Source organism: Notolepis coatsorum (genome assembly GCF_963971535.1).
Source record: "Notolepis coatsorum genome assembly, chromosome: 3".
In the NCBI taxonomy this organism is placed as follows: domain Eukaryota; kingdom Metazoa; phylum Chordata; class Actinopteri; order Aulopiformes; family Paralepididae; genus Notolepis; species Notolepis coatsorum.
The window spans coordinates 89282391-89354479 of record NC_140167.1 but is presented as its reverse complement, the minus strand read 5'-3'; the positions used below and the strand labels follow the sequence as shown (position 1 = coordinate 89354479).

At 43.1% G+C, this 72089-nt stretch overlaps 1 protein-coding gene and 1 long non-coding RNA gene across 2 annotated transcripts; both read left to right on the top strand.

Moving 5' to 3' along the window:
• The first annotated feature begins 23546 nt into the window (after positions 1–23546).
• Positions 23547–68226, top strand: LOC311225007. The gene is made up of 3 exons (XR_014619486.1): positions 23547–23631; positions 39811–39924; positions 67711–68226. It is a non-coding gene; the product is annotated as an uncharacterized lncRNA (long non-coding RNA).
• A 5-nt stretch (positions 68227–68231) lies between these two features.
• Positions 68232–69418, top strand: LOC311225899 (uncharacterized protein; the record flags this gene model as incomplete). Its single annotated transcript, XM_084311290.1, has 1 exon — positions 68232–69418. A coding segment is annotated over one exon (930 nt), but the record flags the coding sequence as incomplete, so codon positions are not given.
• Between the last annotated feature and the right edge of the window lie 2671 nt (positions 69419–72089).

The window sequence follows — 72089 nt, the reverse complement described above, 5'->3', positions numbered from 1 at the left end:
CAACAGCAGTGGTGCCTGCTTCAAATGTCACGTATTATAGGCTATAAGCCTGTGTAGATCTATAGCCGCATTTCGCGGAGACGCTCTCTCTGATTGGCCGACGGCAGTTTCTGGTTAGTAGATGATACTCTATGCTAGCTGTTGTGTTGTTGTGATGCAGCTATTTGTCTTAGAGCGTGACGGCAAGTTCTTTCGACGGTTAAGCTTAGGCACTCTTTCAAAGTTGGTTAAGGTTAGAGTTTGTCTTAGAGCAGGGCGATAGGAACGCCAGGTAGTTTGCAGGCTGTTCGACGCGGAAATGGGCAAAGAGACACAGCTCGTCACTCACACAATACTTGTTGGCTAACAACAAGAAGCTATATATGGATGCAGTGTGGACATGGATGGACATCAACTCAACACAGTCTGGACAGTGGAGTGGATATACTTTATCAAGCCCTTCTGCCTGCTGGACCACTGTGCGTTTCAACTTAACAAGGTATAGTTGCGATATCTCTCTCTCTCTCTCTCTCTCTCTCTCTCTCTCTCTCTCTCTCTCTCTCTCTCTCTCTCTCTCTCTCTCTCTCTCTCTCTCTCTCTCTCTCTCTCTCTCTCTCTGATTGTGTAGGGCATATTGGCTGCATTTGACTGACTGTGATAGTGTGATCATATATTGATTGATGGCAATGGTGATAGTTGTACCTAATTAAATATTCGCCAATGCGTGGTACATGTTTGCAAAATGTTTGGTATAGCGCCCCCCATGGAGAAGAATGTACCGGCCGCCACTGCTCCCATTCGAAAAACCCTGACGAAGTTTGAATCACTTTATTCAAATTGAGGATTTAGTTTGAGGATAAAAAATTAATAAAAAAATGAATTTATAAAAAACGAAGGTTTGAACGTCCGTTCGAAAAACCCTGACGAAGTTTGAATCACTTTATTCAAATTGAGGATTTAGTTTGAGGATATATATAAAAAAAATTATAGATTTATTTTATTTTATTTTACTTTTTTAATTAAAAACGAAGGTTCGAACGTCCGTTCGAAGAACCCTGACGAAGTTTGAATCCCAAAAACAGGCTTCGGGGACAGCCTTACCAAACATTATTTATATTATTCAAATGGAACTCAGGGCGCTTTCACATATAGTTTTGGTGGACTCTGTGCGGTTCGGGGGGTGAAGTTGCAACATTGTTGCATTCTTCATTTGGTTCGTCTGCATTCACATTGCAATTTGTCAAGCGCACTAAACTTTCTGAACAATGTCAGGCGGTCGAAAAGGGCGCTCGTCTATTGGACACAATAGAGAGTGGAAATGTGTGTGTGTGACTGTGACTGCGAGCCCTAACGTGTGTGTGAGCGGGCGTGGATTTGACCAACTGTCCCGCATCCCGCATATTGAGAGGATGTCCCTCTTTTCAAAGCAGAAAAAAAACATTGGTCTAAAAGCCGCTCCCTACAGGCTCTCTGCTCGTGACGCTACCTCATATCGCAGATCTGATTGGTTAGGTAGTAATGTAACAGAGTTAGAAATGATATTTGTTTGCATGTGAATTTTATCTAAATTGAGAAACATCATACCATATTTGTTTTGGGAGCCACCTGGTGACGTGTTGAGGTCATTGTATATCGCACTGCATGTCCCTGTGGGGACACCGTATCTATCCAGCAGTGTTGTACCCGTCTGCTTGAGGTAGGTTCCCCATTGAAGTGTAGCTCTGCTATTTCACTAATTTCTCTGGTTAGAATTTGTCTAAACATTAAACTGTAGTAACCTAGTGCATAATGCTCACTGTATTACATAATGTAATGATAGCTGTGTTGGTTTGACCGCTGGTATTGGTTCTGTGTGTGTGTTGCGTTTGCAAATGTTGGAACTGGAGGAACGTGTTATGGCGCGAATACTTTCTTTGTACAATAATCTTGAGAAGGAAGTCTAATGTACCGTTTTATGTTACACATGCAGGTCTACCAGATGTACAGTGACCAGGAAAACACTACAGCTGTTTTTATTTCATGTCTTTTTATAGGTATGTGGCTTCATACGTAATGCAAACATGTTATTTTCGACGTCATTATATTGCTGAAAATCTACTGATGCACTTCCTGCTATGTCCAGCAGGTCGTGCAAGTTTACCAATTTGGTTTATAGACTTGCAAATTAATGGTATGATACTGTGTAATGGAAAGTAGTGGGTTTGTTATTTTAATTGTTATGAGAATGTAAAATACATGTACTTTTATAAATACTGTGTCATTGAGACATTATAAAAGGAGCAGTGTTGTACCCGTCTGCTTGAGGTCTACCAGATGTACAGTGACCAGGAAAACACTACAGCTGTTTTTATTTCATGTCTTTTTATAGGCAATAAACAGTCGAAAGCAGTTCCGTCTCTTCAATCTCTGACCAGATGACAACCGTTACACTGGTGCCGTGACCTTCTGGATCTTCAAGATCAGCTCGACGCCGATCGCCGTGGATGCTGTGTGGCTGTCCAGAATTGTGTACAAGATCAGTGTGTGGTCAGATCTGTAACTAGTATATTGGTCAGAGCGAAGTGTTTTCACTCCCATACATAGATTGACGATTATTTTTGTTTTGTTTTGTTAAAAAGAAAGAAAAAATATATATATAATTATTATTTTGATTATAATCTTCTTTTTCTTTTTCTTTATTTTTATTTTTATTTTTTTCATTTGGTATTCCGTAATTTAACACAACGCAAGTACTTATAATGGCTGAGGGGGGAGTTGATGACGATAGGGTGGATACTTTTGCCAGTCCAGTCCTATCAATGGGAAGAGGTTTGGCGTTTAGTGGCTATGCTGGCGGCAGCGATGTCACCAGGAAGTTTGATAGGGGGGTGGGGCATTCCCGGTCCATGGCTGACAGCGGTAGGGGTACAGGGTTGAGTCAGAGCCCAGGTTGTGCTCCTGTTGGGCAGTTCATGGGGGAGGGTCCTCACACTTCTACACCTAGTAGCGATGCTGATGCTATGAACCACCTCACAGATATGGTAGGGCAGTTAGGTGTCCAGATTGGCGAGTCTATAGTCGCAAAGTTGATGTCATCTGGTGTAATAAACATGAGTGGCGATCCCCAGAATACTTCACATAGTCAGGATACGCACAGGGAAGCTACCAGGCAGGAAGCCCCACGTGTGACAGTTCAGGTTAGGCCAGACAGAGAACCCCAGACATTCAGGGGTGACGGTTCTGAAAAGTGTTCAGTTCAGGAGTGGATTGACATGACTAAGTCTCATCTCAGGAAACAGGCGATACCTATGCCTGAGCAGGCTGAGGAGATTCTGAGGTTCGTTTGGGTTCGTTTAAGGGGTAAAGCTAGAGATGTTGTGAGGATCGGCCTACGTAGTGATCCATCACTTGATGCCAATAGAGACCCTGGGCTGATTTACAATATCCTCCTTCAGTACTTCAGTGATGCATCTTCATGTCTCCCTCTTTCGGACTTCTATGCCACCCTGCCCAAACTCAGAGAAAACCCAGTCGATTACTGGATTAGATTGAACAAGGCAGCAGACCTAGCTATTGAGGGTCTGGGCAGACAGGGCAAGCAAGCAGGGAACATGAGTGATGAGGTGGCGCTCATGTTTGTGAAACATTGTCCTGACCCAGAGTTATCCTACACTCTGAAATGTAAGCCAATCCATGAATGGACCTCACGAGATGTACAGATGAGGATTGATGATTACCAAAGGGAGTTGAGGGCTAGCAGCAGAGTCAGTGGGGCTGTGCAGTTAAAGAGTCACACCACCACTGTCCTCCATGAGCAGTCTAGCTCATCACCAGCCAGTTTGTCAGTACCTGAGCAGTGCCACACCCAGAGTCCTATCCCTCTCTCTCTTCAAGCCCAACGCCAGGAGTGTCATACTCCTTACCCCTCTCCTGGTTCTGTCCCAGTTCAAGGAGAGTTCTGCCATGTCCCACGCCCCACCTCTACGGCAGTTGTCGGTCAGAATCTCCAGCAGTCGGAGGAGAGGCTTCTTAGCCGTATGGTGGACATGTTTCAGGGGATGATGGAGAAAATGCAGCAGCGCAATGTCGCTACTCCAATGCGTGGTGGGAGGTTCCCGCGTACCCCTGGAGGGGGACGTCCCAGGGAGCAAGCTTGTCGGGTCTGTGATGACTCTAGTCATAGCACCATTTCACACTGCATGAATGAGAGGCTGTGTTTCGTCTGTCTGGCCCCTGGGCATACAAAGAGGGACTGTCAGGCCAATAAGTCCTCCCAACCTCAGTTTGGGGGAAACTAACTGACCTGTATGTGAAGGGAGGCAGTACAGGTCCCGACGTGAACTCCCAAACTAGTTATATATCTGATGCTGAGACGGTTTATACGTCTGTGAAGGATTCAAGTGATGACTCAGAAGTTGTTGTGTATCAGAACATACACAGGATTAGCAGCAGTGACAGTCTTTTTTATACACCTGTGGGTGTGGGTGGTACAACAACGCTGGGTGGCATGCTGGACAGCAGGTCCATGGCTTGTAGCATCAGCGAGGCAGCAGAGATGAAGCTGAGGGAGGCTGGAGTGATAACTGAGCACAACCAGATCAATGTGGTCCTTGTTGGATGTGGTGGACGTCATGTCAAGCCAAAGTCTGCCTTCGATGTGGAGATTGAAGTGTATGGCTGTAAGATGTCGGTCCCCATGCTCGTTGTTCAGGGACAGCATGATGAGTTGATACTGGGGACTAATGTTATTAAGCATGTCCTTCGTCAGTCTAAGCTGTGCGATTCCTACTGGAAAGCTGTATCCGACCCCTGCACTGCCAAAGATCAAGAATATGAACAGTTCCTATCTATGCTCTCTGGTCTGAGTCCGTGGAGAGGTCAGGACGTGCCGGACAAAGTTGGCACTGTGAGGTGCAATTCAGCTGTTTGCCTTGAACCTGGCCGTGAATATCTCGTATGGGGAAAACTACCTAAAGACACTGCTGTATCTCCGGGCAGCACCGTAATGACACAGCCCACATCTGCTCGTTCGGCCCCGAGGGGAGTTTTGGTAGCAAGGATTGTTACTCCATTGTGGGGAGACAGATGGGTCCCACTGAAGCTCATCAATACTTCTGGCCTGTGTTGGTGAGGCGTAATGCAAAGCTGGCCGATGTCTTCTCCTGCATGGCGCTTGAGGACATGGATGTTGCTGACCCTCCAAAGGTCCCCCTGGTCAGTTGCACTCAAGTGGAGATGCCCGCCTCTGCCGAGGTACGTTCCACTGATGACAAACTTGAGTCAGTTGGGTTGAGCAGTCTCGACGTCCAGTCTTGTGATGTATCAGAGAGCTGGAAACAGAAGATGGCTGACCTGATTGTGCGGTATGAGGACATCTTCTCACGCCACCATCTTGACTGTGGAGAAGCGAAGGACTTCGTACACCGCATTCACCTCTCTGACCACATTCAGGCGGGTGCCCCCCGGCCAGTATCAGATATTACGCCAGGTACTGAGTGAGATGGAGGAGAAGGAGATCATCCGAAAGTCCACCAGTGAATACGCGTCTCCTCTGGTACTTGTGTGGAAAAAGAATGGCGATCTACGTGTGTGTACAGATTTCCGTTGGCTGAACAAGAGGACCCTAAAGGACGCTCATCCTCTCCCTCACCAGGCGGATTGCCTGGCTGCGCTTGGTGGCAACTGTTTCTTCAGTACAATGGACTTGACCTCCGGGTTCTATAACATGCCATTACATGAGGACGACAGAAAGTACTCAGCCTTCACCACGCCCATGGTCTTGTATGAGTACAACCGCCTTCCGCAGGGCCTCTGCAATAGCCCCGGGAGCTTTATGCGCATGATGACCAGTATCTTCGGGGACCAGAACTACTTGAGTTTACTGTGCTACTTGGATGACTTGTTGGTGTTTGCTCCAGATGAGGAGACTGCCTTGGGGCGCCTTAAAATGGTGTTCGACAGACTGCGTGGTCATAACCTGAAGTTGGCCCCAAAGAAATGCTTCTTCCTTAGAAGGTCTGTGAAATTTCTCGGTCACATAATAGATGAGAAGGGCGTGTCAACAGACCGCAGCAAGGTTGAGAGCATTGCAAAAATGACGAGTGCTGACCTCATGGAGCCCAATGGGGTGAACCCATCACAGAAGCGGATAAGATCGTTTTTGGGGATGATCAACTATTACCAGCACTTCATTCCCAGATACTCCGCCGTCGCCAAGCCTCTCTTCTCTCTGTTAAAGGGCGAGAGAAGAAAAGGGAAGGAGGGGAAGTACAGACTGTCGAACAAGAAGTTGAGAGCCTCTGACTGGACCTCAGACCAGGAACAGGCTTTTGAGAAGCTGAAGGCATCCCTTGTTAACACGGTGGTCCTGGCTCACCCTGACTTCAGCCGCCCCTTCATGCTGTCGACGGATGCATCCCTGGATGGTATTGGTGCTGTCCTGTCACAAGTCCAGGAAGGCGAAACCAGAGCCAGGCCTATTGCGTTCGCCAGCAAGTCCTTGTCTCAGTCTCAAAAGAACTGTCCAGCTCATCGTTTGGAGTTTCTGGCCTTGAAGTGGTCAGTCTGTGACAAGTTTAGTCACTGGCTGAAGGGCCACAAGTTTACAATTTGGACTGACAACAACCCGCTGACTCACATAATGACAAAGCCAAAGCTGGACTGTTGTGAGCAGCGCTGGGTAGCTAAATTGGCAAGCTACGACTTTGACATCAAGTATGTGCCAGGCCGGCTGAACGTTGTGGCTGATGCCCTGAGCCGTGTGCCGTTTGTTAAGGACAGTGTTGGTCATAGGTTGCTGGAAGAGCCCTACCTGAGTCTCTTGTCCCAAGTCAGGGATATGTCGAATGGCTCTGTTCAAGATGCCTTTCGGGTTTCCAATGGTCACAGGGAACACCCCCCGATGAGTGTCGATGCTCAGGCCTCATGCAGTCCCATTCACATGCATACTCAATCCATTGAGATGGAAGATGTGTCTGCTGTTGTACAATCGCATGTGGAATGGGAGGCTGGTTCAAGGGCTCGTGCTGTGGCAGTGCTGCAGTATTTGCCTCAGTTGGTTCCGCCTGGACAAGACTCTTTGCCTGCCCACACAGAGAGGGACCTCCGTGATAGGCAGTTAGAAGACAGAACCGTTTCCCGTGTCCTGTATTACGTGGAGAGATGTCGGAGACCTTCCAGGAGAGAAAGAGTGAAAGAGTCTGTCACAGTCATGAGATACTTGAAGCACTGGGAGAAGCTCGCTGTGAGCAATGGTGTGCTGTACAGAGTTTCAAGAGACCAGATCACCAAGGCAAGGCGGTCTCAGTATGTCGTGCCTGATTCACTCAAGGTTGAGGTTCTGAAGGGTGTTCATGATGATGCAGGACATCAGGGCCAGTTCAGGAGTCTCAGTTTAACCAGACAGAGGTTCTTCTGGTTAAACCTTGACAGGGATGTGAGAGACCATGTGCGCCACTGTCAGCGATGCATCGTCAGCAAGACAGTCGAACCTGAGGGGAGAGCTCCCTTAGAGAGTATAACATCAACCAGACCGCTGCAGCTTGTCTGTATCGACTTTTGGTCGGCTGAAGATTCCAGAAACAAGTCAGTCGATGTCTTGGTGGTGACCGATCACTTTACGAGGATGGCTCAGGCGTTTTCCTGTAGAAACCAGTCAGCCAAGCAAGTGGCGAGAGTTCTCTGGGACAGATATTTCTGTGTCTTCGGGTTCCCAGAGCGGATCCACAGCGACCAAGGGGCAAACTTTGAGAGTCAGCTAATCAGTGAGCTTCTCAGAGTTTCAGGTGTCAGGAAATCGCACACAACACCCTACCATCCAATGGGAAATGGTAGTGTGGAACGATTCAACAGGACCCTGGGTGGGATGATCCGTGCATTGACACCTGAAGCAAAGGCTGACTGGCCACAGCGTTTGCAGACGTTGACATTCATGTACAACTGTACGGTCCATGAGACGACGGGATACGCCCCCTTTTATCTCATGTTTGGCCGCATTCCCCGTCTACCTGTAGATGTCCTCTTCCGAACCGTCTTGAATGACTCATGTGTGACGAGTTATGACAAGTATGTAGAATCTCTCACTAAAGATCTGAGGGAGGCCATGGCCATTGCCCAGGAACATGCCACGAAGGAGCAGAACAGGCATGCTCGGCTCTACAACAGGAAAGTGAAGGGGTCTGACATTGAGGTCGGCGACAGGGTGCTCTTGGCGAACAAGAGGGAGAGGGGGAAGAGGAAAGTCGCTGATCGATGGGAATCAACCATCTACACTGTGGTGGGCATGAATGCTGAGACACATACGTACAAGATCTGTGACACAGTTGCTGGACGTGAGAAGGTGGTCCATAGGAACCTGCTGATGCTTGTCAATTTTATCCCTGTGGATGACATGAGTGAAGTGTCCGACCTTGCCTCATCCATGCCTGAGACCCAATCGTCCATTCCAAGTGTCGACGGTGTGGGGGAGAACACAGAGAACATCTCTGAGGGAGGGAGTGGGGCTCTCTTGACTGGCCCAGCATCTGTGGACTCTGAAGGAAGGACCCGAGAATGGATTACACAATTGTCCGTTCCTAGTCTTTCGCAGGCCGACATTACAGACATAAGCAGTGCAGCCTCTGTGTCTCGAGACATCTCAGAGGGACCTGAGGGCCAGATGGAGGTTCGGTCTGTGAGCTGTGACTATGGACCAGTGACCGTCACTGTTGATGCTGACAGTTCTGTACACAGAGTGCAGGCGGATCCTTCACTTGACACTGTGACACGGACTGATAGGGCGAGAAATGTGCAGTGCAGTGACATACAGAGTCCACCCGTGCACACTGATCAGGCTCGGTCTAGATTTGGCCGCCTTATCAAACCAGTTAGCAGGTTAATACAGACCATGTCAAGGCAGGATGTTGTTCGCGACACAGGGTCCTTGTTCTAGGTTTTGACAGTCCAGAGTAATTTATCTTACATAATTTTTTTTTATGTTGGGATGATTTATTTTCATGGGCTTATACTACAGTGTATGAGGGTCTTGTGGGGTGTACAAGGCACCCTACCGCCAGTAGCTGGATTGAGAGCGTTGTTCTCATACCACTTCATCCTTATGGGATACTTTTGGAGTTGGTTTTGTTATTTTGAAGACCCAGTGTGTGTGTGATTGTGTTGTACTGTGCCTTTAGTAGGTAGTACGTGGTTGGTGCTCAATGTCGCCAAAATTCAGTGGGGGTGGGTGTAACAGAGTTAGAAATTATATTTGTTTGCATGTGAATTTTATCTAAATTGAGAAACATCATACCATATTTGTTTTGGGAGCCACCTGGTGACGTGTTGAGGTCATTGTATATCGCGCTGCATGTCCCTGTGGGGACACCGTATCTATCCAGCAGTGTTGTACCCGTCTGCTTGAGGTAGGTTCCCCATTGAAGTGTAGCTCTGCTATTTCACTAATTTCTCTGGTTAGAATTTGTCTAAACATTAAACTGTAGTAACCTAGTGCATAATGCTCACTGTATTACATAATGTAATGATAGCTGTGTTGGTTTGACCGCTGGTATTGGTTCTGTGTGTGTGTTGCGTTTGCAAATGTTGGAACTGGAGGAACGTGTTATGGCGCGAATACTTTCTTTGTACAATAATCTTGAGAAGGAAGTCTAATGTACCGTTTTATGTTACACATGCAGGTCTACCAGATGTACAGTGACCAGGAAAACACTACAGCTGTTTTTATTTCATGTCTTTTTATAGGTATGTGGCTTCATACGTAATGCAAACATGTTATTTTCGACGTCATTATATTGCTGAAAATCTACTGATGCACTTCCTGCTATGTCCAGCAGGTCGTGCAAGTTTACCAATTTGGTTTATAGACTTGCAAATTAATGGTATGATACTGTGTAATGGAAAGTAGTGGGTTTGTTATTTTAATTGTTATGAGAATGTAAAATACATGTACTTTTATAAATACTGTGTCATTGAGACATTATAAAAGGAGCAGTGTTGTACCCGTCTGCTTGAGGTTTACCAGATGTACAGTGACCAGGAAAATACTACAGCTGTTTTTATTTCATGTCTTTTTATAGGCAATAAACAGTCGAAAGCAGTTCCGTCTCTTCAATCTCTGACCAGATGACAACCGTCACAATAGAGAGTGGAAATGTGTGTGTGACTGTGACTGCGAGCCCTAACGTGTGTGTGCGCGGGCGCGGATTTGACCAACTGTCCCGCATCCCGCATATTGAGAGAATGTCCCTCTTTTCAAAGCAAAAAAAAAACATTGGTCTAAAAGCCGCTCCCTACAGGCTCTCTGCTCGTGACGCTACCTCGTATCGCAGATCTGATTGGTTAGGTAGTAATTTAGTGCTCTGCTCGTGAGAGGTGACTCACTTCCTATATTTGGTCCGCGTTTGGTCCGATGAAGCGAACCGAGACCTACGTTTTCAGGCGGACCAGAGTTTGCGTGTTTGGTCCGCACCAGAGTTCGACTGAGCATTCACACCACCCCAAAAAAAGCGGACTATCTGAGAAAACGAACTCTGGTCCGATAGTCCGGACCAAACAGCTCTGGTGTGAAAGCACCCTCAAACATGTTCCGTTGTGCTGTCACAGTATGATATAATAGACCATTCTAGAACATTTGTGATGTCACAGTATGATGTCATAATAGAACATTCTAGAACATTTGTGATGTCACAGTATGAAATGTTCTAGAATTGTTGAATATTTAAAGAACACAAATTTTGTGTTGTATAATATATTCAACAAATCTCTCAAGATCTCATTGTGCATCTTGAGACAGGATAGATAGACTGTCTATCCTACAACACATAGACTGAAAACTGCATTTCTCAACCAAGTTGCCTTGCCTACCGTTTTGCTGTGGAAAGGTGAGTGTCCACAACGGCTAGCTAGCTGTTCTACTTGAATACTGAATGTTAATATTGAATCAGACAATATTGAATACTGAATGTTAATATCAGACCATATTGAATACTGAATGTTAATTCAGGTTGACAGTTGACATCTGAAGTAACAATTTATGTTCATATGGCCAATAGATTTGATATTATAGTGTATTTTTGATTGATTAGTAATAGTTATTTCAACAGTATTATAGCATTATTCAGAGTGGCTAAGTTGACCACAGTTTGGCTTGACCTTTGCAAACCTGATTAAATTGGCACACACACACACACACACACACACGCTATCTCACCCCCACCCAGGAACCAGTTTCGCCTGATTAACGAGAGACACACACAGTAATGCATGTGACAGAGATTAAGACTCACACACCAGGTATAATGTCATTAACATTTGAGTGACAGAAACCCCAATCCCAGAGACACACACATATACACACACACTAGATTCATGTAACACCCACTTATACACACACACACACTCTGTTCCATGCGTCCTCCCAGAGACCAATGTCTGAACCAGCACAGGACAAACGGGTTTTTAGAGCAATCTGATCAAACACACCCCATGACCAATTGATAGACGACTCACACACTTTCAGCCATCAAAAACCCACCCATCCAGTTGGCCAGTAGTGGTAGCCAATTACAGAACAGAATTAGATTTGGGTTGAGCACATAATATAAGGCAGTCATATTGAACTGAACACACACACTCGACAGAACCAAGTTGTCTGTGTCAAGGATGGACCTCTGTTGCTGTGTAACCTATGCTTGTATGCTGAATTAAATCACCTTTTTCATCAACTGAGCCATTGCCTCTTTAAACCATCTCCAGTCTGAATTCTTCTTGAAACCAGCGCTCACACTCAAATAATCTACTTCACATAATTTGACAGTTGACAGTGGCTGGAAAGTTGATTTAAAGGGGACATGCATTATAAATGCCTTTTTTCTGTGTTTAGCATGGTTTTATAGTAATACAGGTTAGTATCAATGGGTCTGTGTCTCTAATTACCATATTGACTCATCAGTCTAGTCTCGAGTTCACGAGATCTTCCCTCACTCAACTAAACTGTTCTGATTTGACGGTTTCTGTGACGTCGACATAGCATTGATCTGCAGTAACGCCCCCTCTATGGTTGTAGTGCAGTGTAACCCGACACTTCCTCAAACAGGTTTTCACAGGCAGAGAACGAGCGAGAGGGAGAGAGAGAGAGAGAGAGAGAGAGAGACGGCGGGAGGGACTGCAGAAGTGTGTGTAATGTGTGTGCGCCATCTCTCCCTCGTCGCACACATACACACACATACACAAACTTGACTGCGTGTGTCGGGGACATAGGCATAGTATAACCCGACACTTCCTCAAACAGGGTTTGACAGGCATAGAACTAGCGAGGAGAGGGAGGGAGAGAGAGGGAGAGAGATAAATAGAGAGAGAGAGAGGGACGGCGAGAGGAACTGCAGAAGTGTGTGTAATGTCAGGATATACGAAAATGTGAGTCTCTCTCTCCCTCTCTATCTCTCTCTCTCCCTCTCTCGAATGCAGTGAGCGCTCCGTAATATGATCATGATCATTATGATCGACTGGAATAAAGAATAATAATAATAATAATAATAATAGGTTTACTACTTACATACTGTAGTTGTCTCCTTAATACTGTAGTTGTTCATTAATGTTACCTAAATGTCATAAGTGAATTATATAGAAACAACTCACCAAAATTGACAATTGCACAACTGATTTGACAAAAAAAATCCACCTTTACCCCCCCGGCCCCGCACCCTCCCTTGCCTGACCATGGAATTTTGTGAAATTATGCTACTGCTCTAGGGGCTGAGCCCCCCTAAAGGTCTGATGCTAGAACCGCCCCTGCCAGTGAGGATCCACCTTCTTCCTCAATGATGGGGCTGAGATCCAAAATAAATGTGTCCTCTGGATCAGGAGGAACTGGCTCACTTTCCTCTCCAATCGCAGGCTCACCATCCCCTACAACACCTTGAATCCCATGCAGAGTTTGTGACTTCTCACCTCCAATAATGTCAAGTACCACACATGTGTAATCACCCCTCTTAGGCTGCGGTTACATTAGGGCCAGAACGATTAGTTTCAGTTTCGTTTTTCAGAACGCTACGTAATGGCAGGCAAGTTAGACATCGTTTGAGTAGGGTCGAGCTGCAACCTCGGAGCCTCGAGGTCCAGATTGGTACTTCCGCCCTGCCACAGGACTATTAGTCCTGTGACAGGGCTATGCGCTGATTGGCGGAAAGTACGGAAGTATCTCGAAGTACGTCTGACGTATCTCGAATTACGTCTGACGTTTCTCTACGTTTAGCGAACATTAAACATTGTATTCATAAAATAATATAAAATCAGCAGCATGGGGATTGGGGAGGGCCGGGGGGAGGGGAGGTACAGGTAGTAGAAGACATAGAGGTACAGGTCACATAATTATAGTACAGTGGAGAAGTAAAAATAGAATAAAAAGGCAGTGTAACAATATACAATATTATTAACTCTAATAAGCCGTGGGTCTGCATTGTATAGAGCGGATCCCCCGGCCGTATTCAAGCGCTGGAGCGCTTTGCGATGGATCAAACTGTATTAATATAGTAGTTGGCTAGTTGCGCGCTTCTGGCCACCTCCCGCAGTGCGCGCATACACACATACTGTCTGTAGCTATACAGTACGTGCAAAATTAATTGTCAAGAGCCAATCGCACAGGTTGCCTCATCTCATCTGGCTCTGCAAATAGATCTAGAGTCTGAATATCATATATACTGTAGCCTGCTGATGATCTCTCTCGAGTCAAATCCATTCTGAGAACGGAATGCAGTGCCCGCGACGAGGGTCTTGATTGATTGATTGATTGATTGATTGATTGAAAATTGTATTAACAGATCATGCTGGACCTACAAAAGGCCTTTGACACTGTCAATCACTCCATTCTTGATTGAACATTTTATTAACAGATTGCAGAATGGGTACAGTACAGTACAGCTCAATACACACAATTGTTAAGGGGATGCAGACCAGAGAAAGACTTTCGCCTTGGGGGGGGGTCGGGTAGGAGGGGTGGGGGACACTGTACAACTGTACAAGCAAAACTGTACATTGGAATATTGACAACCATACTTGGTCATTTACTGTACATTGGAGGGGGTTGGGTTACAACACAGGAGCAGAGTATAAACAACAGTACAGGAATGAGAAACAGTACTGTACTGTTGTTTATACTCTGCTCCTGTGTTGTAACCCAACCCCCTCCAATGTACAGTAAATGACCAAGTATGGTTGTCAATATTCCAATGTACAGTTTTGCTTGTACAGTTGTACAGTGTGTCCCCCCCCCCACCCACCCCTCCTACCCGACCCCCCCCCCCCCCCCAACCACCTCCAATGTACAGTCCCCCCCCCCCACCTACCCAACCTCCTCCAATGTACAGTTTCTACGTCAAATGTATATACTCTCTTTTCTGGACTCTTTTTGTATCACAAACAATACTGTATTTGCAAATCTGGTATGTCATAAATGTATAGATGTAGCAGTACTGTCTATCTGTATGTTGTGTATGTCATATGTTATGATGAATTGAAAATGGGGGACCCTGATGTAAACAAGACAAAAGTATTTATCTGGTCTGCATCCCCTTAACAATTGTGTGTATTGAGCTGTACTGTACCCATTCTGCAATCTGTTAATAAAATGTTCAATCAAGAATGGAGTGATTGACAGTGTCAAAGGCCTTTTGTAGGTCCAGCATGATCTGTTAATACAATTTTCAATCAATCAATCAATCAATCAAGACCCTCGTCGCGGGCACTGCATTCCGTTCTCAGAATGGATTTGACTCGAGAGAGATCATCAGCAGGCTACAGTATATATGATATTCAGACTCTAGATCTATTTGCAGAGCCAGATGAGATGAGGCAACCTGTGCGATTGGCTCTTGACAATTAATTTTGCACGTACTGTATAGCTACAGACAGTATGTGTGTATGCGCGCACTGCGGGAGGTGGCCAGAAGCGCGCAACTAGCCAACTATATTAATACAGTTTGATCCATCGCAAAGCGCTCCAGCGCTTGAATACGGCCGGGGGATCCGCTCTATACAATGCAGACCCACGGCTTATTAGAGTTAATAATATTGTATATTGTTTACACTGCCTTTTTATTCTATTTTTACTTCTCCACTGTACTATAATTATGTGACCTGTACCTCTATGTCTTCTACTACCTGTACCTCCCCTCCCCCCGGCCCTCCCCAATCCCCATGCTGCTGATTTTATATTATTTTATGAATACAACGTTTAATGTTCGCTAAACGTAGAGAAACGTCAGACGTAATTCGAGATACGTCAGACGTACGCTGGTACCTGGCTTAGCTAGCCATCGCTCCCGGAGCTAACGCTGGTACCCGGCTGGTGCTGCTAACTAACTAGCCATCGCTCCGGGAGCTGACGCTGGTACCTGGCTTAGCTAGCCATCGCTCCGGGAGCTGACGCTGGTACCTGGAGCTAGGTAGCCAGCAGGCTAAATGGTCCCGTCGCTCGGCTGGTTGAACTGGAGCTAGGTAGCCAGCAGGCTAAATGCTCCCGACGCTGAACTGCCTGCGCCCGGTGCGCCGGGCCCGGTCTGTCTGTCGAAGACCGAGGGAACCGCATCAGGCTTCAGCTGATTAGTGGTATTCTGGACAAACCTCCCACCCACAACAACATAATCCGAGGCAATGAAGTGTTCGCTGCAGATCCTCCTTCCCTGTCCAACAGGCTGATCGCGCCGCCTGAGTGCAGCCAGCCTGAGCCAACGTGCCAACAACACTGTTTTTTTCACTGGTAGTTTGTGGAAATTAACCAACATTCCTCCCTCTTTCACACGGTAAAATTTGTTTGAACAGCCAGGAGCAATACAAAAAGACACACTATTACACACTATTACACTATTACACACTATTACACACTATTACACTAGCACACTATTACACTATTACACACTATTACACTATTACACACTATTACACACTATTACACTATTACACACTATTACACTATTACACTAGCACACTATTACACTATTACACACTATTACACTATTACACACTATTACACTATTACACTATTACACTAGCACACTATTACACTATTACACACTATTACACACTATTACACTGAGCTGTACTGTACTGTACCCATTCTGCAATCTGTTAATAAAGTTTTCAATCAATCAATCAATCAATCAATCCCGCACAGTGCAATACTCCAATTCAGCCATTGGGTGGGTGGCGCTGCTGAGCGGGCCTGTGACGGTCACGTGACCCAAATCAGCCATTGGGAGAGAGGGGCCGGTAAGCATGGGTTCTGAGATAAAGTTTTCAATCAATCAATTAATCAATCCCGCACAGTGCAATACTCCAATTCAGCCATTGGGTGGGTGGCGCTGCTGAGCGGGCCTGTGACGGTCACGTGACCCAAATCAGCCATTGGGAGAGAAGGGCCGGTAAGCGTGGGTTCTGAGATAAAGTTTTCAATCAATCAATCAATCCTGCACAGTGCAATACTCCAATTCAGCCATTGGGTGGGTGGCGTTGCTGAGCGTGCCTGTGACGGTCACGTGACCCAAATCAGCCATTGGTAGAGAGGGGGCCTGTGACGGTCACGTGACCCAAATCAGCCATTGGGAGAGAGGGACCGGAAAGCGTGGGGCCTGACAGTGTGGCAGTGGGAGGAGCCCAGTATGGTTCTGCGGGGCTGCAGCTGGATACTATTGGGTAACGCGGCCCCTTGGTCTTCCAATACGGTAGGTGGCGCTGTCGTGAAAAAACTATGGTCTCCGGGGCGCGTCTATGCCTTCTACAACGCTGTTCGGTTTCCGGGTTCCTCTGATTGGCCACTAAGCCCACGTGACCCTACGCTAGCACGCCCCCCTTATCGCCGCCAGTTATCGCTTACGCCCGCGCATGCGCATGAGCCGCGACAAGCCCCTTCAATGACAGAGCTCTCATATTTGCGAATGCATAAACTATCTTAATTATGGCTATGTGTCTAATGTGGCCGTCGCTTATCAATGACTTGTTTTGTTTACATCAGGGTGAACGCTGTTGCATTTGCAAATATGAGAGCCAGCAATACGCAGCTCCAGTTAACCTAATTTATACCGTAACGAATCATTAAAAAAATATACCGTTAACTGGAATATGTTGTTTCTTTACACATATGTTGGATTATGTAATTGGTTTGTCATGACAAACCAATAAAAAATCGCTACTTTACATCAGGGTGAACGCTGTTACGCTGCCACCACCCACTTCAATGACAGAGCTCTCATATTTGCGAATGCATAAACTATATCTTAAATTATGGCTATGTGTCTAATATCGCCGTCGCTTATCAATGACTTGTTTTGTTTACATCAGGGTGAACGCTGTTGCATTCGCAAATATGAGAGCTCTGTCAATTGATAAGCGACGGCCATATTAGACACATAGCCATAATTTAAGATATAGTTTATGCATTCGCAAATATGAGAGCTCTGTCATTGAAGTGGGTGGTGGCACGCAACAGCGTTCACCCTGATGTAAACAAAACAAGTCATTGATAAGCGACGGCCATATTAGACACATAGCCATAATTTAAGATATAGTTTATGCATTCGCAAATATGAGAGCTCTGTCATTGAAGTGGGTGGTGGCAGCGTAACAGCGTTCACCCTGATGTAAAGTAGCGATTTTTTTATTGGTTTGTCATGACAAACCAATTACATAATCCAACATATGTGTAAAGAAACAACATATTCCAGTTAACGGTATATATATATATTTTTTTTTTTTATTGATATTTTTTGCACAAATCTCTCCAATATTCAAAACATCTCTTTCCACATCATCATATGCAATTTCCAGGATTTGCCTTTTTCTTTTTTGTAAGAACATACAAAACATGTAAAGGACTCATACAAATACATTAACAACTGACATGGAAAATAAAAAAAGACTTACGAAAAAAGAAACATACTATACTATACATTATGCGTATACATCCCTGATATATATACTTTGCATGTAGACCGAACTACCTTCGAGCAGGTATGTGCTGCATGCATCCTCTATCGGGATGCCACCCTTCTCCATATTGCATGTGAGAGAAAGCGCCCCAGACACATGCAGTTGTGCATAACATGCATGCACGCATGTCTCCAACACATGTATGTGGGTACGTGTATCACGTAAGCATGTGTACATGCCTCATATGTGTGTGTGTGCATCTTCCTGGTATGTGACTGTACTCCTATCTCTTGAACGGTATATTTTTTTAATGATTCGTTACGGTATAAATTAGATTAACTGCCTAACTGGAGCTGCGTATTGCTGGCTCTCATATTTGCGAATGCAACAGCGTTCACCCTGAAGTAAACAAAACAAGTCATTGATAAGCGACGGCCATATTAGACACATAGCCATAATTTAAGATATAGTTTATGCATTCGCAAATATGAGAGCTCTGTCATTGAAGGGGCTTGTCGCAACTCATGCGCATGCGCGGGCGCAAACGATAACTCGCTGCGATAAGGGGGGCGTGCTAGCGCAGGGTCACGTGGGCTTAGTGGCCAATCAGAGGAACACGGAAACCGAACATCATCATCATTAGGTGGCTTCTTCGTTCCGAAGGTTGCCTATCACTCTCCAACCCATTCTGTTTGATTGATTGATTGAAAACTTTATTAACAGATTGCAGAATGGGTACAATACAGTACAGCTCAATACACACAATTGTTAAGGGGATGCAGACCAGAGAAAGACTTTCGTCTTGTTTACATCAGGGTCCCCCATTTTCAATTCATCAGGACATATATGACATACAGATAGTCAGTACTGTCCCCACTTCTTCTCTCCAACTCCGTGACTCCGCCTCTCACTCCACTCCAATCACAGCGTTGTAGAAAGCATAGACGCCTCCGGCGTTGCAGCCACATGCTTGGTTTAAAATAACCGCATCGTTATTGAACCGTTGAACGTCGCATCACCATCAGTATCCTCGCTTCCTCCAGTGAGTCTGGTCCTCACTCCTCCTGCTCGTGTCTAGTGGGACTGACATCTGAGCCCCGTCCTCCTGGTGCTGGAGGCTCGTCAGGTAGTGACTGAAATGTGTTTTATAGTCTTCAGTGTTTAAGGGGAGTTATCCGTTCTTACTGAGTTGTTAGCAGCGTCCGTTCTTATCGCTCGTGGGGGTTGATGTTGTTAGCCTAGTTAGCATAGCCAGCCTATATTCGTTACTGTTATCTGGTATATTTCGGTCGTTTTTCCCTTCGGTAGCAGGAGCTATTCTTTTCTTAGCTGGTACCGCTGTATCTGTGGCTTGTGTTAGCTTATCTGGGGCTAGTGTTGGCTTAGTTGGGCCTAGTGTGTTAGCTTAGCTTGTTAGAGTCGACTGGACCATAGATATATATAGAACACTAGATAGCTTGCCCGCGCTGCCGGCCAATGGAGAGTAATGATGGCGAGATGAAGCTTCATGAAGCATTGAGGCTTTCCATCCAATTGTACCACACATGTGTCGAAGCTTCATGGTGCATTTGCTCTACTGTGCCATCAAGTGGACAATAAATGTAGAACAGGCAGAGTGATGATGATGCCAATAAACAAATAATAATGTGTCTGTTTATCTAACAGAATGATGGCAGGGACAGAGGAGAAAGTGCTTGTGTTACTACAACATTCTATAATTTAATATAGTGTGTTTTTCTAACAGAATGATGGCAGGGACAAGTGCTTGCTTCATTAATTTTTATTCAGAAAAAGCAACTCAAAATCGACATGCCATCCTGCATTTGGATCATACAGATGTGATCAGATTAGGCACAGCAATTTAGACATTACAGCAAGTTTATATGTAACGGAGATGATATCATATGGTCACCTTTTTTGCGTTGTGTTTAACTTTCTTCGATGCCCCGAGGGAGTTTAGAACCCGGGTCTGCCGTGACACGGGCGACAGGTGACAGCACAGACCGCTACACCAAGGTGAATTCACTCTTCATGACGTGTAAAGTGTGTCTTTTTAAGTGGAGTGAGTTTAACTCGCAGTACCGCTACTCGCCAGTCACTTCACAACGCTTGAAGTCCATCGTGACTGACAGTGCCTCGCGCTACCATCTGTTATATATATATATGTTGGGATTATTAGGATACACATTTATTTGTCTTTCCCAGTACTCCACGGGATTCTCCAACGCAAAGAAACTCGTAATGAATTCCTATGTCGACACTTGTGTTGCGGGGATGTTCCGGGGAACATAGGGATGATCCCGTGTTGGAGACGCGTTGCGCACCAACCCCGAAGCCATTTCCTGAATCAGTGACGCGGAGTGGGGCTTCGGGGGCGGTACCCCCCGGAGTGGGGCTTCGGGGGCGGTACCCCCCGGACCGAGGCTTCGGACGTCATCAGTACGTCACCTGATACGCGCTTCGATACAGGCTCCGCTTAAAAAAAGCTGGATTGCTCGACACAAGCTCCGGAGCCTCGCTTCAAACGTCACATCACTAATGGAGAGCGACGTCACTGAACCGCCGCCATCTTGTGAGGGTCAGCCTTGAGTGAGTGAGTGAGCTGCACAGACAAAAATACTCATAACTCGCTGAAATATTGACGGATTTACAAACTGTTGGTTTATTACAAGCATTATTAACGTGGCTATGATTCAAGCGATTTGTAAAAAAAAAACATCTTTAAACTTTTTTTTTAAAATAAGTATGCAGTATCATAACTACATCTTTGATGTTTATAGCAAACCAACCCGTTTGTAAATCCGTCAATATTTCAGCGAGTATTTTTGTCTGTGCAGCTCACTCACTCTCACTCAAGGCTGACCCTCACAAGATGGCGGCGGTTCAGTGACGCTGGTGACTCCGCCTTAAGCTATCTTTGTTCTATAGATATCTATGGACTGGACGGCCTCTTGTTTCACCTTTGGTGTCCATGGACCATGGTATAGGGAGGTGTAGTCTGACGTCACAGGTTGTTCCACCCGTATTCTCGAAGACACTCTGATGCGTCTCTACAATTCGTAGCCGCATTTCTGCAGACCCCTCTCTGATTGGTTGAGCTCCATTTCTGCAGACCCCTCTCTGATTGGTTGAGCGAAGCCCCTCTCTGATTGGAAATGTACTACCAGATTCGCGTATAACGTTATTTCGCGTGACCTCGCAGTTTATTCATAACGTTATGCACATTTCACAACACAGCCAGCTGTCAGAAACTGTACATTGTAACATTGTTATTTCGCGGCCTGCCCATTTGATGTTCCCAAATCATATTCAGAAAGTATCACAGAGACTTCTATTGACCAAGGAATTAGTTATTATTAGTAAGACACAACATTTCCGTAGCAATTGACCACCAGACTCTTTCTCTTAAGGCATTAACTGGGTTAATTAATATAAATGTTATATTGTAACTGTCTAGTTACACATTGGTTCCGAAACATGTATGTTCCAGGCTCGCCAGCGAAGCCGGCGAGCGATTATTGGTTTTTAATGACAAACCAATTACATAATCCTATCCAACATATGTGTAAAGGCAGGCACACGCAACATATTCCAGTTAACGGTATATTTTTTTAATGATTCGTTATGGCGTAATCAATACTTCCATGCGTATAAATTGCGTTCGCGACCTCCATGTTTTGGGGCTATTCATCAGAAAACTCGGATCCGGGATTCGGCTCCCATCCGTCGGGCAACAACTGTGGGTTTTCAGCCTCTCTCTCTAGAGCTTAACAGAGTTTCGACTCCTGGCTAGAGGACTTGTCGTGGCTCATGCGCATGCGCACGCTCGGCCAATCAGAGAGGGGTCTGCAGAAATGCGGCTACGAATTGTAGAGACGCCACTGACTCTGATGGCACGAGACCGCCGCCATCTTGGTATGGTGGAAAACAAACGGATTTCTACGATCAAATGTATGCGTTGAGCTCCGTTTATCACATTCTTGTTAATTTCATAACCTTTTCATATAATTTGTTTTGAAAATATTGAGGCCAACATGGCATTTCACTATTTCGAAAGCCTTAATCTAATGCTGGAAAAAAGGCATGTAGGCTACTTGAAGAGAATGGACTAGCGTTATAATGGTGAAGTAGCTAGCAGCTAACATTTCTCTGCTGTTTACAGCCTCACAGCCAATAAAACTTAATTTACGATATAGTTGTTCCTTATTCTCACCTGTTATGAAATGGGTAGAGGCTCTTGTCCTAAATAAGTCCTATATTTCTATGTATGCGGATGATTCAACGATTTACACATCAGCCTCAACAGCCAATGAATTAAATACGGTCCTAAAGGCAGAGTTGCAATCAGTGATTGAATGGATAAAGAATAACAAACTAGTTCTAAACATATCAAAGACAAGTAGCATCATTTTCGGTTCAAACCATATTCTAAGAACGAACCCAGTCTTGAAACTTTTGATAAGTGATGTGGTAATTAATCAAGTCCAGGAGACTAACTCCTAGGGGTAACATTAGACAGTAAATTGTCATGGTCACACCATATAAACAATATAGTAGTGAAAATGGGAAGAGGGATTTCTGTTGTTAAAAGATGTGCTCATTTGTTACTTGTCAAACATAAATTACTCTGCTCACTCCTTGTATTCACTAGGAATATTCTTGTTACAAAGATCCCCTCAATTTTATATAACAATTTATCTATAAGTCTTGACAGACACAACCATTCCACCAGACATGCTTCTGCATGAGGTTTTACACTTCCAAAAGTGAGGTCGAATGCAATGAAGCGAACTGTCATGTTCCGTGGTATGCAGGAATGGAACTCTCTTCCCAGACATGTTAAGCAGGAGAATAGTAAATGTCGTTTCAAAATCGTGGTAAAACAACATTTTCAACCAAAGAAATTGACATTCCCTAATAGATAGTGTGTACGTAAATGAAAATATATGTGTCTGATAAAGAGATAGGTATATATGGATGAAAAGGCATGTGTCTGATAGGGATATATTATTAAAATATTGTATGATTGGCTGATATGAACATAGATAATGTATGTAAAAGCTAAATAGTATATTATGCTGTATTGTATTATGAATTAATTATGAGTAGGTATTATTGTATTGTATTATGAATTCATAAGGCGTATATATTGTTGTATTGTATTATGAATTTGATTAGGGTTTTTATTGTTGTTTTAATTGTCTGTATGACATGTAAATGTTGTGAGTGTATAAGTCTGTAACTGTATTTTATGTGTTATGGACCCCAGGAAGAATAGCCCCAGCACTGCTGTGGCTAATGGGGATCCAAATAAACTTAAACAGCCAGAGGTTGGCACTGGGAACCACCCAGCCATAAGACAAGACAGTATATGTTACATAGTAACACTGTTTTACTGTTTGATATGCCTAGATTAGAACATAGTAACACAGTGTTTTACCGTTTGATATGCCTAGAACATAGTAACAGAAACTATTAAAATTATCAATCAAAATAATCGATAGATTAATTGATAATTACAGCCGTAGATGGAATTATGGGTGTGTATACTGAAGTATCGAACTTCATCTTATCATGGGTTATATATATATATATATATATATATATATATAGTGTTTTGGAATAAAAGCATTTACTTTCTCCATCTGTCCATGTTTCTGCCCAGTCACAGGGAACCCAGTCACATGGAGCCCAGCATGGAGACGTCGCTGGATGTTCTGTTAAGAGCGGCTTCCTTAGTTCAGGCTGACGATGAGAAGCGTAAGTGTGGTCTTTTCCCACGTATTGAGTCACCGGGGTGAGAGAGAGGGTCTGTGTGTGGTGGAGAGAGAGAGGACAGAGATGGGACTGAGAGAGGGAGGACTGAAATAGCACTTGTGCTATAAACACGCAAAACAGCGCATCTGGTCTGTCCACTCTGGCTGGTCCAATGTGGCTGTGGTGTCCATTTTAAATAAACATTTTCCGAAACCGATACCGAAAATAGGAAACAGTTGGCCGAAAGCCGAAAGGCCGAAAATGATTCATAGAATAGATTTTTTTTACCAATGTTGTTCAGCTACCTGATTATGGAAAAATATATGATTATGGCTAAACTTAACTTAAATAATCACTATTATGGGTCTTTTTGTATCACAAACAGTACTGTATTTGCAAATCTGGTATGTCATAAATGTATAGATGTAGCAGTACTGTCTTATCTGTATGTCATGTATGTCATATATGTCCTGATGAATTGAAAATGGGGGACCCTGATGTAAACAAGACTAAAGTCTTTCTCTGGTCTGCATCCCCTTAACAATTGTGTGTATTGAGCTGTACTGTATTGTACCCATTCTGCAATCTGTTAATAAAGTTTTCAATCAGAGAGAGAGAGAGAGAGAGAGAGATCTGTGCTCTACTGAGCACACCTTTCTAGTCCCCAGATGACTTTGGCACATTCATTCAGCTGAAAGAGTCGTACCCTTCCTGCTGACTTGTCATACAGAACCTGTAAGTTGCTTTGGGTAAAAGCATCAGCTAAATGAATAAATGTAAAATGTGATCTCTATTTGAGGTTAGGAGTGAGGTCTTCAGCAACGTAAAGGTTAGGGTAAGGGTTTATAAACAACCCCCACCCCCCTCCCCCACCCCGGGGCAAAACGGTGTGAAAATAAGGAGTCCCGTATATAACAAGGTGAATGGTTCAAAACACATCAGATCTAGCTTTAGACCAACTGCTGTTTAACAAGTCCTTCTTGTACACTATGCAGGGTTCCCACAGACATTGCAAAATGAAATTCAAGTACTTTTCTAAGCATTTCTCATTTTAAAAGGGCATTTAAAAGGATACAATTCACTTTTAAATGCAGTTTTTTATAGAAAAAAAAATCTGATCCAATATTTATTGCTTAAAACCAATTTCCGACAATTAGTTACACTTCAAATAAAAATAAACTATTCTTGATTCGGAACAATTATCATGGATGAACTAAACTTCCAATGTGAATGGTTCATTTGAATTTCAAGGACTTTTTAAGCACCTTGTAAAGAAAAAATTTGCTGTTTTTAAGGAATTCCAGGCTTTGACTTTTCTTTTTCAAAAATCAAGCACTTCAAGGACCTTGTGCAAACCCCGACTATGGCGTAGCAACAGTGTGATATACGGGATACGGACAGCAACATTAGGTCCTGTGTACTCCTGATGGTGTAGGTCCTGATGGTCTAGGTCCTGATGGTCTAGGTCAGGGGTGGGCAACTTTGTATATGGTGAGAGCCCCTACATTTCCACACTCAATCTGGGGGGCCGCATTGTTTATCGGCAGTCCCGCCAGTAGTACCCCATCACTCAAATAGCACATAATAGTCACAGATGTGATAAATAAGACATATAAACTATTATAATTGGTTGTAACTTTGTTTTTATTCCATTTCAAACTCATTTAGTAATGCTTAATTTCAACTTTATGAATTTATAAATACAGCTGAATTTGATAGTATTGCTGTGTAACCCAAATATATAAAAGAAATGACAAATTATAATTAAGGCTTCTATTAAAATAAATGTATGAACTTAAAGCCCACTGCTCAACAAACACAAAGCAGCATTCCTGCTGCATTTCACTACAACAGTAAATAAAAAGTGCAATAATAAATGATTTTGTTAAATGTATAAACTTTTATCCTGCTACTAAACAACATTCCTGAGTGCTTCATATCCATAACATGCATTTCAGCGTTATTAGTGTTATCTGAACACTACAAAAGTAAACAAGTAGCCAAGTGCAATACTCATCAGAATAATTAATTCTTTTTTGGGAAAGGAGAGCCAGCCCCCCCCCCCCCCCCCCCCCCCCGGGTTTTGTTTCAGGTTTGCGTTTTGAGCGTGGAAGCTGCCGTAGGCGATGTCACACTTGAAGTGAAATGAATAAACAATCGGGTTGAAAATAACGTTACTGCCCTCTTACCGTGCACCGATGAGACTGGAGGAGAAGGATCCCAATTATTCGACGCCGATCTCCTAGATCCATTTCCGGTTTGTATGGCGCAATAAACGCCGAAATCATATTATAGATTATTGCGTTATGGCAGCGATCCATATGCATTGCACACCAGTGTTTGTCTGTAGTCTCGTAACGAGATGTGACTGCCAGAGGAATTTCCTCGACGCACCGATGACACTATCCGGTTTTGAGTGTGTAACTCACCCGACCATCCACCAGGCGGTGGTATTGAGGCGTTGCAGTCCCATTTAGGGTCCCACTGCAGCACCGGAGGTTGGGTGGATGAATTATGAATGCCATGGTGAGAGAATTTAATATTGATCTCAAAAACGCTGTACAGCGATGTTGGCGGTCAACGCATGGCGGGCAATAATGCTGTACAGCGTTTTTGGCGCTGGATGTGTTAACACTTTCAGTGCCAGCCATAACGTTGATTAATGTCCTTGGATGCCAGCATCCACTTCAATGATAGCGTTAAAAACACATAATCTATGTTTTAAATTATGGCTATGTGTCTAATCTGCCCGTCGCTTATCAATGACTTGTTTGCAGTCAACATTGTCGAAACGGATTGTTTTTTAATCGGTTCATATCCTTTTTATAGCATTTCGAAAAGCTAACCTTTTCTAAAATTTTCGGAAAATAGAAAGATTCCCTCATAAACGGCATTTATTGGAATATTCTCGAATACACTAGACACTAGGGCTGTCTTAAATACTTCGAAGCTTCGAAGCTTCGTTCGATGGCACAAGCTTCGAACATGAAAAAAAAATCGGGAGTTAAAAATATATATATATTTTTTTTAGCTTCGATTTGTGTGTGTGTGCATGGGGCCATTGGGTGGGGCCGGGGGACAAATACACTGGAGGAAAGTAACCCAGCTCAGCACTGCCCAAATTATATCATCACTATTGCCTGTTTGGAGGATATCATCCTCAAACACATATACACCTACATGCCTTGTAGAATTCCACACATAAGAAAGAAAGATACTGGGATGAATAAACAAAATGGGAAATAAAATGTAGAAATGCATGCAATACATAAATAAATATGAATCTCCAATATTATATGAAATAGAACATTTAGATAAGGTGCTACTGCGATGTTTTGGTGAGTTCTTTGTTTTTTTGTGGAAGTAGCCCTTCTTAAAAATGCATGAACATTCACTGATAATTGGTCTGTAGTGGAGTCTACAAGGTCTACATTGCCGGACCATGTAGAATCCGGACCTTGTAGACTGACATCATTCTGTGCATAGTTTAGTCTACACAGGCCATATTTTAAATAATCAAAATCTTACTTCATTCATCTTAAACATTCTTGATTTGGGGGTTGCAAATTAGGGATGCACCGAATGGGAAATTCTTGGCCGAAACCGATACCGAAAATAGGAAACAGTTGGCCGAAAGCCGAAAGGCCGAAAATGATTCATAGAATAGATTTTTTTTACCAATGTTGTTCAGCTACCTGATTATGGAAAAATATATGATTATGGCTAAACTTAACTTAAATAATAAATAATCACTATTATGGGTCTTTTTGTATCACAAACAGTACTGTATTTGCAAATCTGGTATGTCATAAATGTATAGATGTAGCAGTACTGTCTTATCTGTATGTCATGTATGTCATATATGTCCTGATGAATTGAAAATGGGGGACCCTGATGTAAACAAGACTAAAGTCTTTCTCTGGTCTGCATCCCCTTAACAATTGTGTGTATTGAGCTGTACTGTATTGTACCCATTCTGCAATCTGTTAATAAAGTTTTCAATCAGAGAGAGAGAGAGAGAGAGAGAGAGATCTGTGCTCTACTGAGCACACCTTTCTAGTCCCCAGATGACTTTGGCACAGTAGACAGCGTCAATGTGAGAGAAACAATCCCTCCCCCTCTCGCTCTGAATAATATGCATATTAGATCACTCAGTGATATATATAGTAAATAAGGATAAAGTATGTTAAAGACGCATTTATTGGACTTGTTGCGCGCAGAGTTTACATACTGTAGAAACAGCGCGACTGCCGAGGAGATGCATTGCTCCCGAGTCCCAAGAGGAGTATCACGCAGGACAGACAGCGTCAATGTGAGAGAAACAATCCCTCCCCCTCTCGCTCTGAATAATATGCATATTAGATCACTCAGTGATATATATAGTAAATATGTTAAAGACGCATTTATTGGACTTGTTGCGCGCGGAGTTTACATACTGTAGAAACAGCGCGACTCCCGAGGAGATGCATTGCTCCCGAGTCCCAAGAGGAGTATCACGCAGGACTGAAGGACTGAAGAGCTCACAGCGCGCATGTAATGAATCCGCGTTTTGATGACATCATCACAACAACACGCGTTAGGTTGCTTCTGTTTCGGTGAAAAAACTCTTTCGGCCGAAAGCCGAAAGGCCATTTTCGGCCGAAAACTTTCGGTGGCCGAATTTTCGGTGCATCCCTACTAAAAATCTATGGACAATTTAAGAACACGATCACAAACCTCCCTACTTCAGTGTGTAACTGAGTGTGAGTGAATTTGTGAGTGAATGGGTGAGTGAATGGGTGAATGTGAGGCATGAGTTGTGAAGCGCTTTGGATAAAAGCACTACATGAATACAGTTCATTTGCATGACCTTTTAGTGGCAAAGTAGGCAGTGGAAACAGAGTTGGCTGGATGCAGCACTACATCTTAAAGAAGCCTGGATGAAACTACATCTTAAAGATGCCTGGATGTAACACTACATCTTAACACTTTGAATGCCACGGGTCCGGTTCCCCGGAACCCTGTTGCGTGCCACCACCCACTTCAATGATGGAGCTCTCATATTTGCGAACGCATAAACTATATCTTAAATTATGGCTATGTGTATAATATGGCCGTCGCTTATCAATCACTTGTTTGCAGTCAGCATTGTCGAAACGGATTGTTTTTTTAATTGGTTCATTTCGGTTTTATACCATTTAGAAAAACGCTTGTTTCTTGAAACTTCCAGAAAATTTCAGAAGATTCTGTGATAATCGCCCTTTACTGGAATACACAACACGTTGTCATTTTTCGGCCTATTTATGAATAGTTTTCAAATAAACGCTAGATTATCGATAGTATGTGTACTTATGCACGCTATAGAAGCGGGCTGAAAAATCTATTTATCTTATTTCCTGATCGCACACACACAGATACACACATGGCACATGCTGATATATAGGTGAAAATAGCTCTGATTATCCCAAGACTGGTAAAATAGATTCCTTACCTCGGATCAGATGTTCTCCAAAAAGATGATTGCAATTCCTGATCGCCATTCCAAATATCGATCGCGTTTATTGATCCAACGCTGGGTACTGGAAACACACGTTTTCCGCTGTTCTGATGGTGGGCGATGACTCCAGTAGGCTCGGATTACATGTCTGACCAGTAAAATGTGGAAGTAGGACCCTCCCCCCCCCCCCCCCCCCCCCCCATGCGTTTCAATCCAATCCAAAGGGGTGCAGTACCATCCGGAGAGACGATAGGGGGTGGAATTTTCCCTGTTCGAGTTCAGACCGATCCCCACTGGTAACATGAGGCTAGATTGATGAAAAATCTAAAAACGAGGTCTCTCTGGCACTCAACGGTTGGCATGAACTAACGAGAAATCTCATCGTTGGCACTCAAAGTGTTAACGAAACCTGGATGTAACTACATCTGAAGGAAGCCTGGATGTAACACTAAATCTTAACCCTCGAGTCAACCTTTAAAAAAATCACACCTTTAGCCCTTTGCCGAAAACTGCGATAGTGTTAAAATGGGGTTAGGGGGTTAGCCTCATCCATCCTTTTATCATGTTACTTATGAATCATTCTAATTTGAAACTGTACAGGCTGTGTATTCAAAATATGTGTTTAACATGGAAGTCAACCTGTTCATTTCTGCGACTAGAGTGGAAGGTGTGACACTTTTATTCCATGCGCCATTAAAAAAAACTGATTTTTTGTAATGTAGGTCAAATATGTGATGCTGAGCTACTTTCCTGGCATATACATATAATATAGCCAACGCTATCCACAAACGCACGTGAAGGATACCAGGCTAAAACAGGTCTGATACCAGGCAGGGAACAAAATAAGCACCTGCCAAACGCCAATGGCGTGTAGATTTCCTCTTTGGCTGGTAAATTACAGAGGCTACTCAGCCACTCTGGCGTGTAAAATAATTGGGAGCCATATAGTAGGGTCATCTGTGGCACTTCCGTGACCGTGGAGACCGAAGGTCCGTTTCTCAATGGATTTGTCATCTAGGAGGGTTAATAAACAAATTTAGCCAGGGTGTATTTTTAATGGTTTGACCTACAATGATGCACAATACATGGTTTCAGAGCTTATTTTGATCAAGGAATACATATTTGGTGTTTATATAATGATTTGACCTATTGTTGACCTTCAAATGCAAGATGGCTGCCATTTTTCTTTTTCAAAATCGTCACAGGGCCTTCATATTAGGCTCTAATGAAAGCTCTGCTCATGATGAGTTGAATAATATACAGTACAAGTACACAGAAGTAATCTCTGAGGTCAATAAAGTCAATGTTTGTGTGTAAACAACAGTTACTGATTTGCGGTTTTCCATTAAATAGGGTAGGCTACTGAGAAAATGGTGTCCAGTTCATACCATCATTTTCATAATGAACCAAAAATTATTTTGCACTATAGCCTAACATAAAATAGTAAGGTTAGTTGATTGAGCCGAATTTAACCCTTGTGCTCTACTTATTTATTTATCTTACTTTGGTGTTAACAAAAACTCTGGGTCTGAATGTACCACCTCACTGGACAGTGCACTACCACTGCTATCAACCTGGGCGTAAATGTCCATGGCATGACAAGGAGTAAAGATCTGGTAGACACTCTGCACAAGAGTGGTGTCTGCATCAGCTATGCAGATACACTGCTCCTCTATGACCACTGGGCTCTGATGGATGTGGAGCAGAAGTGTGCAGAACTGACAAAGGTTTGCCAGTACAGATGTCCCCCTGGTAGCAAGAGTGAGCCACCTGCTCGTCCCAGGGTAGATCCACCAGTGGATGGGTCAGCTCCGCAGCGTGCTCGCTCTGTGATACATGCACTGTCTTGTGTAGACAATCATGGTTAGGGATGGGTACCGAATTCGGTACTTTTGAGGTACCGAACCGAAACACGTCGGTACTACAGAGTATCGATTCAAGTGAGATACGGGGGGGGGGATTTTTTTTTACCTTTTTTTATTTTCATGTCAACGTTCACACGCACAATATATGCTTACCTAGGATTTGACTTGATTCAACAACAAAGCAGTCGGAGCAATGGCAAGCCGAAAACGGTCGAAATTGTAGTTATTTGAAGTTTTGATTTTTTTTTCACAACTGAGGTAGGTAAATTAAATTTCTTGAGACTAAAGTACAGAAAAAAGGTACCGGTATCGATTCACAGGTACCGGTACCGTATCGGTTAAAATGTGAAAGGTACCCATCCCTAATCATAGTACAAGACCACCGCCTGAAGAGCAGCGAGCTCCAGGATACAGTGGTGCCCAGTCCTGCTGTCATCCACCACCCAACAAGAGCAAGACTTACTACCACATAACATACAATGAACCTCCAAGCAAGTCAGTGGTGAATGACATCATGGTGAAACATGTGGAGGCCATGCGACTGAAGAAAATTCCATTCTCCTTTCTTGTTGGTGACCTGCCCACCTACAAGACGATCACTCAGCTGAAGGCGGAGAATCCAGAAATGTTCAAGGACATCATCCCAATCCTCTGAGCTTTCCACCAGCTGATGTCCTACATCTATGCCATCTACAAGAGATTCAAGGGCTCTGGAATGGCAGACACTCTGGTTACAGCAGGGGTAGTAGTGGAGGGGTCGGTAGACCAAGCACTACGTGGAAAGCACTACAGACGGGGCGTGCAGTGCATCCTGCTCTTGAGAGAGGTTCTTATCCCAAATCAACTGTCAAAGATTCTTGAGCACAAAGAACTATCGGAAGACATCAAGGAGAACCTCAACATTCTGCGGAATGCACTGACTGAAACTCAAGAGGCTCTACCGACAGCTTACTGTGATCTTGAGAATGATGGCGACATGAAGTCAACAGAGTTTATGAGAAGCCTGGCACAGACATGGGGGACTTTTGGGTCTCGTTCTTGGAGATGTCTGACCCACTTGTACAATGTCTTGATGCATGTCATGCAAGAAATGGCTGAGTACCTATCGTCAACCTACAACATGCTGCCAGGACTGATGGCATACGACAACCATGGGGCCGCACTTTCTAAGCTACACGACGAGGTAAATAAACTACAGATAGCTAGCGTTGACGCTGCCATTTTGGTTCTGGGCGATTTCAACAGCGCGCATCTTAACACTTTGACTGCCAGGGGGCGTCTTTAGACGTCTTTGCTGGCCATGCTAAAGTTGCCGGGGGACGCTGTACGTCGTCTTTATATCAATATTTCAAAAATCTGCGATCGGATTCATAATGTCCCTCCGCTGGCCTGAGACACAAGTGTGATCTCCTCTCAATCCTCTAGCGGTTCAAGACCGCCATCTGGTGGCCGATCGGCAGATCGAAACCGGATGTCAACCTTTAACCCGGTAGGACTCACTCCATATGGGGTCCGGGCACTCGCTAATGTTAGAGAGACTCCGTCTTCACACAGTGAACATCGATCGCTGCAAATAACTCGAAAAAACAACATGATTTGGACGTATATATTATTATACAACCTGGAAATGGACCGACTATTTCAACATCCCATAATGGAAAACTGTCTACCCCACGCTGATCGCCCAACGGCCCGCGGAGACTGGGGTGAGTTTTAGCGTGTAATATTACCGTGTTCGACACTAACTGCTATGATGAACATTTGACCCACATTAGATGATTGGTATAACGCTGCCCACGGAATTATAAACGCCCCCTCGCCCATCCGGTCAACATCAGATGACGTGTAGTAACTTCTAGAAGTACGTCTAGTTGGAATTTTTTATATCGCGCTGATTGCCATCAAACTGTATTTCATCATCAATATAATGCATTTGGGGCTATATATCACGTTCTGGAGAAAGCTGCAGAAAGAGATGAAAACATACTTATACATTAGACCATACTTTACTATGAATATGTGAATGAAAAAGTTTAACGTTGCTACACAATGAACAATACATATAGGACTTTGAATGGGCCCTAATAATGGCAATGTAGCAATAGAATTTAAAAAGTTATAGCCCTGCAAAGAAGGGGACTTTCTCCATAGACAAATAGCGCTGGCAATCTATGGTATATCATTAATTTAACCTTAGGCAACCAAGTGTTAAAGGTGTTGCCGATTTTTTTTTTTTTTTTTTTTTTTTTTTTAAATCTTTTTCCCCCTCCATTTTCCTCCGATTTTCTCCCATCCCAATGTTAGTCGTATGCCAATTCCCAATCCCTTCCTGGTCGCTGCGCACTTACCCCCCCACAGTCGGATCATCTGGGAGAGTGGAGGCTACCACGTGCTTCCTCCGACACACGTCCAGCCAATCACCGCTTCTTTTCACCTGGCAGCGCGGATTCTCATCGAGAGGGCGTAGCGTGTGGGAGGATCACACTATCCCCCTCAAGTCCTATCCGCGCTTAGCAGGCGCCCCGACCGAACTGTAGGAGTCGCTGTTTACAACGACCCGGACCCACCCCGCCAGCTTCTCCCACCCTCTAATACAGCCAATTGTATTAGTGCAGACGGCCAGCCAAGCTGGTGACAATCCCGGAGCTGTGAGCTGGATTCGAACAGGCGAATCCAGCTCACAGCTCCGGGGTTGGTGACGAACGCAATCTCCGCTCGGCCACCTAACCGCCTGGTGTTGCCGAATTTCTATCAGCATGTGACCTGTCCCACCAGAGGCGAGAACATATTAGACCATGTATACTCTCAATTTAAGAATGGGTACAAGTCACAGGCTCTTAGTCCTTTCGGCAAGTCGGACCACGCCGCCATCTTTCTTTTGCCAAAGTATAAACAAAGTCTCAAGCGAACGCCGGTAGTATCGCGAGAGGTTAAGCGTTGGACTGTGACGTCAGAGGAGTCACTCCAGGCTGCACTTGAATGCACAGACTGGAATGTATTCCGTGATAACACAGCCAATATTAACGAATACACTGAAACGGTGCTTGACTTTGTCTGTACTCTGGTAGAAGAAACAATCCCCTCTACCACAATTAGAATCTACCCAAATCAAAAGCCCTGGGTAGATAAATCCGTCCGTGAGGCTCTGAAAGTGCACACCTCAGCCTACAACACCGGGCTGGTGACAGGCAACATGGATGAACACAAGACGGCAAGATACAACGTCAGGAGAGCAGTAATAGAGGCAAAACGGCGTTACAGGGATAAAGTTGAACTTCAGTTTGAACAGGCTGACTCTAGAGGTATGTGGCAGGGCCTCAGAACAATGACAGATTACAAAGGCACCCCCCTCAAACTGAACAGTGACATCTCCTTAGCAAATGATCTCAACACCTTCTATGCGAGGTTTGAGGCTGTGAATAACACCAGCCTACAAGCCACGACAATGGGGGGGGGGGGGGGGGGGGTCTGCTGATGGAGACTCAGTGTTCAGGGTAACAGAGCATGAGGTGAGGCGGACCTTTAAAAAAAGTGAATATCAGGAAGGCAGCAGGAACGGATGGCATCCCCGGCCGCATCCTAAAAGTCTGTGCCGACCAACTGGCCCCGGTATTCACTGACATCTTTAACCTGTCCTTAGAACAGGCTGTCATCCCCACCTGTCTGAAGAAGTCCACCATCATCCCTGTACCCAAAAAATCTACGCCCGCTTGCCTCAACGACTACCGCCCTGTAGCTCTCACCTCCATAGCCATGAAGTGCTTTGAGAAGCTAGTGAAGGGCTACATCTGCTCCTCCCTCCCCATCAACCTGGACCCCCTGCAATTTGCATACCGCCCTAACAGGTCCATGGAGGACGCCATAGCCCATGTGCTGCACACAGCAGCATCACACCTGGACAAGAGGCAGGGGAACTATGTGAGAATGCTGTTCATCGACTACAGCTCAGCATTCAATACCATAGTCCCCTCCAAACTCATAGCCAAGCTCAGGGACCTGGGCTTGAACTATGACATCTGCCAGTGGGTCTTGGACTTCCTGACGGGCAGACCCCAGGTGGTAAGAGCAGGCAACTGCACCTCCTCATCCATCACGCTCAACATAGGGGCCCCCCAGGGCTGTGTTCTGAGCCCCCTCCTCTACTCCCTGTACACGCATGACTGCGTGGCACAGCGGAACAACAACACAATCATCAAATTTGCTGATGACACAGTAGTGGTGGGCCTGATCTCTGCCAACGACGAGAGGGCCTACCTGGAAGAGGTAGAGAATCTGTCACAGTGGTGTCAGGAGAACTGCTTCTCCCTGAACGTCAGCAAAACAAGAGATGATTGTGGACTTCAGGAGGTCGGGGGTCAAGGACTACAGCCCCCTCAGCATCGACGGGGCACCGGTTGAGAGAGTGAACAGTTTCAAGTACCTCGGAGCCCACATATCCGAGGACTTGACATGGACCACACACATTGACAGTGTTGTGAAGAAGGCACGACAACGCCTCTACTTCCTCAGGCGCCTAAGGAAGTTCCAAGTCAGTCAGAAGATCCTTAAGAACTTCTACTAATGTACAATAGAGAGCATCCTGACTGGCAACATCACCTCCTGGTTTGGGAATAGCACTGCACAAGACCGTAGCAGACTACAAGGAGTGACGCGTTCAGCCGAACGCACAATTGGAGGGGTGCTTCCCACCCTCCAGAACATTTACAACAAGCGGTGCAGGGGTAAGGCTAAGGGAATCATCAAGGACTCCAGCCACCCGAACAACTGCCTCTTTGAACTGCTGCGGTCAGGCAAGCGATACCGGAGTCTTAAGGCGAGCACAGAAAGACTCAGAAGAAGCTTCTATCCCCAGGCCATCAGGCTGCTCAACGAACAATAAACACTATGCAACAACCATCAAATGCACACAGCACACACACCCACACACTCACTTAAACAAACAACACACTGCAGCACCCACTCTCCACACTTTAGATCACCTAAACACACTTTACACTTTATATTTATTGGTAAAGGATTTGCACTACAACTCGTACACCTTACTGTAAATTGTACCTAAATTGTACCTCATCCCATTTCTGCTCTGCACTATATAGTATTGTATATTAGTACATTGCATAGTATATTGTATATTGTATGGTAACTCAGTTACTTCTATTCTGCATTGTACATATGTCTATACTGAACACTGACCTTTTTTTTTTTACTTCTATTTTACATGCTATACTATTTTATTTCATACTTATCTTGTCTAGCACAGTCTCTGGAGCGTAACAGTAAGAAGCATTTTGTACTTCTGTATGACAACTATTAAAGAAACTTGAAAACTTGTTCAAGAAGGTGGTGATGGGGAAGGTGGATGGAAAGAGAGGAAGTGGAAGACCAAGAAGAGGCTGGGTAGACGACGTCTGTGATTGGAGTGGAGTGAGAGGCGGAGTCACGGAGTTGGAGAGAAGAAGTGGGGACAGAATGGGTTGGAGAGTGATAGGCAACCTTCGGAACGAAGAAGCCACCAGGGGTGTAAAGTACTTGAGTAATTGTACTTCGTTACAATACTTAAGTACTGTTTTGGGGGATTTGTACTTTACTCGAGTATTATTAGGTTTGTATACTTTGTACTTTTACTCCATTACATTTCAGAGAAAAAATACATACTTTTTACTCCTTACATTTAAAATGCAGACCTACAAAGTACAAATCTCACAGGTCCAACCATTTAATTAGTATATTTTAATTGTTTATCTGGCCGAACTAACGTTAACGTTATTAATCCTGCGACCGCAGGTAAACAGCCAATCAAATCCCCATCAATGGAAAATGAACCCGCCCATACCCATGCTGATTGGTCCTTGTGCAACACTAGAAAGCAGGGATCTTTGATTAAACACCTGCTATCAGAAGAATAGACAGTCAGATCCGCATTATGCTGTGGTTAATATTGTGATATTATTCAGGGTACTCCAGTATTCTGTCTTCTGTCTGTCTTCAGCATTGTCTATCGCAGAACACATTCCATTGTGGGCAGAGTGTACGCTTGGTTTCATTCCAGCCTTGCCTAAACACCAGCTGATGATTTCACTAATTGGCTCACCTCTTCAACTAACTCACCTGGTGCAATGTATAGTTAAAATGAAAGCTTGGCCCACGATGGAATGAATTTGAGACCCCTGGTCTATCCCTTTCAAAAAAAAATTTACTTTTACTTTTTAGTACTTAAGTACATTTAAAAGTAGGACTTTCTGACTTTTACTCAAGTGTGTTTTTAGCCAGATACTTTGACTTTTACTTGAGTCAGATTTTGAGACTGTACCCATACTTTCACTTAAGTATAATTTCTGGGTACTTTTTACACCCCTGGAAGCCACCTAATGATGATGATGAAACTTGAAACTATGGAAGGTGGTTGCCAGACTACTGGGCAATGCTCTCTTCACTGTTGGATGAACAAATGGAGTTCTTCAACGATCACTTCACCCAGTCGATGACAGGGCTACCCTACTCCTGCCAGCCCCTCAATCTTTGGATAGAAACAACTATTAGGCCGGGAGCCAGGTCCACCCCTCAGGATGTTTTTTGCTACCTTTTTTTCATTATTATTTCCTGTTATCCTATACCTTGGGCCATCATGAGTTGATAATGACCACCCCCAAATCACCCCCGTTTGGCCTCAGGGGCCAAAAAAACCTCTTTTTGGGAAAAGCTTCTGGCGAAATTATGTAATTGCAAATATGAGGGTACTGCAACTGCACAAATGGTCAAATAAGTCTGAAACCTTGCATGGTGTATCCTGACACATAGGGGAAAAGTATCAGAATAATACTCTGGGCCTTACTACCTTTCTATTGTCAAATGTCACCCTCAGAATACCCCAAAAGACAAAAAACATTCTGTCTGCCTGACAAATGGTCATCAAAAGTGATCATTTTCAAGTATTTTATTATACATGTTGCTGCTTCACATGGATATAAAAACTTCCCACATTTATAAGCTTCAATTTAAGTCCAAGATGACCTTTCTATCTGGAATATTACACCTGCTATGACCAAGGTTCTCCATTGTACCTCAAATCAAGAAAATAGAACATATTTCTTCTCTTTTTTTCTCCCTTATTTTTTATATCTAAAAAATATATTAAACAAGAGTTGAGACTTAAGTAATGTAATGCTATACTATCAGGAGTTAATTACATGAAAAGTGAACCATGTTACGCCCCCTGGTGGACCGGGGTATCACAGTGCAACATAAAACAGATTGAGCAAAGGAGGGTTCAGTCACAGAAAACCCGGTAACCAAATATGAAATGTATTGAACAAAGTCCAGGCAACACAATGAGCAAAATGACTAGTGTGCAGTCTGTTATCAAGAAGTAAATAGAATCAACATGACTAAACTATAGATAGATATTCTATACAGCCAAATGGAGAAAATAAAATACAGCTCAAACTAAAAATAGAATACATTTATTTGGTTCTTAGACCCCTTTTGCTGCTTACTCTATTTGCTGTGATCCATTTGCTGACTAAAATCATTTTCCTCATCATCATCATCATCCATATTTGTATGGATTTCATCTGCTAAGTCATCTTCATCTGTTTCTTCTTCTGCTAAGACATCGACGAGGGCTTTGGGGATGACGTCGTCACCCTCACACCACAGTGGTTCTAGCTTACCAGTCTCCGTGTTAATGTGAAATCCATGGTCGAGAGGGGATGGGATCTCCGGGTAGTGCTCATGAGCAGCGTTGCAGTTGTGGTAGGACGGGGTAAGACGCCGTCCTAGTAGTTCGCTGAGCAAAAGTTCGCGCACGGATGTGCACGAGCGCACACAAAAATGCGTTCACAATTGTCACTGGACTCGTCGCGCCGTGCGCCAAGTACCCGGCCGGCCCTTATCACCTAGACTTTGCATAATAATAGGATACCGATAGCATAACAACTAGAAGAGCCAAACCAAAATACAAGCCCTGTACCAATTGGTGGGGGTTTGCTTGATCTGTGGTCCCGACTGGAAGGATGAGACATTAAGTTGTGCTTCAGTCTGAAGGAAACTGTCCTTCTGTAAACTAAGTTACATTGTTAATTTAGTTTGTATTTACTTTTCTAGTTTAAGTTAATTCAATTAAAGAAATTGTAACTACTATTACATTTAAAACATTGTTATGCATAATAATCATCTGTTCTGTGCGCAAGCGAGGGAACATGTATGCGCGTGCACGTGGCGTCTGGGCAGTTCCCATATTACGACTGCACCACTGCTCAGTGCTCATGAGCCCTCTTCCAGACACATGCCTGGAAGTTGACTCTTCTCATGTGCTGTAAGAGGACCCTCTTGCAAGGTGGAGAGGTCAATGGAGATACCCTCAATGGAGAAGCTCAAGGCTTGAGCCACACATCTTGACTTTATCTCTCTTGCCTCATCAACCTTCTTGATTCGACGACTGAAACCATAGAGGCGACAGGTGAACTCTTCAACATCACTGAGAATCCACTCATCAAGCTCACGAGTGCTAGTTTTCAACACTAGTCCATTGAGGCTTTTCTAAAAGATAGAATAAAATTAACAGTAAAATCAGAACAAATAGTTACCAGAGCAAGAGTCCATGATCAAAATAACAAAACCAGTCCGCGTCTACATATGTGAGCACTGCTGCTTTGATTTCAGCCATACCTTGAGTCCTCTGCTGAAGACGTTGACATTGGACTCCAGTTTTAAGCCAGTAGGCAGAAGAAATCCGCTTAATCAGAATAATACTTTTTCATGCCACTGTAAATACTTTTTCATGCCACTGTAAATACTTTTTCATGCCACTGTAAATACTTTTTCTGTCTCTCTCTGTTCCAGATCCATCCAGTGACCTACTGATGATTAAAATAGAGGAGGTTCAGGACACGCTAGACCCACCCACGGATATGTCCACTGGGCTGAATCAGGAGCCCACAGACCACCAGAAGACCAGTATGTTACTTTTATTTTTCTTGTCATCTTTCTTTGTTTCTTTTTCTTAGACATCTTTTTAAGTCAACATTGTTGAAACGGATTATTTTTTAATCGGTTCATTTCCGTTTGATGAAAGTTCCAGAAAATTTCTGAAGATTCTGTGATAATCGCCCTTTACTGGAATATATATACAATATATACAATGGTGGAATGAACTACCCACCCCAGTTAGGACAGCCGAATCACGTCCAATCTTTCGCCGTCGACTAAAGACGCACTTCTTCAACCATTATCTGAATTAAAAAAAAAAAAAAAAAAAAAAAAAAAAAAATCTAACCCTAACTAACCGTACTGTCATGCACTTGTCCTAATAAACTAACCTACACTGTAGCACTCAACACTTTGATGAACATTGTTGCTCAGCTGATAGAGTTGTGCCCTTCCTGATGGCTTGTCGTACAGAACTTGTAAGTCGCTTTGGATAAAAGCGTCAGCTAAATGACTAAATGTAAATGTAAATGTACACAAAAAACTGTCATTTTTCGGCCTATTTATGAATAGTTTTCAAATAAACACTAGATTATCGATAGTATATGTGTACTTATGCACGCTATAGAAGCGGGCTGAAAAATCGATTATCCATTTCCTGATCAGCACACACATACACAGAAAGGGGGGATGCCTGCCCCCCCCCCCCCCCCTCCTTCCCAGTCCCCACTCTGCTGTTCTCTCTGCCTGTATGGCTCTGATCAGCGTTGGCTTGTTGTTAGCTTACGCTAACGTAACGTTAATTTCGGCCTTTAACACGATGTGGTCATAAAGGAATGGCAAGGATTGCAAAGCATGTTAGATGCATTTGACTTGTTGCGGAATAAAACAGCAGGGACTTGTTTTGGGTCGCAAAATAGGCACACTAGCCTTGCTATGTTTTTATTTTTTATCCACTTTTTTTCTCTCGGAGGTAGCAGCCGTCGCATCTTTCAGCGTCAGGGGTCTGCGCTTTAAAGGGACGCCGCACCCATCGCTTCTTGATTCTACTGCGCAGGCGCACCAACCGACCTGTAGGAGTCACTGTCCACAACGTCCGATCCCCACCCCTCAGTTTTCCCTCCCCCTAATACTGCCAATTGTATTAGTACGGACGACCAGCCAAACTGAAAACAATGTGGAGAGCTGGGCTCGAACCCAGCGTCTCCAGCATTGGTGGTGAGCGCCTTGCCCACTGCACCACCTAGCCGCCCATACTAGCTTTGCTATGTTGCAATGTGCGTGTTCCAGACGCTACTGCGCTGTGCTGTAGAGCAGATACGACTCTCCACAGGATTTTCAAAATAAGAGTATCGATATGAACCGAACGTTGCTAGCTGCCGGAGCCATGGATATTATGGCTGGAGCTGCGCTTCTGCGGAGATGAGACTTGTCACAGGATTTTCAAAATAAGAGTATCGATATGAACCGAATGACTATCGCACGGGTGCTACTGAAGTAAATCCATTCATCGCACAGACCGATGTTGCTGTAGCACGTGCGACATATATCTCGCACTGTTCAGCCCTGCCATATAGTGATAAACCTACATTAAATGTATCTCCTGGTCACACTAACAAATTGGCCGCCTCTTGTCAAAGAAATTGATATACTGTATAGCTGTTACCATAGTTACTTCACATAGCTGTTACCATAGTTACTTTAGGTAAGGCCTAAAAGAAAAAATTGTTTGTTGCCGGTTGCCGACCGACCCTGCCGATTTAGGTGCGACCCAATTTATTTTTAGTTACATTTTTTTTTTTTTTTTTTTTACAATAAAGTTTCATACAAATCTTAGTCAAACCTTTAGTATTATGGATATTAAACATGCTGGCAGAGTACATGCATCCATGTTGTTGTGAACATTTTAATTAAATAAAGAAATTCCCTATCCATAGTCGCCGTCGGAAAGAATAAAATAAAATAAATTCCCTACCTACCCATGGCCTTAACTGACAACCAACAGGAAACAAACAATATTTTCTTTTATGCCTAAGTGTTACCATAGTGACTTTACATAGCTGTTACCATTGTGACTTTACATAGCTGTTACCATAGTTACTTTACATAGCTGTTACCATAGTGACTTTACATAGCTGTTACCATAGTTACTTTTCATAGCTGTTACCATAGTGACTTTACATAGCTGTTGCAAAAAAGGAGGTAGGGACCGCACTCGGAATATCGTTGTTTTTATTTTTATGCACAAGTTGTTATAGCGCACAAAACGTTTTCAGCCATCCGGCCTTCATCAGTGTGCAAATGACAAATGTGACAAACGCAACTTAAAGGGGAACTATTTTACTATTTCTTTCACTATTTGGGCACTTTTACACAATTCCTGTGAGTCTATGGAACACCTCTGTAATATATATATTTTTTTTATTCATTGTTTTGTATTTCTAATCAAGTCCTCAAAAACAGCATTTTTCTACCTCAAGATCTCGAGCCGTTTTGAGCCTGGGCTCCTAAACCACTGCGCAGCGGCGTCGTCGCCTGAACATTAACATGCAGCGGTGTCTCTCTGACATCACATATCGCGCACATTTTCAAATGACTCAGTTCAGTGAGGGTGAATATTGTGAGAGGAGAATTGGAAGAATGCGCCAATATGAGAATTTTGAGACATAGATCATATTAATATAAGTTCACATAGCTAGGAAACGATGCTAAACACTCAAAGGCCATTTATAAGATGGTTCCCCTTTAAATAGGCTGTACTTGACAACAGGTGGGAACAATCGGCAATCAGTCAACAGGCTAGGTTGACGTCATGATTAGTAGCAGGGCTAGATTGACAGGTAGATATCATCACAGTATCGCATAAATGCGTATGATGGCTATGTATGAAAACAACAAATTGATACATATTACAATACAATATTTTCAGACCTGTATGGAATAAAAAAGACAGTACATTGGGGGTATCGGGTTGTTAGACCGTTCATTAAACAGTGTACTAGTTTTTTGCTCATACAGTAGATAACTTAGGATAGCACCTAAAGGAATGGAGCTCATACAGTAGATAACTTAGGATAGCACCTAAAGGAATGGAGCTCATACAGTAGATAACTTAGGATAGCACCTAAAGGAATGGAGCCAAAATGGACTCTTCATTCATCCCAGATGGAATACATAGATTTGAGCCGATGTCAATACAATATACAATTTACAAATCTGTATGGAACAAAAAACAGTACATTGGGGGTATCAGGTTGTTAGACCGTTCATTAATCAGTGTACTAGTCTTTTTGTTTATACAGTAGATAGCTTGTGATAGCTAAAGGAATGGAGTCAAATTGAACTCTTCATTCATCCCAACTGGATACATAGATTTGAGCCGATGAATCCATATACATTCCCGTTGCAAAAGAAGTTGTTCATGGTTGCCACCCCTTCTATTAAGAAAAAACATCTCTAGACCTACACTTGAGGTCATTAATTTTATGATCCATTTCGTTAAAATGTCGTGCCACAGGGGAATTAATGTCAGTCCGCTTTATATTGCTTCTGTGTTCGTTCAATCTGATTTTTTTATTTGCGGGATGTCTGTCCAATATAGTATTTTTTACATGGGCAGAATAATAGATATATTATGTGTGTGGAATTACATGTTATTAGCGATCTGATCTTGTAATTCTTCCCGGTGTGGGAGTCGTGAAATGTGTTTGTTTTGATCATGTGGCTGCAAGATGTGCATGATCTACATGGGAAGCTTCCATGAATAAAAGGCTCTGGCTTTGAATACGAGTCCGCTCTAACAAGGCGTCCTTCAGGTTTGTAGCCCTTTTATGTGTAAAGCGTGGAGGGTGTTGGAAGCGATCATTTAAAGTTCTATCCGATGATAGAATGTGCCAGTGTTTCATGACTGTGGACTTGATAACGTAACTAAATGCATCATAAGTAAGGACATAATTAATGGTGCCTGGTGTTCTGTTTCTTTCTTTCTTCTGGAATAGTTATTTTCTTTCAATTTGGTTTACAGTGGCCATGGCAGAGTTAAGACACTGCTTTGGGTAGCCCTTTTCATCAAATCGTCCCAACATATTTTCACTTTCGGAGTGGAACTCCTGAGAGCTACAGATACGTTTGAGTCTGTATAGTTGACTTACAGGCAGGCTTCTCTTTAAAGGCACCGGGTGGTGACTAGAAAACTGTAGGAGATTGTTTTTATCCGTTGGTTTTCTGTAGATGGTTGTGGCAATTAGGTTATTAATTTTAGTTAGTTTTACATCTAGGAAGTGAATGGATTCTCGGCTCTTTTCCATACTAAAAGTGATGGATTCTACACAAGAGTTTAAATAAGACAAAAAAGATGACAGTTCTATCTCGTTTCCTGACCAGACCATGAAAATATCATCGATAAATCGAACAAAGTATTTGATATAGGGTCTATATAACGTATTGTTGTAAATTAAGTCCTCTTCGAACTTACCCATAAATAAACACGCATAGGCGCATGCGGATGGGGATCCCATAGCAGAGCAGACCCATATTCCTGTTGGTAATAGGTATTTTCAAACATAAATACATTTCTATTCAGTGTAAATTTCATCAGTTCCATGATAAATTCATGTGGAGGTGTTTGGTCTGGGTGTTTACCTAGGAAATGGTTCAAAGCTTCTAGACCAAGGTTGTGGTTAATGTTGGAATATAGCGAAGTAACGTCTAGGGTTACAAGAATATCACTGTCACCAATATTTCTGTTCTGACTAAATCTAGTTTAGATAGAAAGTCAGAGGTATCTTTTATATACGAGGGAAGTTTCCAAACCAGTGGTTGGATGTGATAGTCTACAAACTTGGAGGCATTCTCTGTGAGGGACCCTCTCCCCGAGATTATTGGTCGGAGTGGAGGGTCGTTTGGACATTTGTGCACCTTGGCTAAACCATAGATGACAGGTGTGATAGGGAACTCATCCACCAGGAATTTTGCTTCTTTTGCAGTGACCCATTTATTTTCTTCAGCTCTTTTGATTATCTGTTTCAATTCTAGGTTGTAGTTATTCCTGGGATTCAGTAAAATTCTTTTATAATATTTGGTGTCAGTTAACATCTCTTTGATTTTTTAACTGTTAGGGATAACACCGCCTTTGTCACAACCCTTAATGGTGATATTTCTATTCTTGGCTAGTTGGTCTGCAGCCTTTCTTTCGGTTGAGTTTTTTTCTCTTGCTATTAATCAGTTGCTCGCTTTCCACAAACTGATTCTCAACTTTATCCTCTACCAGTCTACAAAAGGCATTAATAGAGTGATTGTTGACCATAGGGTTGAAAGTGCTTTTGGGTCTGAACACTTTAACACTGGATCTGGTAAGACATTGGATTCAGTATTAGCAAAAAAAGCTTTCAGTTTAACATTTCTGAAAAAACTGAACATTTCTTTTTTTTATAGTAAACGAATCGATTAATGGTGTTGGAACAAACGACAGTCCCTTGGTCAATACCGGTTTCTCAGTGTCAGTGAGAACGTGAGAAGAGAGGTTGAAGATGAGGTTGTCGGGTGGTGGTCTCACCACCTGCGTTGGCCCCAATTCCTCCCTCTCCCTCCCCTTGCCCCTCTTTCCGCGCCGGGTGCGGGCCACATGTCGTGTGGATCTTCCTGTTCTCTGTCGCGTAGTCTCTGCGAGGATCTTGTCGGGGGTCCGGGCTGTCTCCGCCTGAAAAAACGGCGTTGTTGTGGAGCCTGTCCCTGGGATCGCTCGCTGCCAGAGGTGTCTGACCAGTCACTGGGTGGATGGGTTTTCGCGGGGTCGCGGTCCGCGCGTCAGCCATGGGTAGACGCGGTCGTTCTTGTAGTCGGTGGTATCCCTTCTGAATTTGGAGAGTTTCATCTCCAGTATCTCCTGTTTGTATTTGGTCATCTGGGCCCCGATGTCTTGGATAAGGGCTTCGTAGGCGGCCTTGGTTTCCTCAGACTGCCGTTCAATTGAGGATTTCACTGCGGGTAGCTCATCTTTGGTGTGTCTGATGATGAGCAACATCAAGTCCTTTGAGCAGTGGTTGAGTATCTCACATAGGGCTGGGCGATAAAACGATAACGATAACTATCGTGATAAATTATTTCCTCGAAATAAACATGAAACGTGGTCGCAAAGTTTCGATATATCGATTTTCCAAGCTCGGCTCCGTTCAGCCTCGGCTCAGCACACTCACTAACAACAACCAACCTTACGTGATGACGTGCTACGCACAACAGCTAACAACCAATCAGTGAAGGAGATGTCCGAGATCGACGGAGACCCGGAAGGAGACCCAGAGCGGTAGGACTCACTCAACAACAAGGCTTGCTAGGCTAATTAGCTTGCACGGCGTTGTTTTATATATTTACGTGCCGAGTATGTGTGTGTGGTGAATTCTGAGGCCACGTTTATAGTAGTGGGGGTATACAGTGGAAGTCGTTTCAATATATTGTGGCGGAAGAGAGTATTTTAGTGTGATATTTAGCACATTGTCATGGAATACACCGCATAGAAGCAACAGGCTGGCTAGGTTAACTAGCTTGCACGGCACTGTTTTATATATTTACGTGCCGAGTATGTGTGTGTTTTGAATTCTGAGGCCACGTTTATAGTAGTGTGGGAGTGGACGTCGTTTCAATATATTGTGGCGGAAGAGAGTATTTTATTGTCATGAGATACTCCGCTTGTCGGCTAACTGCTAACGTGCGAGGACTGATGACGACATCAACTCGACTTGAGACATTCGCAGCAGCATATTGGAAGTTAATTAAACTTGACAGACATTATATCGACGATAATTATCGATATCGAATTATATGAAAATAATTTTATAATTTTATCGCAATAACGTTTTTGGTCATATCGCCCAGCCCTAATCTCACACCATTTTTGGCAAAATTCTTGGTTCTCTCTCCCAATGGTCGGTTCCAGATGTACCCTCAGGCCTCTGGGGATCTTACCGGCCCGGTAGTATTCGCTCAATGTCTTTGCGTGAGACTCGAGTTGAGCTTCTTTTTTGTGGGTATGGAGAAGGTTGAACTTCATCTCATTGGTGTTCAACCCCACTGGTTTACATAGCTGTTACCATAGTTACTTTACATGGCTGTTGCCATGGTTACTAGCTGTTACCATAGTGGCTTTACATAGCTGTTACCATAGTTACTTTACATAGATGTTGCCATGGTTACTAGCTGTCACCATAGTTACTTTACATATCTGTTACCATAGTTACTCAGAGGAAGTAGCCTTGAACTACCCATTTAAAAGGAACAGTGTGTGTGGAGAGATATAGTGGTTTGGGCCAATTCACTTTACTTTCAATCAATTCAGAAAACTGATTTTCTTTTTAAGTATTGAAAAGCTTATTGAGTCATTGTGACAAAAGATTTTAATCCAATCTTCTTCTAACCCAGGAAATATCCCCACCCTTGACCCACAGATGGTGTACGACGTCCTCTCTAACCCAGGACACATCCCCACCCCTGACCCACAGATAGTGTACTGTGTCCTCTAGGGTTGGGCACCGAGAACCGGTTCTAATAGGAACCGGTTCCTAACAGATTGCAGAATTGGTACAGTACAGTACAGCTCAATACATACAATTGTTAAGGGGATTTAGACCAGAGAGACTTTCGTCTTGTTTACATCAGAGTCCCCCATTTTCAATTCATCATAACATATGTGCCCCGACGTGACCAAACCCAATTTGATCCGGTGAGAAACAAGTGCAGGAAAGGAACAAAATTGTCTTGCTCTTCAAAAAATCGAAATGTTTATTTTTTTATTTTTTTTACATCTTTGAAATGGCATTAATGTGTTCCCTTATTTGCCCTTATTTGCAAACTTAAATACAACTTGTAAATGAGGTAATTATTGTTATATAGTTCGACAAGTATTGTCTCTCAATACTGTGGAAAAACTACAGGCGAGGGCATTACGGTGTGGGTCTGTCCGCGTATGCTTAACGGGTACTTAAGAGGTGTTGAAACACACACGGCCAAACGCTCTCCTTTCTTAGCAGGGAGAAGAACAATGTTTATACACTTTATCTTAATGTTATAAGTTATAGCAACGTAACTTGTGACAAACGCAGTGTCCATATAAAAAACATAAAATAAAAAATTTAAAAAACGTCATCAAAAAACGCGAGTCCGCGCGGGTGTATTGTCATTAAATTAACACTTTGATTGCCCAAGGTTAAATTCATGATATACCATCCCTTGCCAGCTCTATTTAACATGGAGAAGTTCCCCTTCTTTGCAGGGCTATAACTTTTTAAATTCTATTGCTAGATTGCCATTATTAGGGCCCATTCAATGTCCTATATGTATTGTTCATGGTGTAGCAACGTTAAACTTTTTCATTCACATATTCATACTAGTGTTGTCAAAAATATCGAAGTATCGACAGACGCGCTGCCAGAGCCTTGCCCTTCCGCCTCCTCCTCGCTCAGAGCAACAGACACAAGCTGCTGCAGCCTCCTCGTTGGAAACGGGGTAGTTGTGTCGAGTTCATGCGTGTACTGGTGTAGTGGGCTCGGCTTGACGTTACTCCGTTTCCATGAAGTAATAGGTGGCCAGCTAGCTAGCATTAAGCTAACGGAGGAACGACAGCTAACGTTAGCTAATAATAGCGTTGTTTACAAACTGAAGACAGGGCTGCCTGCCCGGCTGTGAGGGGGAGGAGGAAGAGAGAGAGAGAGAGAGAGAGATTTCTCCGGAGCTATGCTATGCTATGTAACGTTAATAAATGCTCCGAGCATAGCTCCGGAGAAATCTCTCTCTCTCTCTTCCTCCTCCCCCTCACAACGCTATTATTAGCTAACGTTAGCTGTCGTTCCTCTGTTAGCTTAATGCTAGCTAGCTGGCCACCTATTACTTCATGGAAACGGAGTAACGTCAAGCCGAGCCCACTACACCAGTACACGATGAACTCGACACAACTACCTCGTTACTAGCTGTTACCATAGTGGCTTTACATAGCTGTTACCATAGTTACTTTACATAGATGTTGCCATGGTTACTAGCTGTCACCATAGTTACTTTACATATCTGTTACCATAGTTACTCAGAGGAAGTAGCCTTGAACTACCCATTTAAAAGGAACAGTGTGTGTGGAGAGATATAGTGGTTTGGGCCAATTCACTTTACTTTCAATCAATTCAGAAAACTGATTTTCTTTTTAAGTATTGAAAAGCTTATTGAGTCATTGTGACAAAAGATTTTAATCCAATCTTCTTCTAACCCAGGAAATATCCCCACCCTTGACCCACAGATGGTGTACGACGTCCTCTCTAACCCAGGACACATCCCCACCCCTGACCCACAGATAGTGTACTGTGTCCTCTAGGGTTGGGCACCGAGAACCGGTTCTAATAGGAACCGGTTCCTAACAGATTGCAGAATTGGTACAGTACAGTACAGCTCAATACATACAATTGTTAAGGGGATTTAGACCAGAGAGACTTTCGTCTTGTTTACATCAGAGTCCCCCATTTTCAATTCATCATAACATATGTGCCCCGACGTGACCAAACCCAATTTGATCCGGTGAGAAACAAGTGCAGGAAAGGAACAAAATTGTCTTGCTCTTCAAAAAATCGAAATGTTTATTTTTTTATTTTTTTTACATCTTTGAAATGGCATTAATGTGTTCCCTTATTTGCCCTTATTTGCAAACTTAAATACAACTTGTAAATGAGGTAATTATTGTTATATAGTTCGACAAGTATTGTCTCTCAATACTGTGGAAAAACTACAGGCGAGGGCATTACGGTGTGGGTCTGTCCGCGTATGCTTAACGGGTACTTAAGAGGTGTTGAAACACACACGGCCAAACGCTCTCCTTTCTTAGCAGGGAGAAGAACAATGTTTATACACTTTATCTTAATGTTATAAGTTATAGCAACGTAACTTGTGACAAACGCAGTGTCCATATAAAAAACATAAAATAAAAAATTTAAAAAACGTCATCAAAAAACGCGAGTCCGCGCGGGTGTATTGTCATTAAATTAACACTTTGATTGCCCAAGGTTAAATTCATGATATACCATCCCTTGCCAGCTCTATTTAACATGGAGAAGTTCCCCTTCTTTGCAGGGCTATAACTTTTTAAATTCTATTGCTAGATTGCCATTATTAGGGCCCATTCAATGTCCTATATGTATTGTTCATGGTGTAGCAACGTTAAACTTTTTCATTCACATATTCATACTAGTGTTGTCAAAAATATCGAAGTATCGACAGACGCGCTGCCAGAGCCTTGCCCTTCCGCCTCCTCCTCGCTCAGAGCAACAGACACAAGCTGCTGCAGCCTCCTCGTTGGAAACGGGGTAGTTGTGTCGAGTTCATGCGTGTACTGGTGTAGTGGGCTCGGCTTGACGTTACTCCGTTTCCATGAAGTAATAGGTGGCCAGCTAGCTAGCATTAAGCTAACGGAGGAACGACAGCTAACGTTAGCTAATAATAGCGTTGTTTACAAACTGAAGACAGGGCTGCCTGCCCGGCTGTGAGGGGGAGGAGGAAGAGAGAGAGAGAGAGAGAGAGATTTCTCCGGAGCTATGCTATGCTATGTAACGTTAATAAATGCTCCGAGCATAGCTCCGGAGAAATCTCTCTCTCTCTCTTCCTCCTCCCCCTCACAACGCTATTATTAGCTAACGTTAGCTGTCGTTCCTCTGTTAGCTTAATGCTAGCTAGCTGGCCACCTATTACTTCATGGAAACGGAGTAACGTCAAGCCGAGCCCACTACACCAGTACACGATGAACTCGACACAACTACCTCGTTGCCAACGTTCGGTCGAGCGGAGCCGGAGAAATCTCTCTCTCTCTCTCTCTCTCTCTCTCTCTCTCTCTCTCTCTCTCTCTCTCTCTCCTAAAGATAAACAAAGGGTTTTAAAGTGTAAGCAAAATTTGTTAAAAAAAAAAAATTATAATAAAAAAAACTAGTATAATTTTTTTTTTGGTATTGAAAGTATCGATACTTTTCAAGGTATCGTATCGAAGTCGAAATTCCAGTATCATGACAACACTAATTCATACTAAAATATGGTCTAAAGTATAAGTATGTTTTCATCTCTTTCTGCAGCTTTCTCCAGAACGTGATTTATAGCCCCAAATGCATTATATTGATGATCAAATACAGTTTGGTAGCGATCGGTGCCAGATGAAAAATTTCAAATGGATGTGCTTCTAGAAGTTTCTACGTATCATCTGATGATGACCGGATGGGCGGGGGATCGTTTATAATTCCGTGGGCAACGTTATACCATTCATCTAATGTGGGTCATATGTTCATCATAGCAGTTTATATCGAACACTGTAATACTACACGCTAAAACTCACCCCAGTCTCCTCGGGCCGTTGGGCGATCAGCGTGGAGTAGACAGTTTTCGATTATGGGATGTTGAAATCCCCGATCTATTTCCAGGTTGTATAATAGTATATACGTCCAAATCATGTTGTTTTTTCGAGTTATTTCCACCGATCGATGTTCACTGTGTGAAGACGGAGTCTCTCTAACATTAGCGAGTGCCCGGACCCCATATGTGAGTCCTGCCGGTTCAAAGGTTGACATCCGGTTTCGATCTGCCGATCGGCCACCAGATGGCGCTCTTGAACCGCTAGAGCAGGGCTATTCAACTAAATTGTTCAGGGGGCCACATTGTCAGAAACCCAAGGGGCCAGGGGCCGGACTGCCACGGCGCCTCCCCGTGCTATGAATATATGTACACTTGACACAACACGCAACCACATTTTCACAACTTTTATTTAAAGGGGAACTATTTTACTATTTCTTTCACTATTTGGGCACTTTTACACAATTCCTGTGGGTTTATGGAACACCTCTGTAATATATTTTCTTTTTTAATTCATTGTTTTGTATTTCTAATCAAGTACTCAAAAACACGTTTTGAGCCTGGGCTCCAACCACTGTGGGAACTGTGTGAAAACTCAGCTGATTATCATGCAGCGGTGTCTCTCTGACATCACAAATCAGCACATTTTCAGATGACTCAGTTCAGTGAGGGTGAATATTGTGAGAGGAGAATTGGAAGAATGCGCCAATATGAGAATTAGAGACATAGATCAAAATTAATATAAGTCCACATAGCTAGGAAACAATGCTAACCACTGAAAAAGGCCATTTATAAGATAGTTCCCCTTTAACTACATTGCAAATGTAGTATACTTTTCAAAAAAAGTGCTTCATTTATGTGCAACAACTGCAACATCTCCTCTTCAACATTTCAATATAAAAATAAAATAAAAAACAAACAAGTGCATGATGTGCATCTGAACATTCTAACATCAACACTTGAACAAAAAAACACATTTATAGTGCAGCTGAGCTTATGAAAAAGTGCTTCATGTCTGTGCAACAACAGCAAATCACAGCATCTTATTAGCACTTATTGTCGACTCTTAACTCTCAAACATCAGGGGGGTGGGGGGCAGACAGGCCTAGCCTACATACACACATCTAATGAGAGCGATTGCACTTCTTTGACTGGGCAATGGCAGAGAAAGAGGGTTCATAGGAAGTGAGGGCTACCCGCAAACAGTGATGCAAATGCTCATTTGTCAAGGAGGCATGGTTGCTTGTTTTAATGGCATTCATGTGAGAGAAACTGGATTCACAGGTGTATGTTGAGCCAAACATTGTTAGCACAGATATTGCCAGCGTTTTTATTTTGGGGAATGTCTTGACATAAATACACTTTATCCAAAATGTTGTGGTGGATTCATTCTCAAGTGCCTGCTTCAGAGCAGATGATGCTTGCATGTCAATTATTTCAAGTTGCAGGAGACCTTCATCAATGTGAAGTGATGCAAGGAACTCTTGTCCTTTTGTGGAAATAGCAGCTACATTGGCAAATGGGTTGCTCACAAAATGCATCAATTATCTGGACATGTCAAATTCATCAAATCGACTTGCAAAGTTTTCCCTCAATTTATCAATGAAATCTGTCATTAATTGAGTGACTTTTGGCTCAATTGTGCGTGTTAACGTTGACATGAAAAAAAATAGTAAAAAAAAATAATAAAAAAAAAATATTTAAAAAAGATATATTTTTTTTTATTTTTTTTTATTATCATGTAATCTTTGGCGGGCCGGTCAGAATCATCCCGCGGGCCGGATATGGCCCGCGGGCCGCCAGTTGAATAGCCCTGCGCTAGAGGGTTGAGAGGAGATCAGCACTGTGTCAAGGCTCCGGAACGAAAATATGATTTCGATCACCGATTTTTGAAATATTGATATCAAAGACGAGTTACGGCGTCCTCTGCAACTTGAGCATGGCAGGGAATGACGAGTTCCGGCGTTTTCGGCAGTTAAAGTGTTAAACAACATTAAAACACATTTAGAATGTCACGAATTTGATGAGCGAACGAATTTCGTTCGAGTGAATTTATTGCAACCTAATTGTTACAAAGGGTCAGATTAAACCGAATATATATATTTATTACTTGAGATCCCTTGTATAATATTTGTATATCGTTTGATATCCCTTGTATATTCTTTGTATATATACACGGAATATCCCTTTACCTAGGTACAAACCAGACCATAATATTCGTTCTCCTATTGGACAGCGACCCCTAGGCACCAACGACCATACCCCCAATGGCGAGTTCAAAGCCACCGCCAAGACATGTCTCAACATGTCCAGGTTTGCGCAGTAATACGAGACAGAACTGAGGTTGGCACTAGATTATTCACCCTACGTATAAATACGGCGCAGGTGGAAAGTAGCAGCAGTTCATTCAGTTCATCATTCGTTCAAAGTAACGTTAAGTCTTATCCCAAAGTTGAAGCCTTCACCACGAGTCAACGACCAAGTGAAGTGAGCAATCTTTGCATCTAAATAGAGCACTTATAACATGTGCGAATAGGATAGTAAAAGTGAGTGTAGTGAAATAACGCCAAGTTCGACCTAGTTAATGTGAAGTATAGTGCACAGGAGAATCTACACCGGCGAATGCAGAGCCTTTTCCGGCTGGATTATATTGCTTTGGTACTGTGGCTGCTGGAGCAGAGAACCGTCTACCCCACTGCTGTGTGGGATCTACCCTGTGAGGAGCACCATCGAGCCCGCCTCTAGGACCCGAGGCTGGCTAGCTTTCATCCATGCTGTCGCGCATACTTGGATTACAGCTGCTGCTTTGTCTGCCGATCAAGGGGAGTACAGTACCGACTCCCGTAGCTGGAGCTTATTTATTCCTCGTTGATCCAGACTTTGCTCCAGAACATTCTTCTACCCTGCTGGCTTACAACCGGAGGGAACCCCCTAAGTGTCTCCAGCTGACTACGAGTGTGCCTTATGTAATTCTTATGCTACAGGTGGCGTCAGTTATACCCATCTTATTATGCTCATGGACTTACGCTCTTGACCTACTTAAGTGTTCTTCGCCTTATAAGCGTAATTCATAATTCTCATTCTGTAACCTATCGTTGCTGCTCTAATAATAAATCCCTCCAAATAGAACTTTAGGTGTCATTGTTGTATTCTTGTGTGGGTGTTCACCAGATATACCGTGTACTGTATGGCCAGTAATTAAAGTACATAACTAAGTAGTGGTTTAATAATACCATACTCTCAATACAGTCAGGGAATTGTACCCCTCAGTTACACTAATGGTATAAGAAGTAAATTCATTCAATAGTGAAACTCAAAGAAAATAACAAACAACTTATTATCATTATAGGACACGTAGGTTGTTGTTGTTGTTGCTGAAGACGAACGCGCGCTGGCAATTCATTTGATGACAAGACAAACGTCTTTCTCGGGTCTGCATCCCCTTAACAATTGTGTGTATTGAGCTGTACTGTATTATTGCAACTTAATGCTGTCCTTATTTTAATGTTGCGCTTTGTTATTGCATGGCTTGAAACCGCATCAGTAAGCCAGATAAACAAATGTATTAACGCGCCTCGTTAAATCCTCAGCTGTCTCCTCTCTCTCTGCTCCACTGTCCGGCTGGCTGCTCTGCCGGTCTGTCTGGCTACTCTGATCCAATCACATTCAGCGTTTCTCCCCCCACCCACAGTCTGCGAATCAGAGCAGAGTAGGGCGGGTTTTCACGGAATGGAAACAGTCTCTTTGCTTGTGAAGAGTGGCAGAAACGCCACTACGAAACAAAACAGTTATTTTGATGCAGCCTTTCCTTGCTGGTGTTTGTGAGGTTTAGTGAGTTAACAGAAGGTTAACCTTTCACTACCACACTACAGAAGGTTAACCCTTTCACTGCCACACTACAGAAGGTTAACCTTTCACTACCACACTACAGAAGGTTAACCCTTTCACTGCCACACTACAGAAGGTTAACCTTTCACTACCACACTACAGAAGGCTAACCCTTTCACTACCACACTACAGAAGGTTAACCTTTCACTATCACACTACATAAGGTTAACCCTTTCACTGCCACACTACAGAAGGTTAACCTTTCACTACCACTACAGAAGGTTAACCCTTTCACTGCCACACTACAGAAGGTTAACCTTTCACTACCACACTACAGAAGGTTAACCTTTCACTACCACACTACAGACCAACCTGCCTGACTCATCTCAGTCAGTCATAGTAGTCTCCCTCCTACAATCGTTTGACCTGACTCCCACTGCCATGCCTCCCACCCACAAAGCAGGCAACTCCTTGGATCTCATATTTTCCCGTAACTCCAGCATCATTAACACCACGGTAACTCCCCTACATGTATCTGACCATTCCTTCATATCCTTCTCACTAACTCTCATGCTTAACCGAAAGGTCTTCACCCCAACTCAAACAGTCTCACTCAGACGCAACCTGCCCTCCCTATCCCCCTCCACCCTCTCCTCTGACATACTATCCGCTCTACCTTTGAGTGACACCTTCTCTGCTCTCTCCACAGAGATGGCAACCTCCACCCTCCTTTCAGCCCTGGCAACCTCCTTCGACAAGCTCTGTCCCCTCGTTGAGAAACCTGCCCGCCGTTCCCCACCCAGTCCATGGCTGACAGATCCAGTGAGAGAACAAAGACAGGTCCTGAGAGCAGCTGAAAGGAAGTATAGAAAGTCACGCCTCACTGCTGACATCGACACATATCACAACCTCTTGTTAACATTCTCCAAAACCATCACTAATGCCAAAGCTTCTTTCTTCCACCATAGGATCGAGGCCTCTGCCAAGAATCTTCGCAAACTGCATGCTACCATGTCCTCCCTCCTCACTCCCCCCCCACCCCCCCCTCCCTCATCTTTCTCTGCCGAAGACTTTGCGATCTTCTTTGAGGAAAAAGTGGAGAACATCCGCAGCTCCTTCTCCCAACCCCCACCCATTCCAAATGCTGAATCGAGAACCTCATCCTTCACTCTGTCATCTTTCTCTCCCATTACAGAAGCAGAGACCCTGACACTGGTAACGTCAAACCGTCCGACTACTTGCCAGCTGGACCAGCTACCCTCCCCACTCCTCCAGACCATAGCACCAGACATCCTCCCATTCCTAACTGCAACCATCAACTCCTCACTCAACTCGGGGGTGGTCCCCACCTCCCTAAAACAAGCCAGAGTCACGCCGCTCATAAAAAAACCAACCCTGAACCCTACTGTCATAGGCAACTACCGTCCTGTCTCTCTTCTCTCCTTCCTTTCTAAAACACTTGAACGTGCTGTATCCAACCAACTTACTACTTATCTCTTACAGAATGACCTCCTAGACCCTAATCAGTCAGGCTTCAGGACTGGTCACTCCACAGAGACAGCCCTCATTGCGGTCACAGAGGCACTTCACTTAGCAAAAGCGAAAGGCCTCTCCTCTGTCCTGATTCTCCTAGATCTATCTGCAGCCTTCGACACAGTCAACCACCAGATCCTCCTTGCGGCCCTCGCAGGAATGGGAGTGGCTGGCTCTGCGCTGACATGGCTGTCATCATACCTCAATGACCGCTCCTACCAAGTGTCATGGAGAGGGACCCTGTCGGCCACCCGCCCCCTGCGGACGGGTGTCCCCCAGGGCTCGGTTTTAGGACCCCTTCTCTTCTCCCTCTACACTAAATCACTGGGTAACATTATCACGTCTCATGGCTTCTCCTACCATTGTTATGCCGACGATACTCAACTCTTCCTCTCCTTCCCTCCCTCAGATATCCACGTCTCTGTGCGGATCTCGGCCTGTCTGTCCGACATCTCAGCCTGGATGACGTCCAACCACCTCAAACTGAACCTAAGCAAAACAGAATTGCTCCACCTGCCGGCCAAATCCTCCCCCCTAACCGACCTTTCAATCACAGTCGAGAATGCAGCTGTGACTGCGTCCCCGACCGCCAAGAACCTTGGTGTTGTCCTCGACGACCAGTTGAACTTCTCTGCTCACATCGCAGCGACGACCAGAACCTGCCGATTCCTCCTGAGCAACGTCAGAAGGATACGCCCCTTCCTGACAAAAGAAGCCACCCAACTCCTCGTCCAATCAACAGTCATCTCCCGCCTCGACTACTGCAATGCACTGCTCGCTGGCCTCCCGGCCACTGCCACTAAGCCTCTTCAACTCATTCAGAACGCAGCGGCCCGCCTGATCTCAAACCTACCGAAGTCGGCCCATGTCACCCCACTTCTTAGGGACCTGCACTGGCTCCCCATTGCTGCACGAATCCGCTTCAAGGCCCTCGACCTAGCATACCGTGCGGCAAAGGGAACCGCTCCCGCCTACCTCCGGTCAATGGTCTCTAACTACACACCCTCAAGACCCCTACGCTCTGCATCTTCTGGCCGCCTCAGACCTACTCCTATCCAAGCTCCGGGAGGGTCATCAAAGAGAAGTCGCCTATTCTCAGTCCTTGCCCCACAATGGTGGAATGAACTACCCACCCCAGTTAGGACAGCCGAATCACGTCCAATCTTTCGCCGTCGACTAAAGACGCACTTCTTCAACCATTATCTGAATTAAAAAAAAAAAAAATCTAACCCTAACTAACCGTACTGTCATGCACTTGTCCTAATAAACTAACCTACACTGTAGCACTCAACACTTTGATGAACATTGTTGCTCAGCTGATAGAGTTGTGCCCTTCCTGATGGCTTGTCGTACAGAACTTGTAAGTCGCTTTGGATAAAAGCGTCAGCTAAATGACTAAATGTAAATGTAAATGTAAGGTTAACTCTTTCACTACCACACTACAGAAGGTTAACCCTTTCACTGCCACACTACAGAAGGTTAACCTTTCACTACCACACTACAGAAGGTTAACTCTTTCACTACCACACTACAGAAGGTTAACCTTTCACTACCACACTACAGAAGGTTAACCCTTTCACTGCCACACTACAGAAGGTTAACTCTTTCACTACCACCAGTGGTGCAGTGCTGGTATAACTCGGTATAACAGCGTTATACCTCGGTCACTGAGGCTGAAGTACGCGCAATCGCTTTTTACATGGCATTATCCAACCGGACTCCCGGAGAAGCATGCAGCTGCAGAGCCAGCGGCGCTCTCTGGGCCGCGCGCTGACGGCCGCGCTGTGAGGCAATAGTATCCAGCTGCAGGACGAGAGCAGCCAAAAAAAACTGTGCACGCGCGCACGCGCATGGAGCGTTTGACCTACTGTCAATTTGCCACTGCACCACTGACTACCACACTACAGAAGGTTAACCTTTCACTACCACACTACAGAAGGTTAACTCTTTCACTACCACACTACAGAAGGTTAACCTTTCACTACCACACTACAGAATGTTAACCTTTCCTTATAATACATTTACATTTAGTCATTTAGCTTTTAGACTTACAAGGCAAATACTTCAACTGCCACAACAACTTGCCACAAGACGGAGTCATTGCCATAACAAAAGAGCCTGACACAAGGTGTTAATGTCCCGAGAGAGAGAGGGGGCCATGGAATACAATGCATTCTGGGTAGGGTTGTAGTTGATTAAATCACAGGTGTGAACCTCTCCACAAAGTTTCGAAGGCCATTCATCTCTGAATGCGTTTACTGATATCACCATGATTCATAGGATGTAGCTTGAAAAGTATCCCACCAAAATGTTCAAGTGATGGCTTATTTTTAAGGTATGAATCTGTACTTTCACAATATGTAAAAAAATAAAATTTGACCTTGCCTCAACAAGTCCATCGTCCCCACGCCCAGTCACATATATGACATACACGACATACAGATAGACGGTACTGCTACATCTATACATTTATGACATACCATATTTGCAAATACAGTACTGTTTGTGATACAAAAAGAGTCCAGAAAAGAGAGTACATTTGACGTAGAAACTGTACATTGAAGGAGGTTGGGTAGGTGGGGGGGGGGGACTGTACATTGGAGGTGGGTGGGAGGGGTTGGGTGGGTGGGGGGGCGGACACACTGTACAACTGTACAAGCAAAACTGTACATTGGAATATTGACAACCATACTTGGTCATTTACTGTACATTGGAGGGGGTTGGGTTAGGACATTTACAGGGGCCAGTTTCGAATTGCAGCCCGTAGGTGTTCTTTGAGAGTGGTTTTGAAAGTGGGTAGTGATTTACATTCCTTTACAGCTTTGGGTAGGGCATTCCACATTGATGTGGCATAATTGCTAAACTTGTTTAGTCCCTTGTTTGAGCCGAATCTGGGTTTAACATGATTTGTGGAGCTCCCTCTGGTGTTGTGATCGTGGTATTCACTGACCTTTGGGAAGTATTTTGACATGTACATGGGTACCTTGGTCGTGTAGTGTATCTTGTAGACCAGGCTCATTGCAAGTTGCTGTACTCTGTCGTCTACTCTAAGCCATCCTAGGTTGTCAAAGTGGGCAGGGGTGAGGTGGGTTCTAGGAGTAAGGTCAAGCAGTAGTCTGAACAGTTTGTTTTGAGATGTAATTTTGTTTTTAGCGCTTTTGAGGTGCTTTGGTACCATGAGGTGCAAGCATAGTCGTAGTACCCCTCAATGAGTGCTCCTGCCAGAGTCTTCAGGGTATTCTTGTTTACCAGAGAGGAGATCCGGTACAAGAATCGAGTTTGTTGGTTGACTTTTTTTTATTACATTGCATGCCATTTTGTCACAGGAAAGATTAGCCTCTAGGATGGAACCCAGGTATGTAATTTCATCTTTCCTTGTGACAATATTGTCACCCACTGTAACTGAGAAGCCGTTGGTCTTGCTGAGTTTGTTATTTGAACCGAAGAGAATGGACTCTGTTTTGCCCATGTGTAATGATAGTTTGTTATCAGTGAGCCATATGCAGATTTTGCCTAGTTCCGAGCTGAGGGTTTTTTCAACCTGTAATGTAACTTGTTCTTGTCAACTTTGTTAATTAATACCCTAGTTACAGTACAGCAACCAAATTAAACTATCAAGTCAACTCACAATGTGAATAGTATGAACAAAATTAAAAATGTTTCAAAAAAAAATGTATCTCCTGCGAAATAAGCTGTGACCTGTTTCGACCTGCACCTCAAAGAATCGGAATCGAGAATTGTTTAGAACAGGAATCGAAATGGAGAATCTGAATCGGAACCGGAATAGTTCAAATCCAAACGGGAGCATGTCTGTTCCCCGGGTCCTATGTTCCTTGGGTTCTATGTTCCCCGCTTTGATTGATTGAACATTTTAGACCACCAGCCCTGATTCCAAACTCTAACCTTAACCAGTTCGAAAGAGGGCCTAAGCTTAACCAGTTCGAAACAAGGCCGACATTAATAATTAATAAAATAAATCTATTAATCAATCAAGCGGGGAACATAGGACCCGGGGAACATAGGGATGATTCCATCCAAACGATGCCCAACCCTAGTGTCCTCTCTAACCCAGGACATATAGTTCCACTCACAAAGTGGCAAATGGCTCAGAGGCCCACAATAATATATTCTGACACAATGGTTAATCCACACAAAGTGGAAAACAAAGTACACAAAGGCATCCACACACAGTGGCAAGATAGGCAACCTCCACACTCCACTCTAGTCAGTGGCAATGTCAGAATGAGGCGCCCAGGTGTGTCACATGCCAGGCTTTATCCACCCGTCCCTTGAGGCTGTTGCCGTCAGCTGCCACTCATCAGGCAATCAGCACTCTTCAGAGGGACGGGCGGCACCTGGCAAAGAGAGAAATAATCACCATGACACACACCACATACAAAACATTACCTATACTAACCTGATGTTCACATAGGGCTGGGCGATATGGCCAAAAATGATATCGCGATAACGATATCGATAACAATATCATATCACTCGATAATATCGATAATTATCGATATTGTTAGAACTATACTTTTTTTTTTTTTTTTTTTAAACAACAGATGTATGTTTATTTTGCAGCAATTCTTTGTTGTTGCCGCCATCTTTAGTGTTACATCCCCTCACACTCCAGTTCTCAGGCTGCAGCTGGTTTGAAAGCGAAAGTAAACCGCCTTTTCTGCTGGCTGTGGCTCCAGGGGAGTTGAACAGTTCTGGCTCTGCTAGTTTCTTTTCTATCTTTTGGTGCTTTTTTGGTGGACAAACCACGCACATGTGCATCGTGACTGGAGACTGCTAGCACACATGGCCTACTGTGTACAGACGGTTTCAAACTGTATTTTAAATTAGAAAGCAAACAAAATAAATGGACAAGAGAAAAATAAATCTCAATTTGGTCAGTATTGTCATTTGAACAAGCAAAGCCATTACTTTAAGTTGCAAGAAAGACAAGTCTGTCCACTGTCTCTGGTTTTAAAACTGCCCGGTTGCAGGTCACACAAAAAAGAAATGCGATACCCCCCCCCCCCCCCCCCCCCATATATTATTTTTTTTATATCGATTATTAAAATATATCGCGATAATTATCGTTATATCGCCCAGCCCTATGTTCACATGGTCTCACAAATACAGTAATAATGACCAACCCACATACGTCACTTATGTCAATCTGTGTTAAACCTTTTCCAAGGCAAAATGCAAGCACTTTTCAAGCATTTTCAAGATTTTCCAGCATCTTATCGCGGCTGTGGTAAATTAAATATTTACTCAAAATGATTCTTTCACTTCTTCCATCACATTAAATCGGATCTTATTGTGCTATAAACAACCAAAATTATGTAGACTTGGCATCATATATAACCTGGCTGAGCCGATGTGTTATGCAGTAACGTACTGTATATCTGTATGTCATGTATGTCATAAATGTCATGATGAATTGAAAATGGGGGACCCTGATGTAAACAAGACTAAAGTCTTTCTCTGGTCTGCATCCCCTTAACAATTGTGTGTATTGAGCCGTACTGTATTGTACCCATTCTGCAATCTGTTAATAAAGTTTTCAATCAATCAATCAAACGTGACGAGCCAAGCCAATTTTAGCATGTTAATTTATGGAATATGCAATCTAACAGCGAAGGTGAACTTTACAGTAAATTACATGGATAATGAAAGACTTTCGTCTTGTTTACATCAGGGTCCCCCATTTTCAATTCATCATAACATTTATGACATACAAGACATACACATATACAGTACGTTACTCCGTTCCAGACTACAACTGCCCCACACCAGTTCCACACCAGTATCCGTAAATGTTCTGTTGTAAAAATGAAATACCATTTCAATACACTTAGTTTTCATGTTTTGAAATACATGGAAGGGAATTAGCTAACGTTAGGCTAGGGCTACATGCTGCCTATTTCAAAACACTGCGGTGAAAAACAGAGTCCGGTAAACACAAGTTTGTAATTCAAATCGTGTATTCTGCCTGTTACTTGACTATTTCGATTATTGAAGTGGTATTTTTATAACTAACATTTACGGAGACAGGTGTGGAGCACTTGTAGTCTCAAACTTAGTAGTACCTGGCGAGCCAGGCCAAGACACGTTAATAACACCCATGGCTCATTGGCTCACCTTTCATGTGGCTCGAAAGTGCACTCTCCCCCATGGTAAAAATCTGCAAGTCCTTTCTGCATATTTTGCACACGGCTACTCTGGGATGTTCTCCTATTTTTAACCATGAATTATATTTTATATCTCCAAGCCAGAGCTCATTAAAACGTCAGCCTCCCGGCATGTTGGCCACACACACATGCGCGCTGTTCTCAGATGGCACAGGTAGAGAAAAAAAAAAAACACTACGGGTCGAGCCCAGCCACATTTCATTTTGCGTGAAAGGCGAACGCAATTAGGCTTGCTCGAGTCGCTCCGACTTATTTTATTTCTTTATCTAAAAACTATTCAGTCAGATAGCGATTTATTATGAAAGTATAAAGTGCAATTACAATTTCAATAACTTTCCAGCACTTTATACACAATTCAAGCACATTTAAAACCTTGAAAACAGCACATTGAAATACAAGCATTTTCAAGGATTTCCAGCACCCGTACGAACCAGTACAGCTTGACTAGTTAATATGATCAACTAGTATACAGTAGGGCTGGGCGATACGGCCTCTAAATGATATCATGATATTTTTTTTCCTCTATCACGATACACGATATATATTATGATATTTTGACATTTCCTCTAAAGCACTTAAAAATGCTTGATTTGGTTCTGAAAGCTAACATACTTTAAACATCACTATGAACTAGCAGAGCTACATAAACATCACTGTAAAACTAGATGATATACAGTATCTGAAATTCTAGTTATGTCAACTATAAAAACACACCTAAACTATCTCGGCACAGCATTAAATAGTGTATTTTTCACATTAGTGTAGCTAGGCTTATTTTTCATACCTGCAGCCAAGGTTTCAGCCAATGATGGATGGTCCCTTTTGCGTTTGCCCTTCACACGCACATACTTGTCCCTTTTCTTGCAAATGATGCACAAGACTGGAAGTACAGGTCCGACAAAAGCTGGTAGGCTTGTCCTGGATCGAAGTTTCTTCAGAGGACTTTCACTTGTAGAACCATGTTCTGTAAGCTCAGACTCCTGCATCCACATCTTGAGCTGCAGAACACATAGCCTGTTTCGCAGCTGTATCCAAGCCTTTTTTTGTAGATAAAACGCCTATAGTGGGGCGCTCCAGTAGCACACCATATAGCGCGCTGAGTAGTGAAGCGGTCGCCCTGTGTTCGATTCCCCGACCCAGTGGCCATATGCCGCATGTCTTCTCCTCTTCTCCTCCCATTTCACCCTCTCTCCTCTGTCGGTCCTGCGCGGCCAAAAAAAAACCAATAAAGATAATAATAATAAAAAAAACGCCTATAGCAAGTAGCGTGAAAACCAGCATCTCCAGGAACATTGGCAAACTCAATCTCTAAACAATGTTTATATGTATCCGCAATGATACGATTCTCGCCTGTTAATTTAAGCCACCGCTCGACGGAGTTTCTATATCTATCCTACCGTGTTTGTGTAAAATCTTGTACACTTTATTTCTGAACGGACGTGAGATGCATATAACATTGTTTAGAAACCTTTTTCCGAACTTTATAAGGTGGTTTTTCTCCATTTTCGTCCTCTTCTGTACTCGTCAATATGTACTGCTTTTCTGTTGCTTCCATTCCTACTGTTTACACAAATCTCTTGTTGTCTGTAACTACGCAACAAAGAGAGCTGCTATTGGTCGAGCGCCAGATATGTGACCGAACTCTAACCAATTGCGTAAAATAAAACTGTGGTGAGAAAGTATCCGTTCGCGAGGAAAGATCTAGTCCCGACTTTAAAATTATGATTGCGCAAAACGGGCAGGTTTGTCAATGGAGAACTTTTTATTCCTAAATCTACACCAATAGATCTTTAGCCCAGAGTGAAAATTGTGTAGTCCGCCGAGGTGGGAACGAGAATCATTTTCTAGCCACTTCTCAGCCTTCACCATACGGCCTATTAATTTCTATTTAGTTTACACTCAGGATTATTAAAAAGTAGTCATGGATTATGTAGGGGTGGGACGATACATCGATCCAGATCGATATATATCAATCTATTATCAATAATCAAATAGGATCGATGCAACGTAAAAAGATCGATTCATATTGCGATACTCTTATTTTGAAAATCCCTCGTATCCGCTCGGATCAACAGCACACAGCATTAGCGTCTAGACCAGGGGAGGCCAACCAGTCAGAGACTAAGAGCCACAAAAAAATGACTGTGGTACCACAAAGAGCCACACCATATACCAGCGTTTCTCAACCTTTTTTTTCAGTCACGGCACCCTTCATGTGTTTATAGGTCTCACCCTCTGGCCTCTGAAGTTGCTAATGTCTTTTTTATTTGGGCCTCACAGGGTTAAAAGTACCCTGTGAGACCCACGGTTGCAAAATTACAAAATCACTTTTAGCCATTTAAAAAAATAATGTTTATTTAAAAAATGTTAAAGGGGAACTATTAACTATTATACTACTATTTACTATTTCTTTCACTATTTGGGCACTTTTACACAATTCCTGTGAGTCTATGGAACACCTAGGTTTTTTTTTTTTTTTTAAATGCATTGTTTTGTATTTCTAATCAAGTACTAAAAACCGCATTTTTCTACCTCAAGATCTTAAGCCGTTTTGAGGCTGGGCTCCAACCACTGTGTGGCCTGGTGCCAACTGCCACATCAACTGCCACATTATTATGCAGCTGAGAAATCTCTGACATCACAGATATGCACATTTTCAGATGACTCAGTTCAGTGAGGGTGAATATTGTGAGAGGAGAATTGGAAGAATTCGCCAATATGAGAATTAGAGACATATATCCTATTAATATAAGTCCACATAGCTAAGAAACAATGGTAAACACTGAAAAAAGCCATTTATAAGATAGTTCCCCTTTAAGCACATGTATAGTCAATTGGTCCTGTTGTTCAGCCTCACAATGCTATTTGATAGTAAATGTGTTTATATGTCCCACCCTCTGGCCTCTGAAGTTGCTAATTTCTTTTTAATTTGGGCCTCACAGGGTTAACCTCTTAAGCCCGAGATATACAGTAAAAGTGTATATTTTCAGCATTATGTTTGTTTACCAATTATTTTAACTGTTATTAGTGAAATATAAGATTATAGCAATCTCAGGGCATTGAGTCGGAAACCGGCGCATATTGACAGGAGGAAGTGGCACAGCCAAAAGTGAGTGTAGTCTTTTGAAGGAAGAGACTCAGGGCTTTCAAATTTCGAAAAACTACCCTACCCAGCTCACACCAGCCCCTGTCAATCATCTGACTTCTGGATTTACTTTTTAATTTCTCTTATTTTTTGGGATTATCTCCCACAAACCTGAACGTTATTGCCATAAAACAGAACGCAGTTAGTTTCTCTACCTTTCTGTGAACGTCTTGCAAAAAACGGTGTTGCAATATGATGAAAAATGGTGGAGAAATTTACATTATAAAAAAGATGGCAGAATTCAGTACTGTATCTACAAAACCTTCTGTTTAATCATCTTCCCTTTATTCATTTGCTTAGATTTTTCAGGTCTGGTCAATTTTAGCATGGTGTTATTTACAGTCAAAGATATATTTTTTTTTAAATAGAATTGATATTCTCCTTTGGTTCATTACAATTTACTCAAGGCTAGTAACAGACACACTATTTCTGACACTGATCCATATATGTCCCTAGATTCAGATACCAAGAACATGCAAATGGACCATTTAAAAAAAAATTGTAAATGTTTATTCTACGTCCTTATGGAATGAGTGACATAAAAAAAAAAAAAGTAAAAAAAAAAAAAAAAAAGTAAAAAAAAAATATAAAAAAAAAAATTAAATTTTTTTTTAATTTTTTTTTATGGATGGAAGAGCCGCACATTGACGGGCAAAGAGCCGCATGCGGCTCGCGAGCCGCGGGTTGGCCACCCCTGGTCTAGACCATCACTAGAGCAAGGCTAGTGTGCCTATTCTGAAACCCAAAACATGTCCCTGCTGTTTTATTCCACCACGGGTCAAATGCATCTAACTTGCTTTGCAATCCTCGCCATTCCATTAAGCCGACGTCGCGTTAAAGATAGAAAATAACGTTACGTTATCGTAATATAACCCAGAGCCATAGGCAGAGAGAAGTGAGGACTGGGAAGGAGGGTGCATTCTCGAAATAGCCCCACTAACAGGATCTGGCCGGTACTGCACCTTCGGACTCCCAATATGCCTTTTCCAGCCAAAATACAGCTCTGTTTATTTTTATTTGGATCCCCATTAGCCACAGCAGTGCTGGGGCTATTCTTCCTGTCTTCTCTGTGACAGTGAATAGGATATTAATAATAAAAAAAAAAAAACGAACAATAGATTGTTTTTCATTTAAATGTCTGGAAGAGCTCAAAAATAAAAATGTCAAATGATATTTCCATTGCCTTTTTTTGTTTTAAATGTTACTGATTGTGTTAAATGGGCATATAATATCGTCTCATATCGATCGCAGGCACCTGAATCGAATCAAATCGTATCGTATCGTGGCAGACTTTGTGATATCGGAAAATATCGTATCGTTGTCCAAAGAATCGGTGATGAAACTGGTGATTCCCACCCCTAGGATTATGTGGTTATTTTGTAGACAAATGTTTCATCCAATTATTTACAGAAATTGTACTATATTGTTACTGAGATATGAGATTTCCTATAGCTTGATATAAGATTTGATCCATAAGGTGACACTTAAATCTGTCATGACCTGAGACTAAAGGGGCTTTAGTCCCGGACTAAATTGAAACCGACCTTAACCATAGTCATGATGTAACCACTCCTGCTCCAGAAACTGTAGACTAACTGGTGCTTGAAACAAAGTGGTTTAAGTCTAGAAGTGTAGACCACTCTGGACTACACTGGTCGTAAACTATAAAACCCAGATACATACCATTATGCATAGAAACTAAAGCTGAATAAAATCACCAAATCTCTCCTTCCTCTGACACTCTTCTCGATCACTATCTCCATCCAGATAGCTGTCCTGCCAGGCCTGGGAAGAAACCAAGAGGCTTTGATGGAAGAAAAGGTCTCTGCTGTGACCAGTGTGGAAAAAGCTTCAGTTCAAAGATGAATCTCAATAAACACCAACGCATTCACACAGGAAAGAACTTTAGTCGGGGAAAGTATCTGCAAACACACCAGAGAATTCATATAGGAGAGAAACCATACTCCTGTGACCAGTGTGAGAAGAGCTTTAGTCGACTCGATAGTCTGCAAACACACCAGATAATTCACACAGGAGAGAAGCCCTACTCCTGTGACCAGTGTGGGATGAACTTTAGTCGTAAAACTAATCTGCAAACGCACCAGAGAGTTCATACAGGAGAGAAACCCTACTCCTGTGATCAGTGTGAGAAGAGCTTTCTTCAGCGAGCTGATCTGCAAAGACACCAGAGAATTCACACAGGAGATAAGCCCTACTCCTGTGACCAGTGTGAGAAGAGCTTTAGTCAACGGTCTAGTCTGAAATTACACCACAATATTCACACAGGAGAAAAGCCCTACTCCTGTGACCAGTGTGAGAAGAGCTTTCTTCAGCGAGCTGATCTGCAAAGACACCAGAGAATTCACACAGGAGATAAGCCCTACTCCTGTGACCAGTGTGAGAAGAGCTTTAGTCAACGGTCTAGTCTGAAATTACACCAGAATATTCACACAGGAGAAAAGCCCTACTCCTGTGACCAGTGTGAGAAGAGCTTTTATCAGCGAGTTGATCTGCAAAGACACCAGAGAATTCACACAGGAGATAAGCCCTACTCCTGTGACCAGTGTGAGAAGAGCTTTAGTCAACGGTCTAGTCTGAAATTACACCAGAATATTCACACAGGAGAAAAGCCCTACTCCTGTGACCAGTGTGAGAAGAGCTTTAGTCAACTGTGTAGTCTGAAAACACACCAGAGAATTCACACAGGAGAGAAGCCCTACTGCTGTGGCCAATGTGAGAAGAGCTTTAGACGACTGGATAGTCTGAAATTACACCAGATCATTCACACAGGAGAGAAGCCCTACTGTTGTAACCAGTTTGAGAACAGCTTTAGTCGAATTCACACAGGAGGGAAGCCCTACTTCTGTGACCAGTGTGAGAAGATCTTTATCCATTTGTCTAGTTTTAAATTACACCAGAGAATTCACACAGGAGAGAAGCCCTACTCCTGCCACCAGTGTGAGAAGAGCTTTAGTCAACGGAGTAATCTGACAACACACCAGAAAATCCACACAGGAGAGAAGCCCTACCCCTGTGACCAATGTGAGAAGAGATTTAGTAATTTGTCTAGTCTTAAATCACACCACATATTTCACACAGGAGAGAAGCCACATCATTGTGGTTTGTGTGATAAGAGATTCACCCATTTAGCATATTTCAGAAAACATGAGAAAAAACACTTGGGAGAGAAGATTCAGGATAATGATTTATTTAACTAATGTCACACATATTGTCAACATTCCTACTTTCACAAGAAGTGTTTATTTTAGAGTAATGTTTCATGTATTGTATTTTTCAAAATGGTTTTTTTTACCATCTAACTGCTTGTGGGTTTATGGGAATTGCAGAGCAACCTGTTGCTAACTAACTATTTTTGTCATTGTGTGTATATTGACAGAGTAATGGCTGTAGTATTGATGAAAATATAAAACAAAGGGTTGGAATCAATTAACTTTAAATTCAGGTTTCGTACTGGTCCTGTAAATCCTTGAAAATGCTTGTATTTCAATGTGCTGTTTTCAAGGTTTTAAATGTGCTTGAATTGTGTATAAAGTGCTGGAAAGTTATTGAAATTGTAATTGCACTTTATACTTTAATAATAAATCACTATCTGACTGAATAGTTTGGTTTTTTTAGACAAAGAAATAAAATAAGTCGGGAGCGATTCGAGCGAGCCTATTTTGCAATCGCCTTTCACGCAAAATGAAATGTGGCTTGGCTCTACCCGTAGTGTTTTTAGCTGTGCCATCTGAGAACAGCGCGCGCGCGTGTGTGGTCAAAATGCCGGGAGGCTGCCGTTTTAATGAGCTCTGGCTCTAAGATATCAAATATAAGTCATGGTTAAAAAGAGGAGAACATCCCAGAGTAGCCGTGTGCAACATATGCAGAAAGGACCTGCATATTTTTACCATGGGGGAGAGTGCACTTTCGAGCCACATGAAAGGTGAGCGAATGAGCTATGGGTGTTATTGACGTGTCTTGGCCTGGCTCGCCAGGTACTACTAAGTTTGACACTACAAGTGCTCCACACCGGTCTCCGTAAATGTTCGTTATAAAAATACCACTTCAATAATCGAAATAGTCAAGTAACAGGCAGAATACACTATTGGAATTACAAACTTGTGTTTACCGGACTCTGTGTTTTGAAATACGCAGCATGTAGCATAGCTTAACGTTAGGCGAATCAACGTTAGCTAATTTCCTTTCATGTATTTCAAAACACAAAAACTTGTGTATTGAAATGGTATTTTATTTTTATAACGGAACATTTACGGAGACTGGTGTGGAGCAGTTGTAGGTTGGAACGCAGTAACGTACTGTATATGTGTATGTCATAAATGTTATGATGAATTGAAAATGGGGGACCCTGATGTAAACAAGACGAAAGTATTGCTCTGGTCTGCATCCCCTTAACACTTTGGTTGCCTTGGGTTAAATTAATGATATACCATAGGTTGCCGGCTCTATTTGTCTATGGAGAAGTACCCCTTCTTTGCATGGCTATAACTTTTTAAATTCTATTGCTACATTGCCATTATTAGGGCCCATTCAAAGTCCTATATGTGTTGTTCATTGTGTAGCAACGTTAAACTTTTTCATTCACATATTCATAGTAAAGTATGGTCTAATGTATAAGTATGTTTTCATCTCTTTCTGCAGCTTTCTCCAGAACGTGATCTATAGCCCCAAATGCATTATATTGATGATGCAATACAGTTTTATGGCAATCAGCGCGATATAAAAAATTCCAACTAGACGTACTTCTAGAAGTTACTACACGTCATCTGATGTTGACCGGATGGGCTAGGGGGCGTTTATAATTCCGTGGGCAGCGTTATACCAATCATCTAATGTGGGTCAAATGTTGATAATAGCAGTTAGTATCGAAGACGGTAACGTTACACGCTGAAACTCACCCCAGTGTCCGCGCGCCGTTGGGCGATCATCGTCGAGTTGAAATCTTATCATTATGGGATGTAAATTTACCCGGTCCATCTCCAGCTTGTATAATGGTATATACGTCCAAATCATGTTGTTTATCGAGTTATTGGCAATCGATCACTGTGTAGTGTGACGAGCCAGAGTCGCGGGACCTATAGCGAGCGCCGGAAGTACTACGGTCGTCTAGGACAACCTCTATTCAACATCCTGTTTGGCGATTGCGCCGATCGGCCACCAGATGGCGCTCCTGAACCGCCAGAGAGCTCAGTGGGTCCTGCTGGTGGATCTCAGGCCAGCGGAGGGGACATAATGAATCCGATCGCAGATTTTTGAAATATTGATATAAGGACGCTGTACAGCGTCCCCCGGCAACTTGAGCATGGCCAGCAATGACGTGAAAAGACGTTTCATGGCAGTCAAAGTGTTAACAATTGTGTGTATTGAGCCATAGTGTATTGTACCCATTCTGCAATCTGTTAATAACGTTTTCAATCAAACGTGACGAGCCAGGCCAATTTTAGCATGTATATTTATGGAATATGCAATCTAACAGCTAACGTGAACTTTACAGTTAATTACATGGATAATAATGTTAAAGGGGAACTATTTGACTATTTCTTTCACTATTTGGGCACTTTTACACAATTCCTGTGAGTTTATGGAACACCTCTGTAATTTTTTATTTTTTTTAATTCATTTTGTATTTCTAATGAAGTCCTCAAAAACAGCATTTTTCTACCTCAAGATCTTAAGCCGTTTTGAGCCTGGGCACCTAAACCACTGCGCCGCCTGAACATTATCATGCAGCGGTGTCTCTCTGACATCACAAATCAGCACATTTTCAGATGACTCAGTTCAGTGAGGGTGAATATTGTGAGAGGAGAATTGGAAGAATGCGCCAATATGAGAATTAGAGACATAGATCATATTAATATAAGTCCACATAGCTAGGAAACAATGCTAAACACTGAAAAAGGCCATTTATAAGATAGTTCCCCTTTAATGTAGTTAGTTCATTCCAGGCCATCATTAGGCTCTAAAATTCATAGGCAGTAGCCTATAAATGAAATATAAATGTATAATATCATAATGATCCATTTAGATTAGATGTCAACATTAAACAATAAACACTCTTAAAATTAAGTGCAACCAGTGAGATTAAATCACTGATTCTTGAGAGTCGGGACAAAACATGTCCTACATAG